This window comes from Paramormyrops kingsleyae, chromosome 16 (genome assembly GCF_048594095.1).
Source record: "Paramormyrops kingsleyae isolate MSU_618 chromosome 16, PKINGS_0.4, whole genome shotgun sequence".
Taxonomy (NCBI): Eukaryota; Metazoa; Chordata; class Actinopteri; order Osteoglossiformes; family Mormyridae; genus Paramormyrops; species Paramormyrops kingsleyae.
Window position 1 is genome coordinate 28,757,366 of NC_132812.1, and position 71,723 is coordinate 28,829,088.

Below are 71,723 nucleotides of genomic sequence, written 5' to 3' on the forward strand. Positions count from 1 at the left end.
TGCGGGATCGTCCTATATAATACGGGACGCAGCAGTTTATTTTCCAATGCTGGACGATACCGTGTTATAAGGGATGGGTGGCAACCCTACCAGTAATTCACGTATATCGTTCATTACATTTTTGACAAGTGAGTCAGATAGCGGCCCCGAAAATTATATTCCTTCAGTATTCTAGTGCCTCCCAGTGGAAAAATTAAAGGCTTCTTTTTAACTGTAATTTAAAAATTGGTAATGCGGTCATTTTTTAAATCAGCGTAGGCCAATCTACAGTACATTATAAAATCATCCTGCTGGGGAGATTACCGATACCGATATTATTTTTCATTAATTAACGCCAAGGGCGTAAGGTTGTTTCAACACTGATAGGGAACAGATCAACCCTACACCCTCCGCTACCCTAAACACACACTGTACTACCGCAATATTAGCGCTAGGGACATCTGTGTATATCGTCTATAGCCAAATCTATGCCCCTGATTCACGCAAGCCACATAGAACATTCAACGGTCCATATTTGAAAACATGGTGTTAAAGCAATTCCGATGAGAAAGGGCATTAAGTATTTCATTACATCAGTAAGGTTGGGTTGGACCGGCATCCCGTCCAGGCTGTTCCTTTGCCCTGTGCTGCCTGGGGGAGGATCTGAGCTGTAGGAGATATTCAGTGATATCCATCCATTCATTCACTTTTTTATACCCACTTGTCCTATAATATTATTATACTCCACTCATGCCTGGTATGATTTCTGATATTAGATTTTTTTTCAATTCGGGCATTTCCTACATCATTTCAAGTATAGGTCAGAATAAAACAAGATACTATAAAGCAGTCTTTATTCTAGATTAAAATATAAAGTGGGTGTATTTTACTAGACAGACTGTGACATAACATTACTGTTGTTACCACCCAACAGCTCTTTAATTTATTCAAAAAAATTGGGGCCTTTTACAAGAAATCCTATCTTAAGTCTTAAATTAAGATGTGCAAATTAGGATGGTTCTGTAATACGGCCCCCGAGTCCAAAATTTTGAGAATGCAATCTCAAGTAACCACATTACTCAGCTGAGTAATATATTAAGAGGTGTAAATGTCTAAAACCTTGAGGGAAAATATTTCCAAATAGGAAAGTCTTTCCAGAGCTGATTAGTAAGTCAGTGCTAAAATATATTTTCTTATTTCCCCATAAGACTCTTCTTCTTCTTCTTCTTTTGGCTGTTCCCGTTAGGGGTCGCTATAGCTGATCATGTTCCCATTTCTTCCTGTCCTCTGTATCTTCCCCTTTCACACCAGTCACCTGCATGTCCTCTCTCACCACATCCATAACCCCCCTCTTAGGTCTTCCCCTTTTCCTCTTGCCTGGCAGCTCTATCCTCAGCATCCTTCTCTCCACATACCCCGCATCTCTCCTCTGTACGTGTCCAAATCAACACAATCTCACCTCTCTGGCTTTGTCTCCAGACCGTCCAACCTGAGCTGTCCCTCTAATACAGTCATTCCTAATCCTGTCCATCCTTATCACTCCCAACTCAAATCTTAACATCTTTAACTCAGCTACCTCCAGCTCTGCCTCCTGCCTTTTCATCAGTGCCATCGTCTCTAGCCCATGTAACATAGTTGGTCTCACTACCATCTTGTAAACCTTCCCTTTCACTCTTGCTGTCATAAATCACTCCTGCCACTCTTCTCCACCCTGCCTGCACTCTCTTCTTCACCTCTCTTCCACACTCCTCCTTGCTCTGAACTGTTGTGTTGACCCCAAGTATTTAAACTCCTCCACCTTCACCAAATCTACTCCCTACATACTCACCCTTCCGCTGTCCTCCTTCTCATTCATTCAACATATACGGCATAAAAGGTATTTGTTTGTTTGGATAAATACATGCTCATATATATTTTTTTCTTATATGTTCTTGTCCTGTGTCTCTGTGTGACCGTTTAGTAGTAACATGAGCAATTTCCTCCGGGATCAATAAAGTTTTTCTGATTCTGATTCTGATGGTGGAAAAAACTGCCGTAAAGAGCTATTTCCTACCGTTGAGCATTCAAATTGAATAAATAGTTTTTTCCCCTGCGTTCAAAGAGTCGTACTTGTTTCTTTTAGTTGTCATGGTGCAATAAATTAGCACAGGCGTCACAATTAATTTTAACTCGTGGGTAGTTGTATTGGATGTATTTCATTCATTCAGACAAGCAAGACAACGCCCATCTACGAACTTTACCGTAAGTTAATCATATTATTACTTCATCATCGTGTTCTCCGTATTTCCGTTTAAGTTATAACAATCACTTCAATGAAACATGTCACTGAACAACTGCTGATATTCTGCTACCTTTACATGTTATATACAGAAATTATGAAATACAGTGCCGACAGATAAGACAAAAGACAGACACTCCCTTTCCCATGCTTGGAGAGGGCTCGGAATTTTCCGTTCAGGACTCGTTTCTATTCGACTCACATGGCCACTCGCTTTCGGGTTTTTCCGGGTCACATACCGAGTCCCTCCTCCTCTCCCAGACTGCTTTATGTCTGGGTGCTATGAGACGCCAGGACGCCTGCGCGGCGGCCATGTTCACCAATCTTCCCCCTCCCCTTCCCATCCCTCCTCTCCCCTCCCCGTCTCATAGTCATAGAAATAGTCAGCCCAGTGGAAGAAGGTGGCTTCAGAAAGAGGGTGAAACGGCTAATGTTGGATTAAAAAAAAAAAAAAAGAAACGAAAAAAAGCATGCTGGAGTGGAGCAAAGAATTACAGTGTTAATCAGACGGTGGAGGCTCTGCTGAAAAGGACCGTTCTTTGCCCACGGCTTTTCTGATTTGACTACTTAACTAGTAATTTTAAAATAATGCGACTTGCTTTGCAGTGATGGAGATTATTGGTGGACGTGCATTATATACGAGCTGTATATTTGTCGCAAGTATATCAGCTTAAATAGGTGCAGAGCCAGTAACATAAAAGCAAAGGTATGTTGAACTGTGTGTAGTTAAATACACAAAAGGACGAGTGCGTCTGGGTTGCTGGCTAACGTTAGCTAGCACTGCAGCCTCACTTACCGGCTGTTGAGCATTTTCGGGGGGGGGGAGCATTTAAACCGTCAATAAAGTTAAACAGTTGCGTTATTTTACATGAGAACGGTTGATCACCGTCTAAATTTGTTGGTATTTCCCCAAACTGAAATAAGCAAGCAGCGCCGGTTTTGTTAAAATTAGTTACTTTTATTTACATTTCTGTTAGAAGCCACCCCTGGAATTTTACAAAATGCATCGCCCGGAGTCTGCGGGAGATTCGGCGAGCATTAGGAAGATGGCGCACCCGGTAACATTTCCTAGAAGGGGTAGTAGCACCAGTACTGGCAGTGCTTCTGCGCTGACAGCGGTCATACCAACAAATGTTAGCAATAATGCAGTTTCGACTGATGAATACCAGTCTTCCTTATTGGTACAGCCGCCACCCCCGGGTGGGTTATCGTCCCCTGGGCCCCAGCACCCTCCCCAGAGCCTTAACCTGTCTCAGCCCCAGGTGCAACCGCTCTCATTGATTGGGGTTCAAATAAAGAAGAAAAGTGGCTTCCAGATCACCAGCGTTACTCCAGCTCAGGTCTCCCTGAGCACCAACAATAGCGTTGCAGAAGATACAGAGAGCTATGATGATTTGGATGAGTCACACACTGAGGACCTGTCTTCATCTGAGATTCTGGATGTTTCCCTGTCCCGTGCCACTGATATGGGTGGTGCAGAGAGGAGCTCCTCTGAAGAGACTCTTAACAACTTTCATGAGGTGGACACTCCAGGTGCTGTGTCACCCAATCAGCCACCACACCGTCATCCCTTACCCCAGGCACTTCAGCATGGCACCATGGTGAATGGAACTGTACATCATCACCAAGTACATGCTACCCAGTCTAAAGTGGCACTCTCTGGGACACCAGAAGGGGGTGCTGTTTCCACTGTTTCATCCTCCACTGGAATTTTACCAGGTGTTACCCAGAATGTGGGAGCTGTTACAGAGAATATGTTGGTTGGTAGTACCAGCGCTGTAGGCTCTTCAGGAGCTGAAACCGGAATGCCTTCTGCAGCTGCAGGTATAGCAAATGGTATGACTAATCCCTTGACAAACAATGTTAGTAATGTAAACATACCTGTCGGTGTGCTTAATGTTGGGGGTTCGAGTGTCAGTCACAATATTGGTCTCGCACCAGCTAACTTGAACAGTTGCAATGGCATTACAGGAGGCCATATCCAAAATGTAAGTCTGGTTCATCAGCAATGTGGGACTGTGTGCTCTGGTACTGGTATCCCAGTTTCGATGGGATCCGCCTCTGCTGGGCAAGGAGGGACCGCAGGGGTAACACAAGGGTCGTCCATCCCGCCGTCCCAGGCTCCAGCCCCTGCTGCTACCGGCTCCCGTTTCAGGGTGGTGAAACTAGATTGCAGTTCTGAGCAGTTCAAGAAAGGCAGGTGGACGTGTACACAGTATTACGACAAGGAGACCTCTGCTGCAGCGGCGGCGTGTTCCTCAGACGGCGGACAAAGGGCAGCAGAGAGTGCTACGTGCTCAGAGCGGGACTGCACAAGTGGGAGTTCTGTCGGCAGCACGGTCAGCACCTTAAGTCATTATACAGAGAGTGTGAGCAGTGGGGAGATGGGCGGCCCCCCTGCCACACAGATTGCCCCCCAGCTGCAGGAATACTCCACTGTTCCAGCTCCTCAGGCCTCACTTGCTGGCCTTTCTCTGAGCACATCCCAGTTGAAGGCTTCTGCCAACGTTCACGACGTGAACCCGCTCCTGAAGCCTAATGTAGCGCCCTCTGCTGGACTTGCTGGTTTAGCAGGGTCCCAGCAGCAGGCTTCTATACACCCAGCTGTTGTCCAGCAACCCCTGACCTACACCCAGGTCCCCCAGGCAGGCCCGGCACAGGGCTTGCCAGCCTCGGCTCCACAGCACCAGTTAGGCTTCACTCAAGCTCCTACCCAGTTGGTACCTGCTCACGCTGTGCCACAGGTCATCTCGCCAGGTGGGCAGGCTGTGACAACTGGACCAAATCACATGCCCCACATGTCTGGCACCGCCCATGCCATGGTGTCTTCTGGGACTGGCCTGGGTATAGCTGGACAGCAGTCCACAGGCAGCGTCCACTCTGCTGGGTCTCAAGCCCTTCCTTCAGCCTTCCTTCAGCAGCCTTCCTCTTCCCAAGCTGGGACGCTGCCACACATGCTGCCCGGCGGCTTATTAGGCCTGGCTCAGCCGCTAGCGAAGGCTCAGCAGCTCCCGGGTCAGCAGGTTATGGAGCGCCAGCAAGGCACCGGAGCTCAGAATTTAGGGACCCAGACTCCCTCTGCAGGTTCCTCCGGAGTCCCTGCACCCAGCATACCTCCCAGCTTCCTGGCTGATGCCCAGAGTGGTCCTCCAGTGCAGAGCTGCAGCGGCCTTGGCGTCATACCAGGGCAAGGGGCCCAGCTTGTCGGCGCCCAGTACCCCAGCTGGTCGTCCATTACAGCCACACAACTGGAAGATGCTCAGCGGCTGCTTTTTCAGCACAAGACCCTGCTTTCCCTCCCCAAGGTGGCAGCTGGAGAGTGTGCTTCCGAAATCCCCACATCCTCTGGTCCTGATGGTAGCGGTGACTGCAGTGCCTTAACTGCTTCAGCTGGCCTGCTGACGAACCCACCTGTAGAGGTGGAGGACGAAAGGTAAGAAGCACATCTCTAACTTGCTTTGTGTTGGGCCCTTTTGGGTATGTACTGGAGTGTATATAGAATGATTACTGTAGGAGTCACCAAGCTTAGTAATTCAAAATGCAAAGACTCTTCTTAGTTTCTTCTGAGTGCTTCAGCTTTTACCCGCAGTCCAATAAGACTGTAGTTAAGTGAACTGGGGGCGTAAAATTCTCCATAGTGTGTGACTGGGTGTATCAGTAGGTACTATGTGATGGACCGACATCCTGTGCAACCTAACCCCAGCTTTGTTCCCTGTTTCCTGGGATGGACTTCAGGCTCCATGTAACTGTACTGTATAAGCAATTTTAGACTATATTCCAAAATATTCTAAATGCTGCAAGTGGTAGTATTTGTTAATGGTCTTTTAAATCTGAGTTTGGTACATTTGAATTGAATGGTTATGGAAGGGTTATCTTTCCGGTTTAATGGCCGAATGGATAAGTTTAATAGGGTGCTGCCTTTTTTGGCTGCAGTGTATTCTGTTTAGAACTGGGTGGCCCCGGTTGCCATGCCACCTTCCAGTGACTGACCGCAAACTGAGCTCTGTATTGAGTTTGAGAGTCTAGAATGCAGTGCGAGTTTACAGAATGTCGTCATCCCCTGGGCAACAGCGCCCATTCAGTCTTAATGAGTGTGGCATTTTCACAAATGACAGGTCACGTTTTAGCTTCGCCTATGTACTTGGCTAGTGGCTTTCTGTAGTGTTCCTGCTCGGCCACCCAGGCGTTCCACATATATCTTGAACTTCCACAACAAGAGCTTTTAATAAAACTAATTATTAACTAATAGGAACTTCAAATGTCTTTGTTGTGGAATGACTGGGGATCCAGTCGGATTCATGTGGCGATGATAACTTTTTTTTTTGTTGCTGCACAGTAAGGCTTTTACTCTGCAAATTGCTGTTAGCATGTGTCATGGAGCGATAATGATTTTGTCCTTACATAAAGTTAACATGTAGGTTAAATCCTTTAACACACCTCGTCTAAATATGTTAGAAAATATCTACATGTCTGTAAATTCTCCTTTTATGTGGCCTTAAGAATGTGGAGTTCTTCTTCGTTGTTGTATTCATGTATGGGAGTTCTTTAGTATAACAACAACTCCATATTACAGTTACACCCACAGACATATAACTGTGTTGAGGTTTGTATTTGTAGGATGTTAGAAACTGTATTAAGCAACATCTTACTTGAGGACCAATGTTCTCTTCATTTGAATCCCTTCTGCAGCTAATAAAAAGTTTACTCACTCTAGAGCTTAAAAATTATTTGATTAAAACCTGGAGGGAGAACTGCACACACACAGTCGTTAACCAATTGGAGTGTGAGCTTTACTTTTTTAAGGGGAGACCTTTTTCACTGCTGCACCGCTAAAAATGTACCGTGAAAGATCAGAAATGGGAGATATAGCTGACGCTGGAGTTGAAAATAATGAGACACTAGGGTTGTCAAAAAAAAAAATCGATTCTCAGATACTAGTCGATATTAAAAATTAGTTTCTGATTAGACACTCATTTTCACCATTATTGATACGAACAGTGAGGATTTCGCCTCGTTCGTCACACTTCACACAGCACCACTACAGCGCAGGCGCGCGTGCACTCACACGCACACACTCACGCAGCCCCTCCCCTCCTCTGAATAGCCGCTGAAGACATTCGCGCTGGTTAACACTCACATACTGAGTTGGCCGAACGTGGCATATGCTGCAGTTGAAGGCACTTCGCAAGCTGCTTTGGTTAAAAAAAAAAACAAAAACCCAAAAGTGCCATTTGGAACTATTTTGCAGACGATTATGGAAAGGCTAAGGATGTCGATATGCCTCTATGCAAAGTGCAACAAAGTTGTGGCGATAAGTAGCATGTCAAGCTTAGCGAAGCATCTTAAAGACTGACATCCCAGTCTTTATGAGAAATTTCGCGAGGTCAGTAAAGGTTGCATTACAGCAACACTGAACTATTAAACACTTATCAAAAATGTTAAGGTGTGCACTGGCCAAGTTAACATTAGCCATTTATCTATAAGCAATTAGCCAACAAACATGTTAGCCATATGTTATCATTAAGGTAGCGGATAGGCGCAATTGCTAATAATAAAATATAGTTAATGTGGGAACAATGCAAAAACATAAAACAAAAATTCCTGTAAAATCCAGTAAAATGTGGTAAACGCCCAGTCATACTTAAAAAAAAATACCGTTGTATACCGTGAAACCGATATAACTTAAAATACCAAATGATAAAATGTGTAAAATATAAATTTTTGGTTATACTGCCTAGCTCTACTTGACGTGCACAGTAAACATAGATCCTTCATTAATACTGAAAATGCATCAACATCAATATTTTAAATCGATGCATAGCTTTAAAAAAATTACTTTAAAGAAATTACCTTTATGATTTCTAAAACGCTTCATTGTAACACATGAATCCTTTAATATCACTACGTAATTATGTGAGTAGTTCAAATTGTCACCAAACAAGAAGGTGGTTTGCACAGCGTGCAGATTTCGATGAGAGTCTAGCGCTATGCAAGAGCACCTGAAGAGAAAACACACAGGCGCTATTCTGAATGATGGACTGCAAGAGTAGGCAAAACCACCGTAAGTGTTGTCTGTTTGTGTTTATTAAATTAGTACAGAGAGTTTGTCATTGTATTTTCTAAATACACTCATTATTAAAGCCATAAACTTGTCTGCCTTAGAATTTCCATTGAATAAGTGTTTTGGCTATAATCTGGTCTTATTCTACGATGACTGACGGTGGCAGTTAGTTTGTGGGTTTGTTGGGACCCAGGGTAGTCAACTTTGGTCAGCTGGCTGTCGAGAGATTTTAAATTTGCAAGTCTGTGGACTCATATAAATGTTTTATTACCTTAAAAGTCTGTATGGTTTGCAAACTACCCCAAAGCTTTTGATGTGGCTAATTTTAGGTTTACAATGGAATAAGATTGGTTTGCCGTAAGATTTCTTGCGTGAGCGTCACTCCAGATGCATCAGTGTTGACAACCCTGGGAACCAGTGCTGTTATCGTGAACAAAAGCTGAAATGAAAACAGACACTAAATAAGAAAATTTGTGACATTAAGTAAAAATGAAAACTATATTTACTGAAACAAAGTATCGGACAGCAAAAAGTGCCGCCATTCGCCAAAATCTTTTACCTAGTTTAACCACAATATCTCCTCTTTTAAAATATGTTGCGGCTGTTGAGCCATCCTTCCTTCTCCCCGACTTCACTAAGCTACTTTCGCTTCCATGATTTACCAGTCGCATGTGGCGTGCTCTGCTAAACTAATTTATTAAGCAAAATTATACACCGAATTTATACAGCTTACAAACTTTTGGCCATCACAATACACGTCTTATAAATATTTTAGACATACTACTAATATGAATTGTGGGCGAAAATAATGTCCGTACCGAAAAGCCGACATACATTATCTAAAGCTCTGTAGTGACATACCGTATGTTATTGTGAAAATAAAAATAAACTGTCAGTTAGATTTTTTTTTGAGACATATTGTTTAGTTTAAATCAACCAATCCTTAAAATAGTCATGATTAATCCATACAAAAATAATTGTTAACGGCAGCCCTACTTCAGAGAAATAAGAAAAATAACGAAAAACCACAGTTTGTACATGATCTGGTGGACTACAACTGCCTGATAATTCCTCATCTCATTTCTAAGCCAATCTCTGCATCGTCCCACAAAGTATGCTATTAGAAATCCCCATTACATACAAGCATGGAGAACTGATGACCCCACAATTTAGACAAAACATTCATTCCACAGCATAATGCAAGTGTTAAACAGTTTCCAGCTGCGCCACTTTCCGAATGTTGTGTAGGCTATTTAAACCGGTATTGCGGTATAAGAGAAATTCATATCATAACAATAATAATAAAAACCAGTTTAAAATAAAATGCTATCATTTTTTTGGAAATAAGATCTTTCCTGTTTGCTCTGCTGCAATACAATATTGGAGTTATGGGCATGTCAGTCCTGTACTGGCCTGTTTCCTAGTCCTTGTTAGGACTATTGCTGCAGCATTCTGCTCCAACTGGAGTTTGTTTAATCATTCAGAGGTGTTTACTAATCATAAAGGCGTGTACTAACTTTTCTGCATCCTGAAGTGAGAACATTGTTCTAAGATTTGCAATATTCCTCAGGTGGAATAAAGCTGTTTTAATCATGTTATTTATGTGAGCATTTAGTCGATAATGGCACCAAGGCTTTTAACCACTGTGCTTACGTTGACTAGGGAGCCGGCGAGTTTTATATATCGACAGCAACCTTAGGTAATTGCATCCACCCAAATGATGTTTTCGCTCTTTTTCTGGACCCTCATCTTGCGTGTGCCGTCTTCCTTCCGCCATACTGCCAAGTAATTGAGAAGGACAATTTTTAATTGACGCTTTTTAATAAACGAGTTTAAACAAGTTGTTGCGACGGCTCTACTGTATACCTGAATAACAATCAAGGTTTGAAGAAGAAGCCGTTCATTGTGAAAAATATGCAAGAACAGGATATCGTTAGAGGAGAAAGCTTTTTCAATTCAGCACTGTACTGCAGGAATATAGAGTCCTGGGACACTACTTGCCAGTTGTCTCCTGTATACATGCAATAAGAATTGTGTCTGCATTCTCTGCAGAAAATTGAAGAAATATAACAATTTAGAAGCCCCTATGACAGGTGCGTGTTGCCTTCACTCCTGCTTGTGATTTTCATGGACAAGGTACAGTATCAAAGCTTAACTGTGGCTGAAAAGGTGCCTTAGTATATATTTGCACATGATGTCATGCTTTTAGCCTTATGAAAGTTGACACCTCAAAATGCAAGGCTTTTTGGATTGCTGAAATGGATTGCTCTGGGTTTTTTTCACGAGTGAGGGTAAGAGGGAATATGAGAGACTGAGTTTTGTTAGCACTGAGGTCCTTTTGTAGTAAAGTGGGAGAGATACAGACAGACCATGAGTCTGAACCTATCCTCACCTCAGGGGGAAAAAAAAAAGACATTAAAAGTACAAGCTGCCAGAATTATGTTTTTTCCATAGCGTTTCTATACTCGCTTTCTGTGAGAGGGTGAGGAGTTCATAAGGTCCTCAATAGTCAGTGTTCCTTCCAATCAAAAGGAATCACCTGAGGTTATTCAGGCATATGTAAGGATGCTGCTTGAATGGCTCTCAAAGAAACTGCTCTGGCCACATCCTACTGAGCAAAAGCCCAGAGGAAGATGCTGGAGAGATTAAATCCCTCAGCTGGCTTGGATCATCTAAGGATCCTTCAGAATTAGCTAGAACCTGTTGCCGTGGAAAAAGACATGTAGTTTGACCTGCTTAGCCTGCTGCCGGGAAAAGCAGTGGGTGATGATGGGTGATGAATGGAGAGCGCAGTAGGAAATTGGGGGCGTGTATTTGTACATTATTAACATGGGGGGGGGGGGGGGGCACGTGAGCTAGGAACGGTATGCTGTTTATCTCCTGGTTATTATAACCAGCCAGCAGAAAGCACTACATTTGCCAGTGGATTATTATGATACCTGTACGAAAAAAAATGTTTGTTAGTTCATCGAATAGTACATCATTGAAAAGACGGGAGAAAGCTGGTCATACAGTATTTGTTGTGTTTTATTATGTTCCTGAGTATTCTGCACTGTAAGGGGCGATCCTACATATATTAGTCAGTAATGCTGCTTTGTGCGCCAATGGGATGCAGGCTTGTGCTGTTTTTCCTGCATATATTATGCAAATGTAATGGCGCCTGCGGATTGTCGGCGGCGCCGGGACGAGCTGACCTGGGAAGGAGGCTCTTTGTTCTGTGCGATTCTGCGGGCTGGCCGCTTATGCTGGCAATCCGACGTTTTCTCCTGCAAAAGCTACATCAAGCTCAGCGTAAGGAGAGCGCAACCATGACGGCTGGCGAACATGCGTCTCCGTGATGCCGTTTTGCGCGGATGGCCGCTGTAGCATGACTCCCCCCTGCCGTATTATGACGATGGATTTTGGTGTTTGTCAGCTCAGAATCTCGAAATCATTTTTTTCATCATTGCTGAGTGCGGAAAATCCATCGCTGTTTTTTGATAATAGGTAAATACCGTTTCAAATCACCTTTTTAAAAACATCCCGAATAAATATTGGGCATGAAAGAAAACGACGCTGACGTTATTTGTCTGGTTTAACATCCTTACGCTGCCGATGGTTGGCCGTATGCAGCTCTGCACGGCGCTTCTGTACGTTTAATCTTGTTCATACGAAAACAAATGCTCTTCGCCTGCAAAGGTTTGTATGTAAGAGCGGATACGACGTAATGCATATTAATATTTTCTGCATTATTGATGTATTACAGCGAGTTACTGTACAGGCTGATGTAATGAAAATAGGTCATTTGTGTCTGTTTTACGGGCTTTGAGAGGCAGGGAATTAAAAGCTGCACAATATCACGATACTGATTCATTTGACAAGACCCATCGACAAACCATTAAAGTATTCACTCTTATTAATAATGCTACTATTATTAATATTATTATTATGATTAATACATTTGTATACTAATTGGATTTTTCCGTTTTGTCTCTAGCTCTTCTGGTGCTAGCGTGGTGGCCATAGACAACAAAATTGAACAAGCAATGGTAAGTGGGAAATGTTTAATTGATACTGTAAATATCTGAGCCTACTCTTTTCAGTAGTTTATTAAATTAACCAGCTTTTTAGTTGAGGTGTTGCTTATTAGGCAGTTATTGTGTTGGACTTACTACCGGAAGTGTGCAGGTCTGCACCTTGACTTCGGAGTGTTTTAGTGATCTAACCGATGTTCGTTTAACGCAATCAGTACCACTGATGACATAACTTAAGTACTTGATTTGACATGGGGACTTTACGATTTACGTATTAATATCCAAGGAGTGCAGGTGAAAGACTCCTGCTGTATCCCAGCCCTGACTGTTGCTAGGAGACCCCAGTGCCTTAGAAAGGCTGTTACAGTAATTGGACAGCGGACTGGCTCAGTGCTCCACCGACCAGCCATTTTGTTTGTTCATGGATAAAAATCCAGTGACCCTGTCTTTATGGCAGTGTAAATATCAAAATGAACTGGAGTGTTACTTGCAGACCATCTGGTTCCTTAAAATTTACAACAAATTAATTGCTTAATCTCAGTACAATGAATATATCTAAAATAAACCTCTTTTTTTTTGTCTTTGTGATGGCCTAACAGCCTAGCCTGCCTATGACTGCCTCTGGCTATATTAATTACTATTATTAACAGCACTTTTATACAGGATCTGAAAATATTTAATGAGAAAATGGTTGTCCTGATAAACTGCTCTTATTTTTTTGTCTTTGTAGGACCTAGTAAAAAGTCATTTGATGTATGCTGTTCGGGAGGAGGTGGAGGTCTTAAAAGAGCAGATAAAAGAACTGATTGAAAGGAATTCGCAGCTGGAGCAGGAGAATAGCCTGCTGAAAAATCTGGCCAGTCCAGAGCAGCTCGCACAGTTTCAGGCCCAAGTCCAAAGCGGGTCCCCGCCACCATCCACGCAGCCACAAGGGGCAGCGGCCCAGCAGTCTGCCCCACCTGCGCAGTCGGCTTCGCAGAGTTCTGGACCTTCTGCATAGCACGAGATCACCCAGTGAGAGAAACTAAAGGCCGAGGCAAGAATTCTCCGCAGAGACTGGACAGTTCGTTTAATATTTGCACATTTTAACACTCGAAACTTGACACGTTAGCAGTATGTTTTGAAACACTTTACACATCTCAGACAATCGTCTAGGGTGAAATGATTATTGACGGATATAATTCTAAACCAAAACCCATGGACTAACAAGATCACTGAGAATGTCGCGCAAAAGCGCCTCAAACGATCATCGTGCCTGTATTGTAGGGACTTAAGTTTATGTCCATTCATTGGTGACCCCGGGATTGTACAGACGTCACCAAGCTTTTGTGTGTAAATAGGCCTTTTTTTGCAGACTGTGAGTCGATTTTAAGAGCAAGCACTTTCTTGGTGAAGAATATGAAGAGGTTCTGTTGACCACTGACACATTATCTCTGCTTTTGGTACTGGAACTGAAAAAAGATCATTTCCAGTGGAATTTCACTATATAGCCAACACATACACCAGTACATTCATTTTGACATGTGCTAAATGTGCCCAATGAATGGAAGTAAATCTTTCAGTATTCATCTTAAGTGCTTTAGTGAAGTTCAGATAAATGCTTCTCCTCCACCTCAGTTCCTGCCTTTAAAGCAGTAACAGCTGCTTTGAGAATTTGTGGAGTTGCTCAATTTAGCTCAATTTAAATGAGTTAGACTTATGTATTTATTGTAAACACTGAACTGTAATAAGAAGCAGGAAGGGAGAGAAACAATTTGGGTTGTATAGGTGAATATTCAGCTGTTATGTCGGACAAAGTTGGTTGGTCTTTTAATGCTGTAAATCATGAATGCTGCTTCCAAGCAATTCAAGACTGATTTTCTTGCATTAAATTGTACTGTAAACCATTGTTCATTTGAAATTTGTAGTATTTTCCTTTTTAACAGTGAAGCACTCCAAGTTTGTCACAGTAAGCCCACTCTACAGATAATTCTGCCTACTGTGGGTCCACATCAATGTGTAGGATGTTTGCTTATGTTCTTGCATGTTCCTCAAACCAGTGAAACAATAACAATTCACTTACACTTCTCAAATTTCAATAAAGAAATGAAAACATGGATTATTTTGTCTGGTGTTAATGTAAATATATTTTTTTGTATTGTACATTTTGTTTTTCTGTGGATTGATGTTTATAGGGTCATAAGCTTGTGGATTTTGAATGGTTTAGAAGGATCCAGAATCTAGATATTTCTTTCAATTTTAATTAAGAACTGAATATGACCATGGTTTCCCCCCACAGTCCAAAAACAGGCTGAGGTTAGTTGGCGTTATCGAAATCACCTGTAGGTGTGCATGTGTGTGTGAACGGTGTGTGAGTGTGCCCTATCCTGGGTGGTTCCCTGCCTTGTGCCCATAGCGTCTGGGATAGACTCTGAACCCCCATGACCCCGAATAGGACAAGCAGTTACAGAAGATGGATGGATGGGTGGATGAACAGAATATGGGAAAAAATCTATTTCTTGATACTCAAATAATGAAAATGAATACGGATGGACAAAGACAGCAGGTCATTCTACTGTAACTGTTAGGCAAGTGTTTAATTGCTTAGGTCTCCACATAAACATGTGGGCACCCATAACAGTTCTGTAGGATTACAATGATCTGCAAAGTTTTCATTTCCCAGTAGTACTGAGAAATGCATGTTTTTGAGATTGGGATTATTTTTTTCTACAGCAAACCAGTTTTTATTTTCAATACCCATTTTAGGAATATAAATGTGGAGGAATACTGACAATTTAATTTTGAATAATTTTATGCAAAAACTGCCTGGACAAAGATTGGCTCTGTAACATACATTTGATGACTCTTATAATGGCGAATCCAGCTACAAGTTACCAAAAAAATGCGATAAAGTCTCAAGTTTTCTTATAATTATTGTAGAGCTGAACAAAAATATGGTATTGCGGGGACTCTGACCTGAGTCCGGATGCCACCCTGAACTCCGTAAGCTCAGTAAGCACCATGGACAGCAGCCCGCTGAGACATGCCGCCCGCAGAGGGACCGAAAGGCCGCTGGGGGGGCAGCTGCTAAACGGGGCAACATTCTGACCTCCGTGTGCTTGGCTTCTTGTGGTCCACCATAATGAATTATTACTATTTTAAAAGGCTTGGGCTACACTGCATTACCGTAAACTTTGAAGTAGAAAGTCCTAAAGAGAAACAGCAGATTTACACGTGCATTTAACGTATATAAATCTTTCTCATGTGCCTTGACTACCGTGGCAGTGATGCATTTATTAGCCAAAATCTCTTGTGATAACGAGAAGGGCAGTGTTAACTGTGATTCTTACAAACTCCACGTATGAAAGTAATGGCATTAAAAAAAATCAAAGAATGATGACACAGTAAGGCCCCACAGGGCATTCCAGTTTTAAGTGTTGCATGTCGCACTTATGTTCATTGTGACATTGACTCGGAATTTCCTCCATCGTTAATAAAATTCCTCTTTCTATGATGACTACTGTATCTACCAACTTTGTTTTCCCCATCTACAAATTTTTGCCACACTAGTTTCAGAAGTATAATTGAAGGATGCGGTAGATGAATGGATCTAACCACAGCTGACCACAAAATCTGATGTTCCATTGTTTTAAAGATCAGAAAAGAACAGGTTAATTCCAGGTAAGTTACAGAAACGGTATTATGTTTTAAAATGCATTCTTAAAACTGATTATATTTGAAAATGAATCTATTTTCTCAAAATATTCATATATTTTAGAATATTATACAATCAAAAATCCTTTTATCCAATACAGGGTTGTTTCACATGTTAAACAAAGCACAGGGGTACACTTTGGATAGGACATCAGTCAATCACAGGGCATGCCTTGCATAGGATTCCAGCCAATCACAGGGCACACTCTCTCACATTATGGGTTTTAAAGATACCAGTTCACCTAACCATGTATTTTAGGAGTATGGGGGGGAAACCCGTGCAAAAATGAGGACATCATGAAAACTCCAGACAGAAAACAAAAGTGTAGCTGATCAATCCGCAACTTAGGAATTGCATGGCTATGTGAGAAACACTCAGCCAGCAGCCCAAACTAAAACCAGAAATAAAATGATTCTGATGCACAAAGCACCTAATAAAATAAAATATTCACAACATTGTGCATTATATTGCACATCGTAAATACAATTCTGTTGTATAAAAGTTTTATGTAGACCCGTTTTCCTGCTCAGATGATATCCTATTTGATAACTAAATTGTTCACCCACTGACGCACTGATTCTTAATCCACAAAAAACCGATCTGTGTGCCAAAATTGATGCCATCACGAACATGGGAGAAGAAGGCATCAGGGCTGCAGGCCGTGCACAGTGTAAAGAGGGGCCTCTCCATCACAGTGTTGTCCTGGATACAGTGAGGAAGGATCCCAGCTTGCTGGAGGAGAATTCTGAAAATAGCAAAACATTTATTATTATTTAACTGAGCCCATAACATTTGATAGATAGTGGCGTTTCTCTATATGGTTTGTAAAACTACTTCAAACAGACCACCACAGAACAGAGTTTTCCCAGAAAGTACGGCACGTGCATCAGTTTACCACATGGATTTTTTATAAGTAACCCACAGGTTTCAGTTCAAGGTAAGACTGGTCCTCCATTACAGAAACAGAGCAGTTTGGACAGAATGCAGACTGGAGAAGTGTTCACCTTTACCTTGTGGCTAGTCTGATGTCGACGTAAGGCCGTGGGGAGCCTCTAGCCTTGACGCAGTCTGGATGAATAGCATAATACTTTTCGGCAGAATCTCGGTCCAGAGTAAAACAACACGGGCCCACAGACGGCCCGATGACCACGACGACGTCGGATGGGTTACTGCCGAACTCCGATACCATGGCATTCACCATCTCCACAGCAACCCCCTTCAAAGTACCTTTCCAACCTAAATGACATTTGTGAAATAAAAGACTGAGATATACTGGCAAGAAAGTTTTACTATACACATTAATATGAGTCTATCTTGAGCTTTGGGCATTGGGGACAAAAGGCTCACCCAAAAAGGGAGATAAACACAGACGTATAAACAGTTCTGGAAAAAAATTAAGAGACCACTCCATATTTTTCAAAAAATCTGCTTTTTTAAAATCACGGTTTACTCACGGTTCTGCTGGCAGAGGCTACACTGCACAGCAGGCTGCTTCCAGGCTCAAAGTTTCCAAGACAACAGTTCACAAGAAGAATGTGAAGCAAGGGTCATTGGAAATAAGTAAAAACCAGCCAGACAGAGGGCAGAAGCAACTTTCTAATGCCAGAGATGACTGTCAACTTATCCAACAGTACGTCATGAATCGGAGGATGAAACAAGTGACCTTCAAAAAGAATGGGAAGCATTAAGTGTTGTGAAGTGCACTGCTAGGACAGTTCATAACAGGCTCCTAGAAGCACGACTGAAGACCCATAAAGCAAGGAAGAAGCCCTTCATCAATGAGAAACAGAGAAGTCAGGTTGGAGTTTGCAAAAAAAATGTATATTTTACTAGCTATAAATTAATTATATAAATAACTAAAAATTCTGCCGTGGTCTAAATTTTTTCCAGAGCTGTATATTTATCAATGTAAATTTATTCTAGGGGTATCAACACTTCCAGGGATTATATCAGTTGTGAGGCTGTGTAGGGCTTTACCTGCATGAGCCACACCAATCACCTTTGCCACAGGGTCCGTGAAAAGCAAGGGCATGCAGTCAGCTCCGGGTGCAGCAATGACCAATCCCTCCCGGTTGGTTACCATGCCGTCGTAGCTCGGAGGCTCTGGTTTTCCAATCACCCATACGTCACTGGCATGATCCGTCTGTGACCAGTGCCCACAATCAGATAATCAGCATGTATGACCTTTGCATGAACTTTGGACATATGGGTACATTCCAGGTTCCGTACAGCTTACTTTTATAAGGTGAAAATTTTTGGGATCAAAGCCAGCCTGAAGACCGAGGCGACGCAGGTTCTCCTCAACAACTACATTTGGGTCCCTGCGCCTGGAGCTGCTGAAGAGGTTAAGGGATCGTAGTGTACTGACGTAGGAGATGCCCCCAGTTCTGGTAGTGAAACCATGAGAAAAGCTGTCTAAAGATGTTCAAGAGCAGAGAAGCCTGTTAGTGACACACTTCACCTCACAGTCAATGGAGTAGAAGGAACATTCAGGTCTAGCAGCACACAGCAAGGCAGCATGGTGTCATGACAAGGCGATTAACTTCACTTACTCCAATAAGGTATCCAACTGTATAAATTAGTAAAAAATTATTTTGAATTCCGATTTTTCGTAACTACCGATTCGCCATTATTATCTAAGAAGCTATAAATGCATTATAAACCACTGAATGCCGCTTAACTAGCTCCAATGAGATCTCTGGGTCACACAATTTGTGTCTACTTTAAATGGGTTAATTTTAATAGTGAGGAACAGTAACCCTTCTATGCATAAAGTCCCGGTGTTGGGGCTTTAGACAGATCCGTTAAAAAGTCCGAACAAAACATCCAAACTCACCTGAAATGAAAGACGACCTAAGAATAGAAATCTCTCCAGTGACCGCAGGTAAACTCTGGAGGAAGGTCTTCACTTCCTCTCTGATATTTTTGCGGAGATGGCTGCTGGAGTTGAGACATTTTGAGTCATCGAATAAAGCTGCGTACTCAAAGCTGTAGACTGCGGTGAAGAGTAAGCTTTGGTATGTCTGCAGCATGTTCCTCCTCTGACTGGACGTAACAACCAGCACAGCACTCAGATCCAATTCATCCACGGCTTGTTTAAAGCAGTACCAGGAGGATGCCACACAGCCTTCATCCAGTATGTGAATTTTTTCCTTCTGACCTGCAAAGCTCTCCAAGAGTGTTGAAGTAGTTTGCACATGGTTTTTTTCTGTTCCTGAATCTCTGTCAATCATAATGTATATATGACTATATGCCCCATCATCTATCATGGCAGACATATCCTTCAAGTGTTTTTGCAAGCAGCCATCTTGTGGACAGTTACTGTGGCCAATGTCCACAAGCACCATTTCACACATGTTTCCTCTCTGCAAAAATACAATATGTACTTATTAACACAATTGTGGTTCTCAGCATGTGGGTGACCGCTAATGGAAACAAAGACTTTAAAACTGTGAATATTCCATGTAAAATATCACCATTAACTGTAATTTGATTCAAACCATATTTTCCTTTCAGACTATTCTTTAAGCTCAGTAAGTACTTCACACAAATGTCACTGACAAACTCAGAGACTGTATAATGCAGTGTAGCATTCACCAAATAGACCTGCGCAACTAGCCACAAAGGCACATTCAAGTCATTCAACAAGTTTTGGTAAATGAGATAGAGGCGGCAAATCAAGTTCATGCAGTAACTGACTCACAGTTACAAATATCTGAAATGTCCCAAAAATAACAGGAGGACTCAGAAAGCCAATTAAATGACTTTACTTGTCAGCCTGGAATTTTGGGGTTTCCTTAATTAACTGACTTGCATGAAATGTCCTAAATACTTTCAGTTGTGTAGAAGGTGACGTTATACATTAAACAGTAACCTGCATACAGTAGCAAAGGGCGTAGATGAGGGGGCTGATTTGGAAGCAATGTTGTCTTTTTTACAGGTGAACTTTAACAAAATGGGCAGTTTAGAAGCAGCGTCACAATAACAATTGTTGCTATTTTAGAGAAGAAAGTGGAATAGTTTGGAGCGAAGTCGGCGCTTAGTACCTGAAAGAAGCTCCCAACGTTGGGACCCAGGTGAGAGAAGAATCCGAGGTGATCAGAGATAGAATTACACAGGCGACCTAAAATCGAAACCAAAGAGCAAAGACTGGAGACGAAGTCAGACAGAGATGAGAGACTACTGAGGAAAAACCGGATGCAAGATATAAAGGCTTACAAACTGAGGCAAACTAGCGACAAGACTCAAGTGTAAAACTTCTGTTTGTAGTTTGCTTATAAAGTTCACTGCTTACACTTCCGGTTTTTACTCCTCACTGGAGCATGTCGTCACACTCGTCGCGGTGACTTTCTCGCGCATGCGTACGCCACATCACATTACCGACCCTAACCGATTCTTACCGAGCATGTGTTTTTTCATGACGCGTTCCATTCGATATTCGAAATTTCCAAAAATAAAAAAGCCAGAACTATGTGTTTATTTGATGTTCTTCCTTGTAAATTCTGCTGTTTTTATCCTTTGTATGGGCTGTTGGTTTTTGTTCGTGTAATACTTCTGACTGTATGTTGTTTTATAAATGTTTTGTAACGTTTGATAATAGCTAGCTATGTCAATTAATGGCGTTATCTAGACCATGAATATCAAATACAGCCGTAACAGATAACGTAGGTTACGTAGCCTACTTTAAGCTTAACCTAGGTAGGCTGCATTTATCCTTGCTTTGTTATTACCAGTTACCTGTTGTTACCTATTTTTAGTTATATTTTACACAATGTCCCAACTTGTTAGTAAACGGGGTTGTACTCTATTACAAAGACTTGAATTTGATGTCGGATTGTGTGGAATGGTGTTGAATTGGGTTTAATCCTATTTGACTATTCAATATCAATATGTTCAAGTGTCCAATAACTGCACTCTATTGTCACATTTGAAAATATCACAGGTCAAATATGGAGTACCACAGGGATCAGTTCTCGGTCCTATATGGTTCTCTTTCTATATGCTGCCATTATGTAACATAATAAGAAAACATAATCCCAAATATGCACTTCATCTCTTGTCACTTTAGCTAATTGCTTTCATGAAGTTAAGACCTGGATCAATGAAAACATTTTTGTCAATAAATGCAGAGAAAACCAAGGTTTTGTTGTTTGGAGACAAGTTCGTGGATAGGCCTGCTATAATCTCCACACTCTGCTCTCAGGGGCTGAACTTTTCCCTCAAAAGCTTAGCCTGTAACTTGAGTGTCACCTTAGATACAAGCCTCTCACGTGGATGCAGTGTTGAAGGCGTGCTTCCTGCAGCTATGTAACATTGCCAAACTACAACATTCCCTTACTATTCAAGACCACGAGAAACTAATACAGTAGGATATAGACTACTGTAATACTCTATTATCTGGGAGCACAAACTGCACAATGAACTCCTTGCAGTGTATTCAAAATTCGGCAGCCCAAAATTTCACCAGGAACAGGACTTTTGAACACATAACCCCTCTTATTTCCCTGCACTGGATTCCTGTTAGGTTCAGGACTGACTTAAAAATTCTCAGCAGGGTTGCCAGCTCTCACACATCTGGCGTGACTCTCACACTCACGCAAGAAATCTTACGGCAAAGCTATATCATTTTATTATGAACCTAAAATTAGCTACATCAAAAGCATTGGGTAGTTTGCAAACTGTACAGACTAGTTACAATGTAATAAAACCGTTGCATACATGTAAATGCATATGCATGTATGTGCAGACTTGTCTCAAACTGAAAATCTCATGCCAGCCAGCTGACCAAAGTCTCAGCAGAGTTATTTCAAGTTTACAAGCCATATTGTCCACTCAGATCACAGAACGCAGGCTTCCTGGTCATTCCACGTATTAATAATGTAACAGTTGGCAGTGAAGCTCTCCACTACAGGGCGCCTATATTGTGGAATGGTTTGCGACTAGTGTTCAAGATGCCGATTCGGTCTCAGTTTTTAAATCTCAACTGAAGGCCTTTTACATATGAATAATTTATCTTACCTGCAACATAACACATAATGCACTGTAACTATGGCTGCTGGTGCTGCTGTACATGCCGTTTTTATTTACTGTGCTGTTCCCTTAATGTCTCAATGCATGTTCTGACCCCCCCATGCTCTCTGCCTCCTTCCCACATGTCCCGATGGTGCCGGGGGTGGGCACCATCTGTGCTGGAGTCCTGGTTCAGTGCCATGGAGGGGTGGTATTGTGGATCTGACATACAAACTGTAACGTCGTGGGCGCAGCCTTCAATCTGCTACCCTACACAGGCCGACATGGAGAACTGACTCACTGATGGACTTTGACTTTGCCCTTGACCAGTTTACACGCTGCTTTTAGCAAGCAAACCCATTCTTCCTTTTTTAATAATGCTACCATGTCCGGGGGTGGGTGGGGGGGGGAGGCAAGCAGATGACCTTGGATCCCAGAGGTTTTTTTTTCTCCTCACTTAGGAGTTTTTGCTTCCTCTCTTCCATTGTCTTCCTTCCTTGTTGAATTATTCTGTATAAATGCAACACAACACACCCATGTAAAGTGCCTTGGGGTGACACTGTTGTGAAAGGCGCTATAAAAAAAATGAATTGCACCCAACTGCAGTTACTGCTCAAAAGTTCAACCATTTTAAAAATTTCTTTATTGGCTCCCACAATTTCTGGTGGTACTGCTCTGCTTCATCTATATCCATAAGCTTTCATAAAATACATACATATGTGGACAGAAGGAAAGCAGACTAAGGACTGAAGCCTCCATCCATATGTGTGTTTAACACTGAGCATTAATGAGCCTTAAAGCTGCAGCTTATATCAGCACAGGCTGTGTGGCTGGTCAGGGCTGCCAGACACGATTTGTGCTGAGCTGGTTTGGGGGAAAAGATTACGCTTTTGTGACAGTACGTCGTGTCATGTGGGAGAAAACCATAAACGAATTTCTCAGACTTCCCATAAGATTCTCTATATTGAACTATTAGAAGGTTTAGTGATTCACAAAGCTGAACATAGCACAAGTTTACCATGACATTGTTTTCGAGGCTCATGCATGACTATTGCTTACATCTGTTCATTTTTTATTTCTGTAGCAGACAGCTCTTGCATATATTACCTACATTTCAAAGCACAATTTGGATGCTAAGCTCTAAGACTGCTAAAAGCAGCTAGTGAAGCAAGATTACATTTGTTACAAAAAAACAAATTAAAATGACTGGCTTCCACATCATTTAATTGTGTTTTATCAGCTAGAGCTAAAATACTCCTATTGAAACAGATTACAAGTTGATCTGGGCATTTTACTCTTTGGTGCAATATACACAGAACATAAGGTGAAAACTAGGTGAAAATGAGAATCTTTGAAGTCACGAGTAGAACAGTTTTTTTACATTTCACCTAGCAAAACCTATCAACTCCCTCCACTACTCCAAGCCTGAAATTGTCGAAGCAAACCAAAACCAGCCACACCAGGTGCTCAGAAATATTATTTTTCATTAGATGTTTTTGTTAGATTTCCATATTTATATCAGACGTATTTGATAGCATTGCCGTTTAGGAAAAGGAATCATTTACATAAACTTGGAGAGACTTCACTGTGAATGAACATGGCAAGTAAATGAATGAGACAGACATCACACAGAGGTGTGTAACAGTACCACCAAGGTTTGTATGTTTACATCACAAACATGAATATGTAACGCAGTCATAAACAGATAACACAGCCAGTCCAGCAGATATGCAATCGGGAATAAATTAAAAATGAATGACCATTGGTTTGTGTAGATACAAAAAAAATTACACTCTTTACTCAGAATCAAAAGACAAATACATTCATTGTACTCTGCCCCTGCTTACCCCTACCCCACATGAAAGCTTATTTCTCTCTCTCCCATTTCACACCAGTCAATAAAACACAAAACATACATAAATATACATTGTATAACTGCTATTAATATGTAACTAATTTTCCCATTTTTGGAGTACTGTGGCAAATGTATCTGACACTGCTAAAATTGTAACGTGCATTTACAGATGACGGTGTACCTCATTACAGAATAAGGGGACAAACACATAAGGCACTCAGTCACGGTTTGCCGATTTTGAACATCCAGGAACATCGAGTCCGTCGTGTGTCTGAGCTCCAGCGGACTCCCTGGAGGGACCCTCACCGAGAATGCGGCAAGACTGGGCAGAAGTGCCACACGTGCAGAGAAGAGTGACACCAAATTTATGTGGAGTCTGGGGAAAAATGCTGCAGAGGTTAGCAGAGTTCTGGCTGAAGGCAAGACGTAAACGGGTCATTGCCGTAAGCCGGAGTCCAGCAGGTCTTTTGCTTCATTAATCTTTGCTGCCAGGTATGGAGATCCACCTGCGAGAAGAACAGCGACTTTACCAGCAGACCATTTGCGTCCCTCAACCGAACACTCTCACTTCCCTCCGTTCCGATACCGTGCTCTCAGTGTTAATCTATTCCTACTCCGATTAGACAGACCGGCAAAAAACCTCTCGACCCACATTCAACTCAAGGAGGATGGCAAGATCATGCAGGAAAATGCCAGATTATCTGGTCACACAACAAGATAATTTCAGTACTGTGACTTATCTGCTTATCTCACAGCTGAACATCCATCCGTGTTCCAACCATTTATCTAGAACAGGACTGCAGGGGCTCTGGAGACCCCACAGCATGGAGCACATGACGGGGATGTGCAATCAGGGTGATGGTGGTCCATTGCAGGGCCATTAAAAGCAATTTAGAGATGCCAAATAACATCACCAAATGCATTCTTCAAAGTAATCAATTCAATCCTACATAATATGCTCTCACACGAAAAAGTATATGACCAAAGTACTTGTTGATCTGTAAATTAACCTGGTTTTATGAAAGAGTGCAGCTCTCACCTTTATCAGGGTGATTCAAAACCATGATTCTTCTGTGTGCTTCCCGGATCTTTGCTTTACTGCCGGTGGGACTGCAAGAGAAACATGTGATTTTAGAGACACCTAGTGGCCACATAAAGAAAATCATAACCCTATATTCATATTTATACTTCAGCCAAATTCACTATATTATTTCCAGTTAACCTTATTAACCAATAGTTCTTTTTCAAGGATATTATGGTAAAACATTTTGGTACATGAAAAAGTGTGCCAAGGCAATTTTATGGGAATTTTATCAATAGTTGGGTTCATTTCAGTGTACAGACGCTCCTCTACTTCCGAATGAGATACGTTCTGAACGGCCGTTCGTAACTTGAAATGTTCGTAAGTCGTTATTCAACGTCATTTTAAGGGTATACGCAAGTACCAACATCTAGGATGCTGGGAGTACGCACGCTAGAGTACGGTGGGAGTAGCGGCCAGAAGTCGTACTAGGAGGAATTGGTGAGCAGAAAAAACAAATTGATGTTGAACAGGAAATGGGAGCCCAATGAATACAATTTGGACTTACAGTCCTCTTAGTTCGTATGTCTGAAAGTTTGTAAGTTAAAAGTTCGTAAGTAGAGGAGCGTCTGTATTTTTAAACAGCATCTTTGTCAACACGGCTGCCCTAAAGCACTTAGCAAACGAAACAGTATTACACCGGCAAAATGTAAATAATAAATAAAAGACATGAAAACAAAGGGTGAGTAAAATTCTAGAAGCGGAGAAGACAATCAAGTTCTCAAGTGTGCAAGTGAAATGTAAACTGACATGGTGGGCGTGTCCGGCCCTCTGTGGCAGTCCTGTGGCCCCCAAAGCCCTGCAGCCAACATTACGGAGCAGGCCGGCAGCAGAAATTAATTTTGAGGGAGGGGGGCCTAATGCCCAGTACAAGGCAACCATTCGCCAACGTAAGAGGCGATGATTCTGCCTCTCACCCGCAAGCTCTTCTTACCTGATCCCCAGGACGAGGCTGGCCTCTCGTTTCGTCATCTTTGGCTCAAAGCCCCCTTTGTAATATGCAGAAAATGCCTGTGGAACAAAGAACAGCAGTGACACAATATTCTCCATATGTAATATGAACAAAAGTAGTAACATGCTGTGTCACTTAAGTATGTGGACTCTGCTATTTCATGTGGCAAACTTAAACTGGGCCACAAGCCCATACTGGTCTCCAGGCCAGCTGACTGGTCTGCTTCACTGGGATTTGCAAAAAGCTTTTCTGGTTTAACACTTGAGGACTGAGCCAAACAAGTGGGAGAACTCACTTCACACAGGGATGGTCCTTCATCATTTCATTTCATTTAGTTATGATTCATTTTACTTTTTTAAATATTAATTTTATGCCACCAAAACGGAGGGGGGAAAAAAAACAACAAAAAATGCGATACCCACAAACCGCATCATCGTGTCTTATAAAACTTAAAATGTTACAGTATATATTCAGGCTAACTGTTCACCCCACAGAAACACTTAACTTATGCAGACATAGTTCACTTAATCAGTCACACATGACCCGTATGTGACAGCGCTTATTAGCTAGTTTGCATTAGACTTGAAGTCTTTTTTTAAATATATGCTGTAGAGAGCGAAGTTTGCATTATATATGCAAGAAGATTGATGCACGGGAAAACAATAAATGGTAGATCTAAGCCTTTAAAATGAGTATGGTGGCGAGTGCTAAAGTATTAATAAAGGTCAAATTACTGAATGTTAATAAAAAGCTGTGCAGAACTAAGTCTCCATGACATTAAGTCAAAACATGGTTGTAATAAAATGAAATCTAAAAAACAAGACAGCACAACATCAGTTCGCATGGCTGAAGTTCCACAGCTCCATCTGAAGTTCATTACAGCAGACATGCACATTCTGCCTCCCATTACTCTCCACGCAACGCTGAAGTTCCTCTCATCCAGAAGATCTCAGAAACACACATTCCATGTGACATTAATCAACACTTGGCCTGAATGATCAAGCTAGCTCTCACACCACCTCGATTTGCCGCCCAGGAATAGCACAAAAAAAATAAACGTGCCACAAGAGTAAAATTCTGAGAAAAAAAATACAATGAACCTGATCAAGAGTTCCCTGTATGTCAGAGGTAGAATAGAAGTAATGAAGTGCAAAAATAATGTAAACTTAAAGCCAACAATTTATGAAGAATCAAATATTGACTTTTACAAATGATGGCAAGCTTACTCTATTTCAAGTTTAACAAATATGTTAATGAATACCTTCTGTAACAGTGTGCAGTAGCCTTAAATGTTTGGGTGTGTAGTGTAGGCATACTTTTAAATTTAGTCATGAAAAAATTATTACAATAATTACACAGATAAAGCCATGAGGTACTAATTCCATTTGAAAAGCTGTGGTGTGGGAATTCAGTAGGCAATGGGCTGACAAACTGGAAAACCACACATCTGTTAGTGGTAGATAACCTCTAAATGCTGTTCATTAGAACTACATCTCCATGCAAAACTACCTATGCATGTGGATCTATCATGTTTTTTTATCATCTACTGAGGACTAGTCTTTATGTAAAGAAATAATGAAAATACCAAAATTAAACGAAAACCATCATCTTCTTACCGAGGAAGGCATTTTCTTTACCGTCTCAGAGATAACTTGACCAAGAGGCTTCCATAACTGAAATGCATAGCGCCCTACAACAGAAAAGGGAAAAAGCTGTTCAAACCACTCTCTGTTCTCCAAGGCAGCTTATTCAGCCTGAAAATGAATGAGAAGTTCGTCAAGCTTCTCTAAGGCATTATATGAGACACAAAATGAGCAGTACAAAGATACAGCCTGCAAGACACACGCTGGAAGGAATTTTCCCCATTTGCTTTTGGATTTTAAGAAAATGTTGCCTTATTCTGACAGAGCCTGTGCCCAGAAGAATTAATGGTTCAGTTATTAAAATGCAGACAATGAAAAAGAAAAGAGAACTGGACAGCAGGAACAGATTTTCTAGAGTCTTCTGGTCAGTGTCGTTACAGTACAGAAAATGACGGGGAAAAGAGGCATTTTCTCTGAATTATGAACACAGACTCATGAAAGTTTATGATAACCCACCAAAAATGAGCCAGAGACACAGCAGCGAAACTACAATAAGCTATATTCTATGCACGATATTGTATTACAGCGTATTTGAATTATAATTTGTGCAGTACTGAAATTTGAAATAAATTAATTGTTCATTAATCGTAATCAAGGTAAAATGTTCAATTAATCGTGATATTGATTTGAAATCATATCACCCAGCCCTAGTATGGAGAGCATTTTAATATATTTTGTCCTTGTAGCTGCTAAATGCACTCAATGTTGGGACCAGTATTATTATGGGAAAATAAAACTGAAATGAATTGGACACTAAAAATAATTTGTGAACTGAAATAAAAATGAAACCTATAATTACAAAAAAAAAAACGTGTCGGACTTTAATCGGCAAAAAGCAATGCCACACCAAACTCTTTTTGCCTTATTTATGCACAATATCTGATTTTTAAAAAGATGATGTGGCTGTTGATCTGTCCCTTTCTTGACTTCAGTGCTTATCGCTTCCTTTGATTTACCAAAACAGTAGCATGTGGCGTTCCACGTTAACCGAATTTAATAAGTGTGAGGATACGCCGAATTTATACAGATCACTGACTTTTGGGCATAACAATACGTATCTCATTAATATTTTAAGCTTATGTGGGCGAAAATAATTTAAACTAAATAAGAACATGAGAAATGTACAAACGAGAGGAGGCCATTCGGCCCATCAAGCTCATTTGGGGATAACTCAACTAATAGCTCAGAGTTGTTAAAATCTTATCTAGCTCTGATTTAAAGAAATGCTATCTCTAATTCATTTTAATATACTCTCCCGCTAATTTCCACCTATGGCCATGAGTTCTTGCATTAGAACTAAATATGAATATAAAAAATAATGTCTGTAAAGTGCCAATAAGCCGACGTCCATCATCTAAAGCCCTGCAATAACATAGCTAGTTGTTGTCAAAATAAACTTCATTTAAATTACGGTCGGTTTGATTTTCTGGAGGGAGGTTAATCATTCAGATCAATCGACCAATCGGTAAAACAGATTAATCCATAGATTGTCGTTATTGGCAGCCGTACACTGAGCCATTGCAGTTTATTTTGTGCATTTTAAACTGCGGATAACCACCCGCCACTTAAACGCCAAACCACTCATTGACGGCCAGTTCAGTTTTCATGCCTTCCATCTGCCACTTTGATCAGTTTTAAAAGACATGCCACTAAGTGTCGCTATTCAAGCTGAATGGAGTGTATGGTCTGAAAATGATACATTTTGCAATTCTAAGTCACACAGTCGAATGGCAGGAATGAGTACGTTTCTCTTACTTGTTTCTTCTGATCTTTAGGTTATTCATATCATGTATCAGTAATATTATTATGTCAATTATGAGTGAGTATGAACTGCCATATAAGCATGGGCGTTGCTGCCATTAAATCTAAGGGGGACGTGTCCCCCTCACATTTTATAATTATACGTTTGGACCCCCCCACATTTAACATAAAATATTAGTTTTATGCCAGTGTGTCCCCCCACATTCAAAAAGCTTCTGACACCCCTGCATAAAACTATGTTAATGTCATAACGGAATTTTGCCGATTTTGTGGAGTGATTAGCTGTAGTTGCGGGTGTATCCAAGGGTGTGCAATGGTGATGCCCTATGAGACACTTCTTGAACTGCCATTTAGCTGCTCAGTATTACATGTGTGATTATTTAAGGTTTGAATGCACATATTGTGAATATCACTATCACTATCCCCAATATTGTGAATATCACTCTGAAGAAGGCACTATCCCCAAACGTGTCTGTGCAGAGATGTTTCGAAAACAAATATAAACCCGATCATGCAAAGTGTAGTCTTTTAATGTCTGTTATTTCGATGACTCAGTATTACAGTTAAGCACAGCAAAACGTGAAAGAAATTGGGAGCGAAGCCTTTCTTAATTTTTGTATTGTTCATAATTATTGAATGAACCATTTTGAATGCAGACACTAAAACATAAGAGAGAATAATGGATGTCATGTGTATTAATATCAATGTTTGATTATTTTCTACATCTATCTAATTGAAAGGAAGACAAAGACCAATATAGACAATCACTAAGGAGGTTTCTGATAGGCTGAAAATTATTTAGATTCGGTACTACTCCACTTTAATTTGACGATACTGACTCCAATGTGAATTTGACATTCAACCTGCAGGTCAGTCACTTTGGGGCTGCCCTTCCCACTGAAATAAAGAGCCAATCAACGTTGTAAAATCAACAAACTACTTGTGGACACCCGGGCACAGGATTTCATCATTTCAACGTGCATAATAGTTGTGGTTCAAGTTCCAGGAAGGGCCCTGGCGTAGTACTACTGAACACTGTACTCAGCCTAAACTGATGCAGTAAAATATCCAGCTTAATTCTAAATATCGCCGACTTGATAAGCAGACAAAATACCTCTAATAATAGCAGGTACAGAAACAATTCAGGAAAGTTTCTCACCTGCAAAAGCTGCAGCGGCAACACCAAGACCAACAGCAATCAAAACCTCACCCTATATATAAAAAAGAAAATGTAGTTATTTCTAGGTTATCCCTCAATTTAGGCCTATATCAATTGGCAAAGCAGAAAACGCGAAACGTTATGCAAAAATTTCTACGCCAAAAAAAAAAAAACACTTCAGCGAATGATCACTAAAACTGTACTATGCGATTTAGGCTTACATACGATTATTTAGCGAAAGCTAACGTTATAGTACCAATTCTAAGGTACCCTGTATAATAAATTAAACGTTTCCCAAGGCGATTCAACGCAACTCAGCCGTAGTGCCTCCTACACACTACTTTACATGATCAAGTACCTGGACATTATCGCAACATTAAAGAACGACCCCAGAACTACCAAAACCTACTAAAAAGTCAGGTGAACAACTGTATGTCCGACTTGCTAATGTGAACACGCTACATGACGACGTTTAATGGGTTAAATTAATCCAACACTGACAGCTAAAACAATTTTATTATCATCTCAATGAGAACACAATGTACAGAGCTAATTAGGTTACTATCAAACTCACTATGAAACTACCGAAAGGTGTCGCACCAAATAAAGATTTTTTAAACTTCAGTACACTTACAACCCGTTTATCAACGTCTGCTTCACTCCGAATTGTAGATTTCGGAGCGTATTCGGCATATCTCATTAAATCACTTTCCAATGTCACGCCGGTTCTGCTCGCCATGCTTTCATGCAAGGGCACTTGCGTACGGTACGCCAAATGGGACAAACTATACCTACATAAATGCAGCAACGCGCATTACAGGTCCCCGTGTTTGTTTTATTTTCCCACATTCGCCTTATCCTCCAGCGTGCTACAATACATAGTTCGTTATAAGGACCAAAAATTATTCTACTTTCATTTTTGAGAGATCATAGGTAAATCATCCATCCATCCATAAATAGTTACATATGTGCATAAATCAATACACTGAATGCAAGATTTTACATGTGGCAAATTCACAAACATGATAACAATGACACTTTCTTGATCACCATGGGGAAGATCTGTTTTTACCTGCCCTCTCTTCCTCACCATGACACACAAAGGCATGTATAGGTGAAAATAAGCTTCATTCCAAGCTTGCCAGCTATACCTATGGAGCTGGAGATTAAAAGCTCACAGATGTGACTATTCTGGTGAGGCCAGATTTGAACCAGGGACCTTCTACTCATAAACACAGAGGCTTAGCCTCCTGAACCATACACTGCCTCTATATGCTCCTGGTGCATTGTCTACTTTTCATGGGGATTCTTCAATTCATGCCCATGAAAATTCTTATACTATTAGGACAAAAGTATTGGGACACACTTCTCAATCATTGAATTCATGTGTTTTATTCAGACCCATTGCCACAAGTGTATTAAATCAAGCATCTATCCATGCAGTCAGGTTTACAAACATCTGTGAAAGAAAGAGAATTCAAGCATGCTATTGACATTGGGTGCCACCTTTGCTGTTAGTCAGTTTGTAAAATGTAATTCCTGCTAGATATTATTGCAAAATGGAAGCATGTAGAACTTTAGAAACTCAGTCCCAAGTGCAGACCACAAAAAGTAACATAGCGGGGTTGCCAAATGCTGAGGCGCATAGTGCGTAAAAGTCGCCACTGCACTGTTGACTCAATAACTGCAGAGTTCCAAACTTCCTCTGGCATTAACCCCAGCATAAAAACTGTGCTGGGAGCTTCGTGGATTGGGCTTCCATGGCCAAGCAATTGCACGCAAGCCTCACATCACCAAGCACAATGCCAAGCGTCAGATGGAGTGGTGTAAAGTGGTGTGGCATGCCGCCACTGGACTCTGTAGCAGTGTGAAGCACGCCATCACTGGACTCTGTAGCATTGGAAACGTGTTCTGTGGAGTGATGAATCGCACTTCTCTGTCTGGGGTTTGGCGGATACCAGGAGAACGTTACCTGCCTGACAACATTGTGCCAACAGTGAAGTTTAGTGGAGGAGGGACAATAGTACGAGGTTGTTTTTCATGGGTTGGGCTAGACCCCTTAGTTCCAGTGAAGGGAACTCTTAATGCTTCAGCATCAGGGATGGATTATGGGTTGTGTGGGCCCCTGGGCAAAACGTTCGCGAGGGCCCCCCCCCCCCACCACCACCAGCACCACCACCAGCACCACCACCACAACCACCACAATTCAAGGGCCCTTGGCAGCCAAACGCCCTCCCTCCATGTTTCCATCAGAGGCCCTATAGGGTCAGGGGCCCTTGTAGGCAGAGGATCAAAAAATGTAGACCCTCTAAAATAGACAAACGAAAATACATTGTTGATAAGCGTTGCAAATTGTTTTGGGCTAGGGGCCCCACGGGCCCCCCGCACCCCAAGGGGCCCTGGGCAGCGGCCCCGCTGGCCCAGTCCGTAATCCGTCCCTGCTCAGCATACCAAGATATTTTGCATAATTCTGTGCTTTGTTGGGTCAGTTTGGAGAAGGCCCTTTTCTGTTCCAACATAACTGTGCCCCAATGGATGGATGGGTGAGTTTGGTGTGGAAGAACTTGACTGGTCCTTACAGAGCCCTCACCTCAAACCCATCAAACACCTTTGGGATGAACTAGAATGGAAATTGTGAGCCAGGCCTTCACGTCCAACATCAGTGCCTGACCTCACATATGCTCTTCTGGATAAATGGATAAAAATTCCCACAGACACACTCCAAAATGTTGTGGAAAGCCTTCCCAGTAGAGTGGCAGTTGTTATAGCTGCATGGTGGGGGAGAACTCCATATTGATGCTTATGGCTTTAGAATGGCATGTCATAAAAGTTATTGTATGTGTAATGGCCAGGTGACTCAATAATTTTGTCAATATGGTGTAGTACTACCATAAAATGTATCTCGTTCTGTCTTGGTCATTCATATTTGTAAACAGTTTAATATGATGTAACATTATGTATAACAGCATTGCCCTAATCTTGGCCAAATATTCACTTAATTTGCTTGATTGGTAGATTGGTACATAAGGTTATCTTTTGAACAATGAGTCATCATTTTGAACAATGCAGCCAACGTGAAATGCCTCAGTACATGGCCAGCTGTATGAACTTGTCAAATTAAGTAGCATAATAATTAAATGTTTTGACTTTTAGAGTTAGGTCAGATGAATACAGTTTGTATCGTATAGTCCTAAAAATATTCTTAAAATAATAAATATCCTCTAAAAAAATTGATTGCGAACCAAGCATTTATTGTCACTACAGACTACTTTGAAAGTGTCCAAGAAATGCTTCAGTTCAGTGGTAAAATCCTCTGCCCACCCAAGAGAAACAGATGAAATTTTACCAGTTATCAATTATTCAATAGAATCACTCCAGGCCTCCATCACCACCCTCCCGTTCCCACCGTCAAGAACCCAAGACCTCTGACACAATTCAAACACCAGTGCCCACACAACATACCCAAAAGCCCAGTACAGACAGTTCACTGGTCATGCTGGATATTATGTTTTGGTGAGGTTCCAGCATAACTGTGCCCCAATGGATGGATGTACGTGAATGAAGATAAAGTCCATTTAAACTGGGGCACCTTCTGAGAAGTTATCAAGATAGCTAACAAATCTCACTTTGTAAAACGAGTCCTGGATCTGACAGACCACGCAAGACTGAGAATCACATAACAGTACGGGGCCCACCAAGGGAACAACAATCAACAAAGGACTGTCAGGAAATTAATTTACAACATGCCATAAACACAATGGTAACATAACCAGACACAGAACAATGAACACACTACAAATCATCATAAAACGGTAAGCGAACCCTAAAATTAAACTAATAAATTAAACAAATAAGTAAAAAACAGTATTGTGCATCATGCATGCAAGCCAAGAGGGCTGTCCCAAGACTTCTGAACGACTAACCCCAGTACGCTACTTTCCCATCTACACTAGCTGGGATAATTGAACTAGCAAAAGGATAGTTGACTGCAAATATCAGTATGAGGGGAACTTATTTTGTTAAGCTGGATGAAGTCTTTGGATTATATGAATCATAAATATTACCTAAAACTATAATTATGTGGTTGCTGTGAAGCATTTTCAGACTTAATTTGTTTCTTCTATGTGTTTTTATAAGTTTGAGACAGAAAAATGGCTTGTGTACTACTTGAATATGACTGCTGATACTCAAAATCAGGCTAAATGAGACTCTGGTATTACAATCATACAGTCAGTATTACTGAGCTTTAATAAAAGCTTGTGGCAAATAAAGAGAACCCACTGGATTCAAATCTGTGTCCTTGCTTATTGTAGAGGGAAATACAGTAATATTACTAAATGAATCAAGATGAAGCAAACTGCAGAGGAGTATGTAACGACAGCATCCTAATCTCATTCCACAGTTTGCATGGCCCACACTTTCCTCATATAATTGCTAACAGGATGTGAATTCAATAAGAACTAATATTATTTTAACCATTTTTCCAATAAAAACATAAACACCAAAGTGTAATGGCCACAGGACAAAATTGTAAAAAAAGAACTTTGTCAAAGTTTCAAAACACATAACAATGACAACTGTAATTGGGTACATCAGCGACACCAGAGATATCACTGTGGTATTATTTGCTCATGCTGTTTACCTATGTTATTTATTTATTTTTATTTCACTGTTTGGTCGCTATAACCATAAAACCCAATATTAATTACTTCCATTTTGACTAGCCTCTTCTTTAACTTTAAAGTTAAAGAAGATTATTACATTATAATATAGATTATTACAATGTTAACTGGGTCCATACATGACACAAGGATTTCTGCCTGTCAAACCTTTCCTCTATGATAGGCTGATCTCTGAGTGTTTCATTCTGACAGAACTGAGGTCACCGACTCAGATGTCCTGGGCAACACTTTAGTTCAAGGTCTTCTCCTAAACTATTAGTGAACTCTTGTTTGATAGGATATTAGTAAATAAAAAGATTTGCTTACAATAAGATTTAGAAACGTCTTACAAAGTTATCTTATTCCTGTCTCAAATAGTTTTTACTAAAAGGTTTGTACTTCAACTCCAAGTATAAAGCTATGAATTAGTAAACTAAAATTAGTTATGCTGGAGCCTTAGTGTCACATCTAGGGAAGGATGTAAACGAAGGCAGGCGTGGAGAAAACCAAAAGGGGCCTTATTTAGCCAAAAACACCAAGCAAAGCATTAGGAAATGGGCCACGAGGGGTCAAAACAGGGTAGGGACAATCAGGAGAGAAGACAGGATGCAGAGCAAGTTGGGGCGCACAAGCAGGCCACAACATCAATGACTGGACTGGGGAGCTCAAGACAGGGAGGCACACATCACTGACGAGGGAGCAGACGAGAGGCACCTGGGATGATCCACACGAGGGCTGCAACGAGAGGAAAGATTAAACAAGTAACAGGTGTGGCTCGCTTACAAACCCATCACTTTATATTTGCAAGTGATTTGCAAGCTGCTTTGCAAATGCCAGGAGCAAGATATGATTGTAACACGTTTCTACGTTTGTTTGCGAATGAATCTTTCTGTCAATTAATATATTATCAAACAATTAATAATAGTTTATCAATAGTTAAGAAGCAGACCTGAAAATATAGAGTTACTGATGCCTGGGTTACTTTCAAGTGCTGAGCTGTATGACAGTAAGCAAGGACAAGATCAACTACATGTTAGGCTGGATCTGCTGAGCGACAATAACAACCAGGTATTCTGAACCCAGCAGGTGAATATGATCAATCCCAAGATTGTGAAAAGAAGCACTGACCTGACTGACTCAATTCAGTTCAATTTATTTTTAAATAATGCCTTTCATAACACCAGCCCACCTCCACGCCCAGAACCACGTGGTTTCTGTATGAAGCAAAAGCCATCAGTCTCAACAAGAGGAATAATGTCTGTGAGTTTGAGCCTGGTTTCTGTTAGCAAATGCAGGTCTGCACCAGTGACCAGCACCATGTCGTTGACAAGAAGTGATTTGTTTCCTAAAGAATGAACGTTCAGTACTGAGCATTTTATGGTGGGTTTATGTCGCGGCTCATTTAATCTTATCAAAGGGATTGATATTAAGTTATCCGCAAAAGAGCCACCTGAGGAACGTGGAGGTCTAAGTCTTGGTCGAATAATAACCTGCCTGGCCAAAAAAAAGGTCGGCATTAGAATTTTTCGTGGGGCCGCCTTTAGCTTTGATTATGGTGCACATTTGTCATGACATTGTTTCCACAAGCTTCCTCATCCTTTATTTTCATCCAGATTTGCATTCATTTCTCACCAAGATCCTGTATTGACAAGTGAGTTGAACCACTCCATAAAGCCTCCTTCAGCACATCCCAAAGACCTTCAATGAGGTTAAGGTCACAACTCTGTGGTGACCAAGTCATGCGTGAAAATGATTCCTCATGCTCCCTGAACCACTGTTTGACAATTCGAGCCCAATAAATCTTGGCATTCTTGTCCTGGAATATGCCCATGCCAACAGGGAAGAAAAAATCCATTTATGATGGATGGAGGTGTAACCTGGCCATTCAGTAGATTCAGGTACTCAGCTGACTTCACTTTATTGCTGCATAATGTTGCTGAGCTGCAATAATGATCTAGTCATTGGCTTTTAAGTATTTGCTGATATAAATTCAAATGGTGACCTTTTGTTTGGCCAGGCAGTGTACTTACAATATTCTTTCAAGGCTCATTCAACTCTGTTTCTAAATAGCAGTTAGATTTAGGGGATGCAGTGTCATGGAGCAGCTGGGTCATAGGCAGACATGAGCTGAAGGTAGGAGAATAAACAGCCTTCGAATTAAGATTGCAAGTCTGAGGCCTCGGTGGTGTTTGCAGAATCAGGTAGGTAGACTATTTGCTCTGTTTTGGCATAGCATAAAATACCCCTCCAATGGAGACTTTATCATTTATAGAAGCCTGGCTATTCCCAAAAAAGGTCCCAATTATTAATAAAAGCTATGTTCTGAGATACAAACCAAATCTCTAACCAGAAGTTTAGGGAAAGTAGCTCACTATACCAGTTACAGCCCCTCTATAGAGGCTTGGCAAGGGACAATGACGATTAGATTCCAAAATTTTGTTTTAGCTTTCACACACAAATAAATGAAGTTTCTCTTTAATACCTCGGATCGTCTGGGAATCCAGTTTCGGCCTCGATGTTGGAAACTCTGGCCCCAGGGAGGCCTTTTACAGAAACCGCTGCTTTACGATTGTTAGAAACTCGATCGCTTCTAACTAATGAGTCTCCCATTACCAGCACCTTTCCCGCTTCTGCAGACGCACTGCTGAGAGCAGAGAACCTGCTGCTAAGGGCTCTTAGGACAACGTCTGACTGCAACCAAGGCTTGGTGCTTGGTGGCTGCTGCGGCAGGAGGGACTATGGCCAGATCTGTTTGAGCCATATTTTGAATTCCCTCAATCTGCTTAATCTCCACTAAAATGTTAATGTGCCACTTCTGATGCGCTAATCCTGCCCTCCAACTCTACTGTAACTAAACAGTTCTGGCACACGGATGTATCAGGAAAGTCAGGAGGACAGTCTACGCTCTACTTGATGCAGGAGCTACAAGACACAGACACAGAAGACATAAACACATCTTAGCCTTTTAATTACCGATCTTAAATACATTAATATATTAACTGAAGGCATGGGTGATTACGAGTGATTCTCTAGGTAGCACTGACTAAAGCAAGACAATGACAATTTCTAAACTATGCTTAAGATAGGTAGAATATCATTTTAGACATTTTCTTTCATGAGAAAGAACTTATGTTCTCACACATTTTTTATGGGCTTGAGTCTTTGGTGTCCTTGGAAACACACATATATCGGCCTGCAATCTAAATATATTTGAGCAAGAGGAGATGGAGAAGAAAAGAAAGAGGTGGAGAAGAATAGAAAAGAAGAAAAATAGGGAAGTAACAGAGGAGGGGATTAGGAAAATGAACAGAGGGGCGAAAGGTCAGGTAAGGTAAGAAAGTGATTTTGTAAAAAAAGCCAAAGATGTGGTCTGACTGGTCTCTGCAGTTATTTCAAGTGTGCTGGTTTGCTGTATATTTATACAAGATTTTTGAACAGAAAATGTAGCAGTGACTTGTTAAAGCCATTATTGTACTGGAATAGCATTAACAGACTTCCATTAAAAAAATCTAAATGTACACAGTTTGCAAATCAGTTCTCTGTCCCTAATCTTTATAATATGCCTTCTTGTGTTTATTTTGTTAATGTATTCAGTTTTGAAATACTGGGCTTCTTCTAAAACCATCCTGAAAAACATCAAACTGCCTAAAATGTCAAGCATTAGAAAGAGCAACAAAGAAGAACAACAAAGAAAAGAACGACTTAAACTCGATCACAAAGTGTAAGTAGATCCAATTTGCTTTAGGAAAAAGTAAGCAAGTATGAATGCTTCTGTCAAAATCGGTGTGATTGTTACACTGTGACACTCTACAAACACTCACACACAAGCACACATATTGTATCCTTTTATATAATACTGTGAATTGCATATATGTTGTTGACAGGGCTCTCATTTTCCACAAAATCGGTGCTGTTAACATGAAGCATTTGAACGCAGAGGATAGCGAGGCATTGCCAGTCTGATGTTTAAACTCTTAGAACCCCCACAATGATAACAATACATTTTCTAGACTATTGTGTTATTACATACTGCAGTCTCCCTCCCAGGAGCAATAAACAGAATTACTTTATAAAAGACAAGAAACGCAGCTGACAGCTGTGCTGATTCAGTGCAGAGATAATATGTTTAAGACTAATTAGCTCACACAAATCTGTCTACTATAAGTGAAAGAAATCAGTAATCAACAACAATGCCCTTGCTAAAGGACTTTATCACAGTCCTAAAAATGCACAATTGTCTGAAGAGCTGAGGATCAAAGTATAATGTACCAGATATTAATTTCAAGCCTCTTTTTTTTTCTGCTACACAACCCGTCTTCAGTTTGTGCTATTGAAATAAATTCCTTCAGCCCTTTGCTCAGTACAGAATGCTGGGATGGTGCAGGGATGAGTCCCATCTTCATTATCTTCTCATCATTCCCATCACATACAAGAGTATTGTTTTGGGGACTGAGCTGTAGGAGCAGAAATACACAGAGACGTCCCTTCATGACTTGCCAGTGGGCTGCTGCTCTGTCTGCACTGTGGGGTAAACTGAGTTCATGGTGCTTCCCAGAGTTCATGGCTCACACAATGGGCAGAGCATTCGAGGTGTGGAAGCCTCAGTGATGGAGACAGAAGATCGCCATATTGTCCTTTGGAAACATGCTGGCAGAATATCAACTATAAGATTCCTCAAAAAAAAACAAAAAAACAATTGAGTGAGTCTGAACTGCTCCAGCTGCTGCTTTGCTCATAGCTTAATGAGTTCAGTTTACTTTCACAAAGCCACATAGCAAGTAAGGGTTCATGATAAATAATATAGGGTGTAAAATATTAAATATTGCCTCATCCTCTACAAGTGAAAGTCATCAGACAATGGAGGTAGGAATGACACGATCGTTTCGTTTATTAGTCAATATAAGGAAGACCAATTTAACAAATTTCATGTACTAATACAATATATATATATGGTTTAATGGAAGGGAAATAAAAATTAAAGAAAAGACGATTTGAAAAGGGTTTTTTTTCCCAATAACCATATTAACAGAATTCAAATGAAATAAAAGTAGGTTACTTTGCTTACTAGCAAGGCAAGGTGCAGTCAGGACATGGATAATTCTCAGAAAAATCTTCATGTAAGACATGCAGAGTGACAGTATAATGTGGGGATGATGAATACGTGGTTCTGGCCACTCAAAAATGCTTATCTTGGCTACTGGGCTTTGTGTTAATATTGCTTGTTTCTCTGCTTGTCTAAGTATACCTGCTATATTGACGATGTCGATAACATTGGGGTAGATTGCTGGATTTAGGCAGAAAAATTAAGCTTCTCTTGTTGGTGCCTTTCTGAATATCCAGCAGGTATGCCTACACCAGCATTTCATTCCTGACTTTAAATGTTAATGTTTAGTAAACGTGCAGGATCCACACGTTATTTCTGAGTGCACTGGTCTGTTGCACTGCAGCACCTCTGGGCATGAAAGAGACATTTAATTCATGCAAATTGCATAGTCCAAGGATGTTATTCTGAGGGTGCATGGGGGTAGTTATACTTTCAATGAAGTGTACTTGGGTAACTATCATATGTTGATAATTACTGTTTGATAGTCCAGGAACTGGTGGTGAGTTTGCAGACAGGAGACAAAACCAGGAAAAGCATGATAATAGTAATTTCTATTGTGAGAAACGTAACTAATGGCATTGATAACATCACAGTTTCTGTGGCGGGCGGTGAAATGTTTACTGAAGCAGTTTTCACATTACAAGGGAACCAGAAGATTACTTTTCTAATCAGGTGGAAAACTAGATGCCACATAACAGTTTAACAAATCTCCTGTATCCCCTAAAAGAAGCATACTTCATACTCCCAAAGACTCACACTTAATATCCCAACCGAAATTTCAGTTTCAGTGCGGTTCACAGGAAATGGTCTGGACCAACTCCAGGCAAAGTAATGAAGTGCTCCAACCTAAATGTTGCTGGCTTACAGATGAAGGTTTAGATGGAAAGTTGGGGTCTTGATGTGGTTTTGTGAGTATTAAGGTTTGTTATTCCAGTGAAGTAGATTCCAGCAGACCGATTCATCTTCTCCTTGGTTTCTGTTTGCATGGCGACGCCTTTGTATTGACTTCCTGAGGTGCCTGGTCCAGCTTCCTCCTTGTCTCAGCCCTTTCCAAACACAACTGCCCTGGCCATTTCCAGCACCCCCTGTCAGTATGACTCAAGGCACAGAGTGCCTCCAAAGTTCATAAGAGGAACTGGCTTTTTATGTACTTAAAAAGACATAACACAATAGGGATGATGTACTTATATGTGGAGAAGGTCTTTGTTTTGTAATGGGTGTGGATGAGTCTGATTCACACTACAACAGAGCAGCCTGTCATTCAGCAGTTTCTTTATTGTTTTTATCCAAGTGACCAGCTTTCTCACTGGAAGGTCACGTCGTATTCCCAGTTCTCAGTGGGCTGAATGGATTGTGGAACATATGATATTGAATGATGTGCTATAGAGAGGTACTACAGTGAAGGTCCAGGAGCAGAAGAAACTGTACAGCTGGTGAAGGATGCTCAGAGAAAAAAGGTGCTTGATGACAGTCATTAATAGCAATAACATGTTAATAATTTTATTATTCTGTTGTTAAGTGGTCTAAAAATATCTCATGAGTAACCTAGACTAAGGCAAGCAGGTTGCATTACCACCATCGCATTGATTGAAATAGACTGAGATACCGGTGATCTATGTGGATATGAAAGAAAAAGGGGCAAATTATTAATTATTAGTAGTATCGCATATCACAATATATTGATACATTCTCGATAACTCGGAACTTGAAAATATCCAAGCTCCTACTTAAAAAAGATCTAGAGAATGGTTGAATGGAATAGATTCATAATGCAAATTTACAGAAGCTAATACTAATACCATTAGTGTTTGATGCTAACATAAGATGCCGATTCTCACAGTGCTAGTGGAAATGAGCACATAGTAAGTCATGATGTACACCGTGTGAACAGTAAACAAGCGTCATCACTGCCGTTCTCCAAACCCAGCAAGGCTTTTACTAAGCCAGCCCTTCTGTAGTGGAAAATTGAAGTGAGCTGAAACCACACCGTAACTAATGTCTCTTCGCGGCGCAGGTCGGGTACAGCCTGGTTCCTGTATGCCAGTGGAAAAGAACCATATGAGACCGAAAAACTTTTTTCCTCTGAATTTGTTTTTCAAGATTGGATAGCTAAAATTTAAGAATCATATATTTTAGCAGGCACCCAAAATGGCAGACAGAGATGAACTATGATATTTCACTGTTCCACCACAGCTACTGTTGTTACTGGATGTTATGTTGAGACAAGTTTCCAAATCTGAAGTTTATCATCTCCATCTTATGGACAGCAGTTTGTGTTTCTGTTACTTTCCCATATTTCACCGGGAAACATACTCAACATGACTTGGCAAACTATCTTAACTTGCTTAGGTTTGCAGCTGGTTTTGTTCTCCCAAATATTTTTCCTGCTGCTTAGCCATAGGCAGTATATCTGCACCTAAATGAAAACCAAGACAGAGTCTGGCTCAGTCTCAGCTGGGCCAGTTTCAGCTTCTCCAGGCTATTGCACTCACAGCTTAGTTATGTTGCTTACAGTTTTCCTGGAAATCCAGAGTTGCTTCCAAGCAATATAAAAAATATGTTCTATTCTTTTTTGCATCTAACTCTACCCTAAAGGCTGGTTCATACTTCTAAGCACAAACGCGACACCCGCGTATCCGCTCTGCGTTTATGTACGTTTATAGTTCTCCGTCAAGCTGCGTACTTTGCACATGTGGGCAACATGTTGTATTTACATTTTTATTAATAATCATAATAATATAAATTATTATTTTCAATTAGACAAGTCTGCACTCACATATCGACACATTTACATGTATGTAACCATTTAAGTACCTTGTAAATAGTCTGTAGGGTTTGCAAACTACGCCAACTCGTCAAACGCGTCGATGTTGGTATTTTAAAGTGGACGGTAGTAAATCGATCGTATGCAGTGTGTCTAGAGTACAGCAGACGTTCGTCCGCACAGGCGCACAATGACATCAAATGTGTCATAAACATTCAAGTGGGCAAGTATGTACCAGCCTTAACTCTTCGGCAAAGAAATTACAAAAATGTTTCTTTTGTTGCAGGCCAAGACCATGAATGTACTATTACAAAGTTCTTCAGCTGTTTGCTTTGCCGTGAGCGAGAGATCCTGGTGCACATTACACCTCAATGCAATGGCGAATAAAAGCAAACCTGTAGTCTGGTTGAAGGAAGGGGGTAAATTATCTCTTGGGTGGTTTTAGATCAATTCGCAATTGAATGTATTAAAAATGTTCTTTGGTGTAATAATCTATTATGCTCTTTTAACTTTATAATCATAGCTAAATAGCTATACTGTACTGTACATCTTCTACTACTTCCTTGTCTGTTGGGAAGGCTCCTGTACTGCTTGACCTTCTAGCAAGGGAAATATATTAGTGGGACTCTGGAGTCAGATTCTCCCGCTCCATGGCTGGGCATCTAGACTGGAACGTGACGGAACATATCCACGACGATTTCATTTGTCATCTGAGCACCAGTATAAAGGAGTTTTCCCCCTTAACACTGAGGCATAAATTTAATGAAACTATGCACTTTCTCCTGTGCCCCTTATCATCTGTCTCTCATTACTCCTTTGAAAATTAGTTCCTTTGCTAATACTTCAGCTATCTTATGTGGTCTGGTTACTGAAAATAATACTGATTTTTTCCTTCTCACTGAAGCTTGGCAACATAAATGAGAAGATCATTGAAGACTATAGCTAAGGCAGTTTCGGTGCTGCAGAGAGGACAAAAGCCAGACTGAAACAAGTTGACCAGGTGATTGTACTGGAGATGGGCAATGGCTTAGCTGGTGCTCAAATGTTTTATAATGGTAGAAATAACATGATAGTGAAATTATTGGGGTTGAGACCAGATTTTTTTAGATGACCGTAACAGTAGCAATCCTGTTGATGGAGGGAATCAATCTGAAAGAGTGAATGATTGAAAAGAGTAGTCAGATGAGAGCAGAAGGCTGGCAAGCAGGACATAGAGTTGGAGAAGAGGAGATTGAGAGAGAAAATGGTGGCCTTAAATGGATGATATTGGACAGTTGAATGGAATCTATGAGTGTGAAGAAAGGCAATGTAGGGGTGCTGGGGGCAGTAGGAGAGGGGTGGTGGTATCAGAGGTGGAGGGATGACTGGAAACAGTAGAAACCCAAGAGCTGTTTATAGTGGAGAAAGGAGTTGCAGAATCAATAGAGTCACGGACGGTGAGTCTGGACTTCTTAAACAATCTCTGCAACCTCAAGCATGCACTGGATGAATAAGAGGACAATGAAACTACATGATGTAGCACTGAGCTCAGAGGCAAACATTTCAGGAGAGGAGGTAACAGGATGGGGAAACAGGGCTGCAGAAATAGACTGGGGAAAGGTATGTGGATCAACAGATTTGATGTCATGGAAAAAGAGCACAGAACTCTTAACATCCTCATTCTTCTTGACCTGAGAGCAGCCTTTGATACAGCTTCCCTCAGGACATGATCTGGGCATTGAGGGCATTGGCCTGGACTGGCTTACATCCTGCCTGGAAGACAGAAGAGTAGTCTATCTAGAAGTGCATCTACAGTCTAACAGTGAGTTATATCCATGTATTGGGTCTATCGGACTCATAATGCTTTCACTATGCTATTAATAGGAATTTTGTTAAAGCACTGAACTTTTATCTACAAGTCACACCGAAGATTGCATCTGATACCCAGCAGTTTATTTTAATGTTACTGGGGGACTTCCAAGGAGTGCTGATGAAAATCGAGATGACAAATCACATCCTCAAAATCTTGACATTACTGACATTACTACTTAATTATATTTGGGTGTTGAGGACACTACAAGAATTGACTTACATCCTATCTGATCCTGTCTGACAATAAACAGTTCACCCCCAATTCAGGCTACTCCTCACCTTTCTTCGCAGTCACTCATGGGATTCCCCAAGGTTCAGTTCTCAGGCTGTTTTTCTTTCTTTTTATATATACTCACCCACCAAAATGTTCTGAGGGCAGAAAGAAAAATGCTTGTTTCAGAAAGATAACCAATCAGATTGTAGAGGAGATGGGTCCAAGCTACTAGAGGAGGCAGGACCAACCAATCAGATGTCTTTGTCCTGCTTCCTCTAATTGCTTGGGACCACCTCCTCTACAAACTGGTTCGATATTGCTCCACATTGATCATGGTTCAGCGCCTCTCTTACCTACATTTCAAAACCTACCTTTTCCCAACCAGTCGCTGAATGTCTTATCCTCGTCTTTCATCCCCAGTCGCCGTGAATAGTACAATTTCTTCCACATAGGCATCCCCTCCAAATCATTCTACTGGCTCCAAATGGTCCAGAACTTCACCAACTGCCTCCCGAGCCATACCTAGGCCCAGCATCAAATTATTCTCCATGACCATCACTGGGCTCTATGAAATTTTTAATCCATTTCATCTAGAATATCCTGCTTCTCACTTACAAGACTCTGAACAATACTGCTCCATCCCATCTGTCTGGTCTTCTCTTACTAAATCAACCTTCTTTTGCTCAATGATCTTCCTCGTCTGGGGTCCGTGGTGACCAAGCATTCTCTACGGCTGCCCCATCTGTGGAATTCCCTTCTGCTGAATGTCACTCTCAGTTTTCAAATCTCACCTTAAAACCTCCTTGCTATTGCCCGCAGTGAAATCTGACACAAGGCTAAATGTAAATGATGAGATGCATTCATATTCATTTATATTCATTCATATTGCTCTGCAACAGATGAAGCAGACAGCAGTAATTATCTTGTTATGTGGAGGTTTCTGTAATATCATATTGTTACTCTTCCTACATGAAGGATATTATATATCCTTAAATGTATAAGTCAACATCAAACCAGACGTATAGAAAACCTGAAGGAAAACATGGATATTCAAGTATCACTTTTGTATGGTTCACAGTCCACTATTGTGTTTTTCTGGCATTACTGTCAGTAGCAGGATTTCTCTCCTTACACATGGAATTTAAACAGAATGTGCTCTGAAAAATTATATGAAATAAGTAAAGAGAGATTAAAGGGAATTTGAACTATAAATTATATAAAACGTAAATTTTTAACTTAAATTTATATTACATATAGTAGAAAGCTGGTTCTTTGTCATCTCAACATCTGTCACATTTATACCTGTTGGAATACAGTTTATATTTAGTACAACAACTACATATGTATGTACATAGTATTGTTAATCGAGTTTAGATGTATACTGAGTCGTCTGTAGATGGCGATGTTAATTGTAGTGAAGGTTGTTTAAGTTACGTGCGATGCAAATATCCTCTTGGTTTAATAAAAAAAACTAATTGCTGTAAAAAGTATGGCAGGCTGCAGCCATATTAAGTAAAAGAGAAGCTTTGAATAAGAAGCAAAAACTGAGTGCATTTTATTTCTGTACGGTTTTATGAAGCTTTTTCCAATAATTCCCATATTTGTCCTACTCTAGTGAACATGTTTAAACAGCTTTCCTATATTGACACAGGAGAGCATTTCCCTGAGCTCCTCTCCGGTCTCGTATAATTATTTTCCCATGACTTCTCACAGGGTTAAGAACTCGGCTAGATAAGGTTGAAATAATGCTGAAACTGCTGATGGTCATAGCCAGAAAATGCAAGAAATTATGTTTTTATTATTTTTAAAAGAAAATTATTAGACCCCTTCGGTTTTGTCCTACTACATTAAACTTGGGTTTAAATTTAATGTACAGATCCTGCCTGGTAAATGAACCAGAAAGAAAATCATTTATCAAGCGATATCTGTTGTGATCGCGGCGATCGTGCAGGCAGGAAGCGGCGAGGGACGAGGCCAGCAGGCAGGATTGCGGAAAAAGAGGGTTTATTTGGGGAAACGGGGCAGACAGCAAAGCACAGAACATCAATGACGGACACCCAACTAAGGAAGACGTGGACTAATATACATGAAACAAGCCGAAATAACAGGCAACAGGTGATCACAATCGGAAATTAACACAAGGTAACGAGGGGGGCGTGACACACACGAGGAACTGACGAGCCGGGCGTGACAATATCGTTAACATAATTCATCCACATTTTTAAAACCTGGACGCACTCCAGGTCAACATGGCTAGCGAGCTATATGCCTCCTGCTGTGTCTTGCCTACCTCAGTACGCCGAGTAACTGGAGCATCTGCAGAGATGCAGGTTCAGAGGCAGGTAAAGGGATTGGCACTGACCAGACCAGTAGCCATAAATTAATGTCATGGGTGTACGGCATAGGTTCGCCTTGGTAGATTTTGCCACCTAGGTGAGGTTCCAACTAATTTTGGGTAGGAGGCTGGTTCAAGCCTGTAATTTTCCCACCTGTATATGTGTCTGCCATTGATTCTGTATTAATTTTTCCAATTATTTTTATTTTGCGCAGCCACTGATAAAAGCCCTGAGCTGTATGCAGGGGCGGATTAACGCACAGGCTAGATATGGCTTAAACCTAGGGGCCCCGCATGTGCCAGCCTGCAAGGGGGCCCCCATTGGCGCGGAGGGGGCCCCACAGACTACTGTAGCCTAGGGGCCTCTGTACACCTTAATCCGCCCCTGGCTGTATAGCACATTGACTGATAGTTATCACCTCAGGTCCCCATCTAATAATCAGTCACAGGCATTTACACAGAGAGAATGTGCTGGAAAGTCGATGTCTTTACTGTTTATATTCTGATGTAGAGAACAGGAAGTAGGCACGGAAAAAAATTCTTCTCCAGAGTATTGTAAAAATGTGTAAAGAAAAGTTGCTCCAAACCATGATATGCTAGGGCAGTTTCTTTGTGCTTCAGGGTTTATGGCGAGGGCTTGCTGAATCATTTTAATCTCTGCAGAAACAGAAAAACTGACTCTATGCCATTTTTTATTAGGTCAGGTTTAAAAACCATTTGGAAACCATTTCTGTTTTATTTTACCATGAAAATAAAATGAAAGCACATCAACTTTTCTACAGTACCTTTATTTAATGTGTGCATGTGCCTATACAATGTGTGTGTGTGTGTGTGTGTGTGTGTGTGTGTAAACCAAACTTTTATCAAAGACTGACATCTTCACTAAAGATTGCATCTGATACCCAGCAGATAACATTACTTAAGGGAATTTCCCCTTGTGTAGTTCCCCAAGAATTAGGTCATAGCATAACCCGCATGCTTAGGGAGTACTGAGAAAAGATGAGATGGCAGAAGACATCTGCAAAACCGTGGCAGCGTAGACGTAATGAAAGGTACAAACTTTGCCTCTTTGTAAGATATTTATATATTCATTATTAGGCTATTAAGGACCATATAAGCCTGATTAAGGTAGGGTTGGAATGAAAACATTCTGGCGGGGGGTAGCGGCAGGAACAGGATTGAGAACCACTGGTCTAGGGCAACAGAGTGGCTTAGTGTGTAGCAGTGCTGAGTCAGTCCTTCAGGGTCCAAACTCCTCCTGTGCTTTATGTGTGTACATGCTATGCCTGTGACAGGCGTGTATTTAAACTAGTTGCACCTGGGCTTGACATGCTGAATACAGCATGTTTTGATTTGCTGGAAGATTTTTTTTGTTATAAAATATTTCTCAGTTTCTACCTGATGTGTCTCTCCATAGAACCTGCAAAAGTGTGAGTCGTGAATAATATTTGCTTTCTTTGGTCTGGCAGAAAGATAATCTACGTCTGCATGAGAGAATTATTAATGCAGAGTTAGATACTATGGGCATATACTAAAATATGTACGTCCTTTCCTCGCGGCTTGTCACACTACACTGGTGCGATCCTGGCGTTACAGTGTACTACAGTGTACTTCCTCTGCACTGGGTTGGCTCAGTGGAGGGGTCTGCTGGCTGGTAATTAAAAACGTCTGCAATGTGGAGCCTCTTTATGACAAAGTCCATCTGTCTTAAAATCATACTGGTTGGCTCTCCCTGCCTCATGTTCCAGGAGGATCATGATTACTGTACACTGGACTGTTTTTATTTTGAAGAAAAGTACTTTGCTTGTATGCCATACTGCTAATTCTTTGTGTATTACCTGAGTAAAAAGTACCACATTAAAGTCAACTCTTACAAGCTTTAGTGAATAACAATTTGTCATATTGTTTTCTTATCTAAGGTCTACAAATATTGCAATGTACCATTTGAAACCTTTCCAAGCATTCACAGAAGTCATGCTCTTGAGGAATGAAACGGAGGGTTTATAAAACAAAAGCAACAGCAATACAAATAGCTACAGTGTTCCAAAAACATTCTGCGAAACAAACCCCGTGACTTCATTTACAAGCACCAGAGGACAAAGCCTAAACCATACTGTGGTTTGAAGTATCCTGAATAATGTGTCTAGTCTGCATAGTCAGTACTGCCGTCTATACATAATGTAATGTGCCCAGGAGCCTCAAGCAGACCTCTGACCAGCATGCAGTCAGGTCACTTTCACAATGCGGTTTCCACATAACCAAATATTGCATAAAGGCATATCTAAAGCAATTGTGGTAATCTAAAAAAAACAGATCTTCAGACACTTAAATGGTCAAAGTGGAGCAGCAAATACATAACAGTTATATGATTATATCCAGTATAGTATATTATCATTGACATAAATTCTGTATCAATGAGAAGCCACATTTAATCCCTGTAAAACTGATGGCATGCATAATAAATTACAAAACACTTTTATTTTTATATTTTACGTTCATTTTAAAGACAATAAAATGGTTCAGTTTCAATGGTTCACAGGCTTATTAGAAATAAACAAGGACATTACTAATGATGCAACTCCTGGAAAATGCCACATCTGTACAGTTTGATTCATGATTCTTGGGATTAATATCTGACCCGTTCACTTAAAGTAATAACTGATGGTTATATTTGCCTATAAATTCTGCTCAGACCTGCGGTGGTATATTCACTATGAAGGTGCAGTCCTAGAAATACTTTTCTAGAGAGGAGACACATAACCTGGCTGAGATGCCATCAGGCATCACTCATGGCCTTAAGAGGCAAGATCCCCAATGACTCACTGGTGTTGCCGCCCAGCTCAGCAGTGGCTCTCTGTGGTCTCTCCATATTCCTTCTAACATAATGTAAACAAAATGCTGTAAAGGTCAAGATGTTCCTGTTCAGTTACAAAGCAGGTCTTCCACCAACATGTTTTCCAGTACTCCACCCTGATTTGTTTTAAACCGGCCCATAGTCTCCACAATGCGGTGCAGCAGGCACCAAATCTTGACCAATGTTTATAGAGTCTTTTTCCGCAAATGGCTGGTCTGACTACCAGAAAGACAGGAGACCACCATTGTGAAGGCCTCACATCTACCGCTGTCTCCATTTCACGTTGTTTCAACCGCTGCCAGTTCCATTTCCATTGTTACGTACATCATTTTAGACTATTATAAGGTAATAACACCATTCAGACTATTTCATTTATAAATTAATAACACAAATGAAAATTCTAAAAATGAATGCACATATGTATACTATTACTAAATGTGACATTTTCAGAAATGGGTTTAGGCTATACAGGTATTACTTCTGGACGGCAGATCCCATTGTCATAGGCTCTGTTTACATTTGGTTTTAAAAGGAAACCGGATCACAAGTGAACACTAAATACATACGGTCACCAGGACGCATTGTGATCCGAACCCTAAAACCACTTGCCGAGGTGGTCTGGGAAGCGTTTGACCACGTCTTTTGTAGTGTAACTGCTAATGTGTGCTGATACGTCTCCGGCAAGGAGTCATGTGGGGAATCTGAACACAAGTGGTCAGCTGTCCACCTTGGAGACGCCTGGTAGATACAAGTATCAATGGTGATGTGCCTCAGCTGTCCACTTGTGATCCAATCGAGTGTAAACAGGGCCATAGATCAATTCAGCTTTATAAAATGTAATAGACAGGGTTTAATGGGTTTTCTTCTTATCACAGTGATGTGATTGTTCTGGGAGCCAAGTAGCCCCGCCTTTCAGTCTGTGAGGTGATTGGTGTAAGACCCTTTGGTAACGGGCTGTGAGAGTTCAGTTTTGGCTATTAAAGGTTTTTCGAAAGTTGCAACGTGGTCCCGAGAGCTTTATTCCTTTCTCCACCAAGATATTACAAACCCTATCCAACATCTGCAGTTTGAAGATGTTTTCAGACAAGCCAGACAAACAAACAACCAGATAACAAAGGAAATTACTCCTATTGACTATAGAGTATATGGGCTAACTTACTAAAAATAGAGCTATGGAGAAAAACACAGAAACATTTTATTGGTCCTCAGAATCACCATGTGATAATATTCTCAATAAACAATATGCTTTTCCATTTATATTGAAATGCATGCTTTTGTCATGACTTGTACAAAAAGGAGTTAGTGGTCCATATATGGCATGCACATATATTTCTAACATTGAAATGAAAAAAAGAATACTGTTTTAGTTACTGTGATTAAATGTTTTCGAATACAGTTCTTTGTAAACAATTGCATCGTATACAGTTATTTGTGGGAATCGCTTTACGACACACTCATGAATATAGCAGGGTTTAATACCACAAATGAAGACCACACTCCCACAGTTTTTTCCATTGACCTAGTTGAAGAGCTTGTAAGCTCTTTAAATACGTGTTGTGCAATATGCCAGCTGTACGGGGTTTATGACTTAGTTTGCACTTGTAAAACGATGCACTAATGTCTGTGAGAAATTATGGCTTTTCTTCAAGCCTCGCCAATAAAGAATCCATTAAGGAGACCCCAGATTAAATAAACAATGCTTCACAATTTTTCTCTTGAAAAGATGAATTCAGAATAAGGTAAAATAAGTGCAGTTATTTGATCTTTACTTCAGCAAACTGTTGGCAAATGGTACCTTCATCTATGTTACCTTTTAATGTGGAATGAAAATGTAACAAGAAGATTAATGTTAACACATCTGAGTGCATACAAGGCTCTGAAAAAGGGGAGCTTATTGTTTATATTAAATGTAGAATTCCAGTGTCATTTTCTATGTTCTCTCTGAAAACACTTAATGATCATTTGCGTGTGTTTGATATGTGTATGTGTTATTGTTCAAGTATAGTATACTATGTGATTCTCCATCCAGAAAAACGGAGAACAGTCCAAAAAACAAAGGGATCGGATATACCACGTGAGTTCAGTTTGAATGAATTTGGGGCTTTTTGGGATTATTCTCAATACGTGTATTTTCAGAACATGTTCTGATGCCTTTGTCTGAAGATGCGTGCTCACTTTATCCTGGTTCTGCTGTGCATCTTACCGCATATTAATTAAAACCTTCTGTGTTGTGATGTGTTAACATTTGAAGCAGTTGCTTTATTTGTTTAGAACTAACAGCCCCTGTGTGCCAACAGTGCCAGCTATTTATATATTTATATATCTATAATTCAGGTTCCGGAGTGTGCTATAATACCTTCCATTCTGTGGTTTCTGGGAGAAGTTCAGTTGAGGTCATCACTTGTACGGCAAACTTACTTCTGGACTGTTACTTTTCTAAAAACAGTGTATTTCTTTTCTAAAAAAAACTTTTTTTTTTCTTTAAGAATATTAAAACAGAATTGATAATGTGTAGTACAATATCTATACCTGTACTTATTTGTATAATTCACGTTTGTAAATTTACAAACCCACATTCACAGCTAGTTGATCAACAACAAATTAATCGCGCAAACTAATCAGGAAATTGGTACATAGGAATCTATATTTTTATTAAAAAATATTAGTCAGCTAAAAAAAGCGTTAGAAGTTTTTGTTTGTCATGGGCTTCTACATGTTTTTGGATTCAGAAAGCTGGTCTGAATAAGGAGATGGATGAATGGATGGATTACGCAGAGCATGCGGCCGTAGCAGCCCTGTGGGCCCGTATGTGGTATGTTACTGGAAGCAGCGTGTGTGATTTGCATGAGTATGGAGGTCTGCCTCTTCCATGGGGCTTTTCCCCAATAACAAACACATGTCCACGTCTGCTGCCCTTCCATACACACACACATTAATAGAAGTGAGCGGGAATGACCCCAGAAAGCCACAGGACGTACGCAGATTGAGGACTTCCTCTTGGAAGACTGTTTTCAAACCACACAGAGAGAAGAGTTGGCTGGATGTTACCAACAACCAGGGAAGGGAGGGGTGTTGCAATTTGACTTTGGTGTTTAATTTAAAAATTTAAAGCTTAAGAAGGCTATGCACTATGTTGTAAAAGATTATTCCATGGCAGATAAAGCACTTTTTTTTCTAACACATTGTTCTTCTTTAAGCATCTTAATTTAGTGTATTTTTTAATCCACTGTTACTACATTCCTGAGTGTGGTCCAGCCCATAAGTTTGGTTCTAGTCAGCTTCTGCTTCCTCTTCATCACTGCAAGAGTATTTATGGTGTGTTGTGAAGACTGACACTAATATGTAACAGACTTTATAAATAGATTATTAGAATATTTTCAGTGTTAAATATATTATTTTATTAATATATTTTAGCCTTCTGTCTTAACTGAAATGTATTTGAAATTGTAACCAACAACTTAATACACACCATAAAAAGCTAGTAAAAACTCTGTTATTTTAATAACAGATTTTTTATTTATTTATTTTTTTTTGGGGGGGGGGGGAGGTGGCAATAAAACCCAGTCAATATGAAATACCAAAAAAAAAAATTCCTTGGAAGCACGAAGGCCAAATAAACAGTTTTATATCCACATCCTGAACTTTTGGGTGCCAGCTGTGAGCATTCTTCAGAAACATGCATAGCTGCACACTTTTGAAGTAACCTACTTAACGCAGGAAATAAAATCAAAAAGAATATCTTGTGACACAAATGTTTACTGAGTTTTATATATTCATGAGTAAGACTGAAGTTGGTGTTTACATAAACTAAAAATTCCATAAATGCTCATTGTGCTCATTGCATTTAGGGAACGGATAGATAGATTTATGCCAGTTTTATGAAATAATTTTGCATGAATTTCATATGTAGACTCCAATTGAAATTAAACGTCAGAGTTATAATACTGCACTATTCCTGCAACCTGGTTATGTTCACCCTTCTTATCTTGGTTTCAGTTGCAAAGCTCATGCATAACAACACTTCCTACCTCCTCATGCAGCAAAGTGCTGCCCCAGTTTTAAATTAGCAAAGATCTATACTTCTAGATATGGAGTTTGTGGCATATGACCTGTCTCGTTCTATTTAAATAAAAATGCATGAGTGAGAATTCAAATAAATGGAAGCATTCTAGATCACCCCTCCATGAATTGCTACCTTACTGCGGTGGTGGAGTTCCTATGCCTCAATGATCCTAGGAGCTACAATATATGGTCAAAAATACTGAGACTCACCTTTTAATCATTGATTTCAGATGTTTCATTCAGACCCATTGCCACTAGTGCCAACAGTGCCAGCTATTTATATATTTATGCCTTCCTCAAGCATCTATCCATGCAGTTAGGTTTACAAGCATTTGTGAAAGAGTGGGTCGTTCTGATGAGTTCAGTGTATTCAAGTGTGGCACTGTCATAGCCAGTTTGTGAAATTTCTTCCCTGCTGGATATTCCACGGTCAACTGTAAGTGGTATTATTCCAAAGTGGAAGCATTTAGGAACAACAGACACTCATCCATGAAGGGGCAGACATGTAGAGTAATAGAGCGGAGTTGGGGAGTGCTGAGGCATAGTGTGTAAAATTCTCCAACGCTCTGTTGACTCAAACTTCCTGTGGTATTAACCCTAGCACAAAATTTTGCACCAGAAGCTTCATGGAGTAGACTTTCATGGCAACTGCATGCCAGCATCACATCACCAAGTGCAATGCCAAGCTTTAGATGGAGTGGTGTAAACGTTACCTGCCTGACTGTGGATTGTGCCAACTGTGAAGTTTAGTGGAGGAGGGATAATAGTATGGGGTTGTTTTTCATGGGTTGGGCTAGACCCCTTAGTTCCAGTGAAGTGAACTCTTAATGCCTCAGCATACCAAGATATTTTGGACAATTTTGTGCTTTGTGGGGTCAGTTTGGAGAAGGCCCTTTTCTGTTCCAGCATAACTGTGGCCTAATGGATGAGTTTGGTGTGGAAGAACTTGACTGGTCTGCACAGAGCCCTTGACCTCAACCCCATCAAACACCTTTGGGATGAACTAGATGGAGATTGCGACCCAGGCCTTCACATTCAACATCAATGCCTGACCTCACAAATGCTCTCTAGGGTGGATGGGCAAAAATTCCCACAGACACACTTAAGGAAAGCCTTTCCTGAAGAGTGGCAGCTGTTATAGCTGCAAAGGGGGGACCAACTCCATATTGATGGTTGTGGATTTAGAATGGGACGTCATGAAAGTTCCTGTAGTTGTAATGGCCAGGTGTCCCAGTACTTTTGTCCATACAAGTGTGGTGTCGGAGTGCAATTGCCCCTGGTAGGGTCCCCCAAGGCAAGATGGTCCTTGGTAAGCAGCCAGACTAAGAACGATTTGAACAACCTTTATGATGACAGCAAACAACATGGAACCAGAAACCTCACCTGAATTAGAGAAACCGGGGTCCCGCCCTGGATCCAGGCCTGGAGCTGGGAGCTCGTCGGTTAGTAGTCGGTGGTTGGGCCTCCACCCATGGGTCCTGGCCAGGCAAATCCTGAAAGATCTACATGACTTTAAGAACATGAAATATAATTTGTCTGGCGGGAAATGAGCCTGAGCTATTGTGGGAGATAGAGAGATACCATCTACAAAGAGTTGGGCTCATCTCAACGTACAGCACAGGCTCTGGAACCAAACTTCTAGAGAGGGGCTAGATTTTATTCCACTCTGGAGTTGCTCTGGGCGAGAGGCATTGGGCAAATGTGGGTCTACTCATAGCTCCAAGATTCAGTGCTAGCATGATGTTCACCCTGGTGAATGAAAGGCTCACCTCCCCTACCCTTCAACTTCAAGTTATAGGACAGACTCTGACTGTTGTCTGTACCTATACACCAAACATCAGTTTAGAGCATCCTGCCTTTTTGATATTTTGAGTAGAGTGGTATAAGGAAGGGTGTGAATGGGAGGCATGGCCTGCCCAGTGCTCTGTGATTGGACTTCTGTGCTAATCACGGTTTGTCCATTACAAACACCATGTCTGAGCACAGGGGTATTCATATGTGCACTTGGAACCAGAGCACCCTAGGCCGTAGATTGATGATCAATTTTCTAGATCACAGCAGGTCTGTGATTGCGTGTTTTGGATACTCAAGTGAAGAGAGGAGCTGAGCTGGTGACGAGATGAATCAGATGGAAGAGGAAGAATGCCGGACAGACCAGGTAGAACAAATATTCATATGCATAAACATATAGTCAGGGTGTTCTGGGAGTGTTTGGCAAAGGCCCTGGTCTGGGAATTGTCTGGGAATTCTTCAACTCGCACCTCCAGCAGAACTTCTCTTGCATCCTGTGGGAGACTGTAGACACTGAGTCCAAATAAACCATGTTCCATGCTTCCATTTCTGTGGTGGATCTGCTGCTGATGTTCTGAAGTTGCTGGGGCATGTCGCAGTGGCAACTCCCAAACTTGGTGAGAGAGTCCCTCAATAAAGGCAGCATTCAGGCTGAAGTAGGAGGCCTTCTGAGATTGGTTAGCTTGTGGGACTCTGGAGGCAGCTCACAGGTGCTGGCAGGCTATCTGGTGTACAGCCCTAGCAGTTGTAGAAGTAAAGACACGAGTATGGGAGAAGTTTGCGGAGGACATTGAAATTACTTTTGGCCAGCCTCGAAGACATCCAGGGACAACCATCAGGCAGCTCAGGTGAGGGAAGCAGGGCTAGGTGACGATGTTTACAACAGGGATGGAGTGCTGTTGACCTCAACTGGGGATTTATTGGGGGGTGGAAGGAGTACTTTGAGGACCTCCTGAATCCTGCTGAAATGACCTCATGGAAGAAGTACAGTTGGAAGACTCAGAGGAGGACTTGCCACTCACTGGGGCTGAGGTGACTGGGGTGGACAAAAAAAAAAACTCTTCAGTTGTAAGGCTCTGGTGATGGATGAGATTCGCTCTGCGTCTCTGACATCTGTCTCAGCTTACACGCCTCTTCAACATTGTGTGGACGTTAGGGACAGTGCCTCTGGATTGGCAGACTGGGGTGGTGGTCCCAATCTTTAAGGAAAGGGACTGGAGAGTGAGTTCCAACTTCTCAGCCTTCCTGGGAATGTCTATGTCAGGAAGAGGAGGGTTCATCCATTGGTTGAACCTCATGTTCTGGATGAATGGATACTAAACAACATGATGACTGCTATGAATCCTCAAAACAAGGTTGAAATCCAATATAAAACCACAATTACAGTAAAATGCTAATTATTATTTTAGCTAGAAGTGTTTTTGAGGGAAAGTAATTGTGTTCTAAGAGAAGTATTAAGGGCATCTGTGTGATCCTTGAAGGAATGATTAAGTATAATGAATACAGCTGATTATGCCGCAATTGTCTGGCTCATTTGTATTTGCATTTCACATTCTGTGAAGACTGGAGATGTGTTAGTTGGAGACACTGGGATCTCGGAGGGATGAGCTCCCTCCATTTGCATGACTCATGTGGGCATTCCCAGGGTGACTCTTACCAACCACAACATTTCCTGTTTTTTACATTTCTTTCAATGTTTTTTTTTTTTTTTCCCTTGGATGATTCTCTGTCTGCATCTGAGATAGACACTCTGCAGTATCGGCCATTTTGGGCATGCGTGCTTTTCCACTAAATTGTTATGACAATCATTGTACAAAAAGCAGAAAACTGGGAATATTTCTATGGTTCTAGTCAATGCTTTTACTAATCAACTTGTACTGAAACGGGTGCCAAACTCCGTCACGGAAAGGGCCACCAGTGAAGGTGCAGACCGGCTAAGGCGTATTTGTTTACTTAATAACAGTAAGACCAAAACTTTGCAGTTATCTGGTTGAGATCTTTATTATATGTAAATGACATTTAGAAGTACAAACACTGAAGGAAGCATTATTCCTAAAAATTCTCTTTTTAAATAAAACTGCACACAAACACCTCTTTGAGAAATAGAGAAGAAGGTATAGAAGAATGAGATGGTATAGAAGAATGAGAAGGTATAGTAGATTGAGAAGATATAGAAGTAAATCAAATGTGTCCACTGTGCTGATGAGCTATTATTCATGTGTTTTTATCTGATTTTATCCACTGGATATTTCTTTAAATGACAAATAGGCTGAATTTAGTCCCAGGAAATCAAAACTATCAGATTTTAACTAGAATGTTTGGCTGAATTTCATGCTAATGCTCTGCTGTCAAACTTGTCAGTGGGGGGAGAGGGGAAGGAAAGGTGTAGTGCAGATTTGCACAGGATGGGTCCCTGCTTTCCATGGGGGCTGCAACAGTACGCATATTCATTGTGAGCTATTTGGTTACATCATTTTTGGGTTTTGCGGTGCACCATAAAGCGAATGAATACATTTCTTGACTTAGGTAGAACCTTAATTCACAAATAGATGTTCAACACGGAAAATATTATGCTAATTGACGCTGTGAATTGGTTATGGCTGAAGCTGGTTACAGTCAGTCATAATTGGCAGTTTGGGAACATTTTGGTTTCCCAATAAATTCCACAAACACCACAGAGTCGTTGATAAGACCAAGACTGTCTCTGGCTGGCTCTGTTATACCGAATTCGGGTATGTTGCTGGAAACACATCCAATGCTAAATCATTTGAGACGGCATCATCTGAGTGTGTGTACAACTGCAGCAAGGCAGAGCAAACCTCTGCAAGTTAGCCTCCCTATGGCGTTTAAGGCTTTATTGCCAGGAAATTCAGATTAGGCTGAAAAAATAACGACTACAGATATGCAGTCATACTTGGTGTACTTGAGAAAACAGGATTTAGCTCAGTTTGATTGTTATTATACAGTCTTATTTTTGAATGTTTATTTATTTTGCATATTTATTGTTACATTGTGTAAATAAAGGTCTCTTAGGTTTTGTTATTCAGGCACATTGACAGACAGATGGCCTTTGGTTTACGATTCTTTGTCATTTCGTTTTTGTTTCCAGGTTTAGTAAAAAATAAATGCCAAACAAATTTAGTTTTCCCTTTTATGTATCTAAAATGATTTTAGAAGCACATTGAATGGAAAGTTCTGGGTTAGCAGCCTGGCATGCAGCTGTATGTTAATGCCACCGAGAAGATTACACGATAAACTCCTTTGTCATGCACAATTTAACAGACAAACACAATCAATGGAGATTATACAGTTGAAATATTAATTTAAAAAGTCAGCGGGGTAATACTAAGAAACCGAAATCAAGAAATGGATGGCGCTAATCTGCGTCGTGCTGTCCATGGTACTGAAGGAGTAATAGGATTCATTTGATGTTTTAAAATTAACATTCTAATAACCCTCTATTACAGTTTTCTTGTAAGCTCAATTTAAATAAAACGACAATATCAGTTCTAAAATGCTGGAATAATATGTCTCTGTTTTTACATGACCAATATGGTAAATAAATGGACGGCAATTATATAGCGCTTTTCTACTCCTACGAATACTCAAAGTGTTTTACAATACATGCCTCACATTCACCAGTGGCAAAGGCTGCCAACCTGCACACCAAGAGCAATTTGGGGTTCAGTGTCTTGCTCAAGGATACTTTGACAGGGGCAGGAGGAAACGGGGCTCAAACATGCAATCCTCCGGTTCCCAAACAATAGCACTACCTCCCGCGCCACCATCCACAGTGTTCCCTGCCATGTGTAATATGTTGCCTATGACAGACTTCAGGCCCCTCCAGATGGATGAATGATTTTATATGAAGTGTAACTATTAAGCACAATTAAAGAGCAAAATTTCAAAACTCAATTAATTTTTTGTTGCTTTTGAGATGAGACAAAAAGTCTGCTTTTCTCATCATATATTACAGTATTGCAGGGTTCCCCGATACGGTTCCTGGAGGCCCAGGATCCGACACAGTTTGCAGATTTCCTTGCTCAAATCTGCAAGCTATGTTGGATTCTGCTACAGTACACTCGCTTATAACGGAATATCGTCTATAACGGACAAGGTCTGCTGGTCTGCTGGTCCCGGACGTGCGCCTTTACGAACAAGCAGAAAAAGCATCGGCCATAGTGGACTCGCATATAACGGAACTTTGCTTATAACGGACAAACAATTTGGTCCCCAGGGCCGCTTTTAGCTGTAGTTTTGTTTGGCTATAACGGACATGTAGGCTCCGCCAGTGATATCCAAAGCAGATACATAGTCGGGATTATTAATAGTCACGCATCTGGCCAGGTAAAGTTGGATAATTACATGTAAAGTATAATAATCTATAACACAAGTGTGTCTGCTGGGGTGTGGCATGAGTAAATGGTGTCCTGTAGTTGTGTTCTGGGCATATAGCAACTCTGGATATAACAGACTTTGAATATAATGGACTGTTTTGCCAGGTCCCTTGAAATCCGTTATAAAAGGATTTTACTGTACTTTGGGACCGGAATTGGGGAGACCTGCAGTATTGTATACCAAAGTAAAAACCGCGAAATCAGGGAGGCCTTGGGGGGAAAACAAAAGAGCTTTTATTTATACTTAAACATGGGCTGGGAAACTAAACAGACCTCAAGGGAAGCGAGAGCAGGGAAGGACATGCAGACACATGCAGACTAGACTTCAGTGACAGGACTGGGGAGCACAAGACTGAGAGGTACTCTGATACAGGACTGACGAGGGAGCAGGCGAGGGGCAGCTGGAGTGATCCACACGAGGGCTGAAATGAGAGGTAAGACAAAACAAGCAATGGGTGGGGCTCATTAGAGCCACACTGGGGAGAAAACGTGGGGGCAGGAATGCGGAGCGTGACACGGACAGAATGTTTTTTGCTGGATGATGATGGTTATAGTTAAACTGAAGATTTAAATTAGATCTTAAACGATCCCCTTTATGTAAAAATATAAATTCTAAAGTTGAACTTTTAGTGTGAGCAGAAGCATTATTTAATGGACATCATTAATCTAAGCTTAAATCCGAATGTCTAATTGTCCTTGTTAGGTAAAAGGTACAGCTAATTGTGTTTCCTTTGCCTTGCAAGTCAAAAGAAGGCAAGGCTGTATTCCACATTAAATATAACATGATGCTATTATCAAGTTAAAGTAGATCCTAAAAATGGGCACATTTATAACACCCATATGTCTGTATGGGTTCTAGAACATGCATTTTAGGCTTTTTAGTGCCCCAGTAATTCCTGATGGAGAGATGTCTGAAGAATGAAAACTTTGAATGCTTGCTAATTTATTTATTGTGTGTTCGAGTGGCTTTGACAGACACCTTGTGCACACTTATTCTGCATTTTCTAGCTTCTCAGAAAAGAGTTTTAAGTTAAACTCCAGATGATGTAAAGCCACTGAAAGGTAATTAAGAGAATTATTAGGAGTAGCAAATTCTGTGCAGTTCAGCAAACAGAACCAATAATTTTGGATTCAAAGTAAACTCACTGTTCTAATGTTAATTACATATTAGATTTCTGCATGTCTATATTTTGTAGGTACAATTAATGTATTAGCGGACTGGCGTGCCTTCTGGAGATTTCCTGCCCCCGGAAACCAGACTGACTGCAGCCCTGCATTGAACTGAAGTATACTGCAAGCTCTCTGCTAAATGGTAATAATCTGAAAAGGTACATAATCCATGCAAGGTAATTAATGATATATTTCTCATTTGATAATTATGTTTTTGTGTAAGACTTGTAGATTGCAAAGTAAATTCTAAGTGCAAGCTAATAAATCCAGTGGTTTTGTGAATGATGTGAGCTAAAGAGCATATTAGTGCATTTTGCAACAATGTGCCATTTTAAGCAACCAGATTCAGTTCTGTTTCAACTGCTGATTTGAAGTCTTTCCAGAAATATCCTCAAGTAACTGAAATATTTTGAAAGCATAACATCATGCACGTTTCCGCTTTTAGCAGAAATACCCATTTATGAACACTAAAACTCATGACATAATTTGCCAAGAGCCAAAATATTCAGCCGTTTGGCAGCGATTCTACTGACAGGGTTATTTTAAACTCACAAATTAGAATCTTCTGTGGTGACTGTAAAATTTTAGAGTGGAGATTTAATGATCATTCTTGAAAAGACACCAACAGCAGAGAAGCTGAGCCACTGGACTTTTTCCCTTCTTTATTTCAGAGTTTCACCATCCAGTTTTTTTGACACTGACAGCATTAAATTCCTAATAAAAAAGATAAATAAATCACATTAATCCTGTTAGCTGCAGAATTGTGCCTGGCAAGTGCAGCCAGCAGTCTTAAGCATTTCAAATGGGCAAAAACATAAAAGCCCTTGGTTTATTGACAGGTTTTCTTTGGCATAAGGTCTTTATAAAATTCTTGGTTAAAGAGAGACCAAAGTAAGAAAATCATTTACTCTTCTCATTATTTTTTTACTCAACAGCATGGTTAAAAGAGAAACTGAAATACCCTATGCTTCGTATTTTATGTACGTTTCCTGACAAACACATTTTAAAAAGTGCAACAGGTCAGACGACAGAGAGAAAGTTAAAGAAGTACAGTATGTAACGTGTTCTTAAAAATGCCAGAATGGAGAATAAGCCAGGTTATACAGAGACTGAGGCAAACAAGCGGCCCGGTTTTGTTTGCCACTCAGTAAAAAACAGCCGGTAGAGCTTAGTCAGCAAGGGAGAAATGTGTTAGCGTGCAAGCTGCTTAGCAACCAAACTGTATACAACAGAACACCCAACTGCTGCATAAATCGAACCTGGGACCCATTTCCCCTCACCACAAATTCACATAAAAAGAGGCATTATGACTTTGCTAACTGTGTCAACGTGTGGTTCTAATTTTTGCCGAACACTCCTGACTAAAACAGCATAACTTCCTCTTATTTGGATCCCTTAATTGTTATTAAATTATAAGAACACTTAAAACAGACAAAATAAAGGCATAATACACTATGAAACATATGACTGAACTGCACTAATAACTGCAAGGTTGAAACTGCATACATGTTAAAACTGCATACATGTTAAAACTGCATACTTGTTAAAACTGCATACATGTTAAAACTGCATGCATGTTAAAACCGCATCTCCTCCAGCTCTTGCTCCCCTTATGGTGACTTATTTGTATTTTGCGAGGCAGGCTTTAACGGTTCCTCCATCTGTTAAATTCAGTTAAATTACATTCAAGTTGTTCCCCTTTCTTGTGTTTTACTGCTTCCAGGAAAAGGCTACATTTGGATATGTGGTACGGTAACTTCAGTCCCTTATTGACCTGAAATAGGACAGTTGATATGGACATTCTTGCTAGAATCACTAGTCTAGGGAAACACTAACAAATTTACTGTGAACTGCATTGTTCATGGATTCTGATGCCAGGATTATTTCACACTATGAAACGACTTCCACGCTGCCTCTTTGTTTATTATGTGGTGATGTATAGGAAGTATGGGAACCCATAAATAACCTGGAGCAGAAGCTAAACTTACATCTAATAGTAAACATCTACAGCTGCAATACATGATTCCAGTACAGATAATGACCAGATTCTCGAAAGGCAAAGAAACTCTCTTTGCAGAGAATTCAGGTAATGTGCATCACTGAATACAAAGGTGTTTTTTTTACATTTTTACAATAAATGTGGCTGTACTAGAACAATATAATTATTTAAATACAGTTACACTATATTCAGTGAACTCTATGTATACATTGTGTAATCCTGTAATGGATCTACACTATTGCCCTACGGCAGTGTTTCCCAATCCGATACTCTGGGACGCACAGACAGTCCACGTTTGGAGTGGGGAAGGGAGCAAAAACGTGAACTGTTTGGCAGGGAACTGGGAAAGAGCAAAAACGTGAACTGTTTGGCAGGGAACTGGGAAAGAGCAAAATGTGAACTGTTTGGCAGGGAACTGGGAAAGAGCAAAATGTGAACTGTCTGGCAGGCAACTGGGAATGAGCAAAAACGTGAACTGTTTGGCAGGGAACTGGGAATGAGCAAAAACGTGAACTGTTTGGCAGGGAACTGGGAAAGAGCAAAAACGTGAACCGGCTATGGGTCCCCGAGGACCGGATTGGGAAACATTGCCCTATGGTACAAAAGACTTGTTCCAGGCAACTCTTAGGATTCCTTTGGTAATTGTACTCTCTATCTCTGAGTCTACAGAAGGGGCCTCAGCTCTAGAGCACAGGCTGTGTGGCCCCTATTTCAAAGAAAGGACTTCTGGCTTAAGGGGTTATGGATTCATGACCAGCTTTTGTTTGCACAATATTCTGTTTGAGTACAGTGTGCCGTCTTCATGCTTTATCTTTATTTTGCACTATATGTCTCTATCTGAACACTGTCTGAAAAGAATTTCCCCTTGGGATCAATGAAATATGTTTTGTCTTATCTTATTTCAATGAGCCCATAAGTAAAAAAAATGAGAATCTTAATTATATTCTATAAGAAAGCCCTCTGATGAAAGCCATGTGTGGTATAAGTGAAGGAAATGAACTTAAGTATTAAAACACAGATCATGTGTGTTTAATTAATACATCACAATTTTGCTACATTTCTGTCTTGAGAGTAAGAATGTACAGTATGAACGGAAAGTTAATATTCATCAGATGTAAAATTTAAAAGTGTGCAATAAATATGTCATTGCAATTACTGCTTTAGGCAGTTTCGAACAGAAAAACCATTTGGAGAAAGAAATATCTTTGCTGCAAGCATTTTGATATTCAAATTTATATGTGAACACGAACCGGGCTTTACAGACCAAAGAAGCAGTTTACAATAAGTAACTTTGTCATACTGGTAAGTATCTCCTTCTCTCTACTTTTTCAGAATCTATCAGTACAATCTGGTTGAATCACCATCTGCAAAAGGCTTTAGTCAAATATCCCATGCAGCCAAGCTGTTTTCAATATATTACATTTTGAGCTGAGTCTGTTTCCACTCAGCCTACCCTATGGCTTAGATATCTGTATTCAGTTAAGACTCACTGGGGCCAAAATCGAACATAACTGTAGTAGTTTGTTTCCCAAACTTGTTACATTTGTTTAAATGGCAAAGCTAATCTAAGCTTGTGTGACACATTTTGTTTTTGTGTTTGCTGCATTAATGTATTCAGTCATAATAATTCACAAGTGGTACCACGACAAAATGTATCATCATCCAATCCCTGTGGACCTGAAACAGCACCTAGACTTATGACGTATGGATTCCATTTGTTTAGTCAAATTTTTTCTTTCATTTCATTATTCATTAAACAAAACAAGATTAGTACAAAATTATTTATTTTGTAATGCAAAGTAGATAACAGCCAGTAAAAATATTTGTATAAATAACAGATAATAAAACGTGTATTAAGTATTTGATATAACTTAAAACTTATCCTAATGAATACATCTTTCTGCTATAGTCAGGCCCTTTTGCGCATAGCATTGTCTTACGTCTTCATTATACATCAGATTCATAAACAAGCACGTGACTTTGATGTTCATTAACCACTCCATGGTTTTATAAACAGGAACATCTTTGTTATATTAAAAGCCTGTGTTTTTATACGGTGAAACCACACAAAAGACACATTATACAGATTCATGTCTCAATAGACCACTCGACAAATGAACCACAACTATGAAATGTCAAATAAATAAAAACAAATTTAGTGCATATTCTCACCTCATTACATAGACTGGAAATGAGAAGAAAAAAAAATACGTTTTAGTTAAAGGTGTACCAAATTCAATCTGGTGTCACCTCTTATGTTGGTCCAAAAAACATGTTAATAAAAATATAATAAGTCAATAGCTAACAGTCCAGCTGTCTTCGGTTGCTAATCATGCTTTTTGCCCACTGGCATTTTCAACTTGCACTTTATCTGAAGCATATTGCTTTCAGAACCTATAGTACATCAGTACATGAGAAACACTACACAGAGGGGATGTAAAATGAAAGTTACATTTTTGAACCCTGGGGATAAACACCAATTTCGCACGAAGGCCAAACTCCACAGATGCGTCTCCAAACTGTCGGCTCTTGGCCAAATTAGTCATATTATATAGGAAGACAAGGGTTTGATATCAACTCATTATAAAATGTTTTACCAATATGTTTAAGAAGTTCAATATGTGTAAGATTTTTTTTTTTTAATCCAGAAACACACTTAGGAACTATACAAAAAAAAAATCAGGAAAATGGAACAGAGCCCTAGGTTACCAGGAACAGCCCTGGATCCATGCTGAGCTCAGAAATAAAAGTCTGACACAATCGATTACACACTGAATACGCCTTCAAAGAACAAAAGTTATTCTGACACATGGTAAATCTGAAGTGTGTGCTCTTATCTGTAACAATGGGTCAGAGTGTGTTTATTCAAATGGAATCCATGATACATTTATACCTTCTATATTATTTTACATTACCCATTTTGTTTTTCGATCATTCACTACTCCTGATGGTTTAGACTGAAACAAAACAAAAAGAGTCTTTGTTTAAGAGCCTTGTATATACGGAATTATTAAACAATGGACAGAAGCAGTTGGAGTTGTTTTATTACAAACGTATTACAGTTTGAACTGCTATCGGATACCATAAAACCATACTGGGATCTGTTAATTTAATATTGATTTTTACAATTATATAAAACATAAGGTTACTAATTCAGCTGGGGGTTAATGAGAAGAATGAATGAATTGGGATACTTCTCATTAAGTTATGCACATAATATAATTTAAATATTTTAAATACTACAATAAAAGCATGTACTCAAGTAAGTGCTCAATATGCAATGAAGTGCTCAGTGGTTGTTGATTGTTCCAAAATCGTTCATAAGACAGGATTCTGTACATTCAGTTCAGTAGCAGAGAATTGGATTCAGTTTCTTATCTTCCGACCTCACATCGTTCTCAAAGATAAAATAGTTCTGCAAAAATCAATTTTTTGTACCCACTAGAAAGCTTAGGTCAAATGACAAGTGCACCTCCGGCAGAGAGCACTGCATTGTTATCACTGCAGAGGACATGGTGGAATGCAGGAGGGCTAAGCAGCTATTGCAAGTGCAGGGCTAACGGCCGACAGGTTGGTGAAGCTGCGTTTTAGCAGGCAGCTGAGATTCTGGGCAAATCAGTCTATCCTCTAACAATAGCAAGTCCAATGTCTCCGCAGCAGGTGGCTCGTGATCGCATTCGGCAAAACACCTCGAAACGGTCCAATTGCACTCAGGAAGAGCAGCCGGCATCAGCCAATCAGGAGGCCACGTCACTTGCTGATCTTGAAAGCACCGAAGTAGCCCCCCTCTGGCTCCGGATCCAACATCCATAAATTGGACACGCTGACAAAGAGTCCGTCCCCTTGCTTCAGCACGACGAGGCCTCCTTGCTGCTCACAGTACATGTTGTAGCCCACCATTCTCCAGCGTTTGGTGCTACCGCTCTTCATGAGCACCGTGGGCTTAGCTGGAAACTGGGTGTGCCTCTCTAGGTAGATATACTGGATGAGCTGAGTACTACCGTCCTGTAGAAACTCCCCCACGGACGCTGCCTCCATGTCATAGTAACGGAAGCATGTCTTGGTGTAGACATAGTACAATCCACCTTCCTGGATTAAGAGCTTTCCATTGTGGTAACTAACTTTTTCTAGATGCCCTTGTGCTTCATTCCACTGGACCATTGCAGGCAGAATTTCACCCTCTACAAATCAGAGTGAGAAAAAGACTAAGTCTTCAGAACATTAACCAGGGAAATGGATCAGAGAAATGAATAACCGATTCAGTCTTTCATATACATACATTGTGAAATATATAGACAGCAGTTGATCTGCAACCCCTGAAAACTGAGTGAGACATGAAGTTTGTGTAGAACTCCCAGGAAGGATCATTAGAGAATGACAGTGCCACATGGTTCAGTAGAAGGGAGCCATCTGGGACTGGATTTTCTTCTCTGGAGGAAGGTCTGCACAGCCTACACAGACCGACCATATGAAATGGCACCATATCGTCCCGAAGACTGAGCCTTAAATGCTCTATTAACCACATATATTCTGCAGCACAGGGAATGGTGAACTTACTTTGGACATAGTCGATAGGCACCCTAATGGGGAGGTGTGCAGCTGCCGTTAGTCCTCTCTGGGTTTTTGTGGTTCTTGGTCGTTCTTTTTTCTGGGGATCTTTGAGTGCATTGGCAAGAACTGGTGCAGTTTCAACTTCCTGTGAACATAAGTACTCAGATTATGCATCGGGCTCATAGCAAATGCACAGAGATTATCATTAACATGCAGAGAGCAGACTGCTGGCAAATGAAACATTTTAACTGATTATTTCAAGAAATAAAACCAAAGTCTGGAAAATATACTAGTCAATATACAGTCTTAGTCCTAGGCTGTTTCATTGTTAATATATCTAAGCACTGCTGTGCTGTCGGTCTAAAAGATAGACTGTTGTGTCGAATTTCAAGTTACTGGTGTAAAATTTTGTTTAGCTTCACTGCAACTAGCACAGCAGTCAACTCAAATCTGGGAACAGTGACCCGCTTGAGTGAGGTCACTCTAGATTCGCCCATGATAAACAAAAAGTGTTTGCTACCCTCTTCAGTTTTTAGCAACAGGTAGGATTCTGTACTTTACACATACTCTGAACTGTCTGAAAAATGAAACTGCGCAAAGACAAGGCAAGTCAAGTCTTCAGGTTTCGGGCACCTGTTCATGTGAAACTGAGAGATGAGCAGCATCTTCAAGCCACTTCTTCTATTTGTCAGAATTATTCTCACCCATGGTGTCACCTCATTCATACTGCTCTTTACACAGCTCTTTCAGGAGAAGTTTAGCAGGCAAGAAGACTGGTGCCAAGAAGTATCTCTTTCAGTACACTACTGTACACCAAGCCCCCATGTCTGATATCATCGCTACTGCCCCCTGAAGGAATTTTAAGAGATCACACACTAGCATGGTCAGATTGGGTCCTTGCAATAACTCTTCACTCAACGACTTATCCTGATACGAGACAGTGCAGTGGAAGATCACTCGTATTTTTCTCTTCTTGGAGTGATACACCCCATTATGTGTTATGCTAAGCACCCTTCCGTGATCACGATTTAAATGCTCTTCGGGAACTTTGACTGCATAATCCTTTTCCTTTATACTGTAGATGAAGACCTTGTAGTCTTCAAAAAAGTCTGGGTTCCTTTGAGCTTTTGTAAAAGGAAAGGTGCTGCTAATCAAATGCACTTGATTAATTGATCACCAGTAAGTGTGAACACCTCTATAAAAGCAGAGGTTTTGGCAGTTTGCTGGTTTGGAGCATTCAGGTGTGTGTTAACACAATGCCAAGGAGGAAAGACATCAGCAATGACCTTAGAGAAGCAATTGTTGCTACCCATCATTCTGGGTTGGGTTATAAGGCCATTTTCAAACAATTCCATCATTCTACAATAAGAAAGAATATTGACAAGTGGAAAACATTCAAGACAGTAGCCAGTCTTCCCAGGAGGGGACGTCCCAGCAAATTCACCCCAAATGCAGACCGTGCGATGCTCAGAGAAACTGTAACAAATCCAACAGCTACAGAAAACCCAACAGCTACCATTGGATACCCACTGATAATAATGGATTTTTAAATTATATTTCCGCCCTCCCAGAATACACTGCTTGAAATCACATGATCCAATTAACCACAAAGTCAGTAAAATGGATAGCGAGGGATTTTGAAAATGTCTGGCTCATGGAGATTTCAAAGTTACAGAAAACCAGGTTTGCCAACTTTGGTCAGCTGGCTGGCATGAGATTTTCAATACAAAACAAGTCTGCACACACATTTACATGTATGTATCAGTTTAACTACCTTGTAAATAGTCTGTATGGTTTGCAAACTACCCCAACGCTGTTGATGTAGCTAATTTTAGGTTCATAATGGAAATAATAAAGATTTTCTGTAAGATTTCTTGTGCGAGCAAAAGTCTGAAAGTCCGAGAGTTGGCAACCCAGGAAAACCCATAATCTAAAATTAAGTCAACTATTTATTTATTAAAACAATGTGGTAAATGTAAAAAATGTCTAAAAGTTTTAGTGTATAATGATGTTTTCGGAAAGAAAGCATGTTGATAACTCTGCTATTTCAAAAGCTAGCTGCGGTGCTTTCGAACGGCATCTTACAAGAACTACAAGGCTAAAGGTGCAAAGGCGAGAGGATAAGGGAAATATAACCAAACTCTGTGTAATTTGTGTATTAGATCTTTTGAGACGGATTTTTTGCATTAGCATACAATGTAGGTGTCGGGGCTCAGGCTTTTTTACCCAACTGATGTAGTAGTCTAATTTTAATTCGGGTTGGGTTTATTTGCCGCGGGTCTGGCGGGTGCAGATATAAATTAGTTCTGCTGCCGGTTAATGGGTAGGATGCGGATTTAAGCACTTTGGGTACAGGGCGGGCGTGGGTTCACGAACAGGACCCTGCTTCTGCAAGACATTGTTCTTTCATCTTGTAGGGTAGTTTGGACACCAGCGTCCTGAGATTGGTAGCATTATCCATCTCCGCTAAATATTCTATTCCACCATAGTGTTTCGACAGCCAATCAAGAAAACTGCATAAGCATTCAGCGCTTTGGCATCATCAGACTTGATCTATGGTCATCGATCTGGCTTTTTAATATACCTGCTGGCAATACGTAATTTATCCCCACAATGTTTATTCAGTAGACGCTTTGCTTGCATGTGTGCATGACTGCGAACTAGCTCTTGGGGCTTACCAGACATGAATTGTTCTATAAAGTAGAACCTGGCTAGATCGTGTCTATCTTTTGTTCTATGATGTGTTCAAATACTCGCTTGAATGTTTTGTATTGCAGTGCATCACCCCTGGACCCTGGGATGTCCTTGGTAGCAGAGCATGTTGTTGTTGTTGTTTCAAAATTCTGTGATGAGGTTTTGCTTTCTCAAGCGATCAGAATGAACCATCGTTAATCTCCAGAGCAGCACGACACATTTTCAGGCAAATCCAATTAACAAATTTCTTGACTAATGTAGTGGCACTTGTTGGAGTCACACACTCTTGATAACGCAAACTGCAGGACAAAGCAATATTCTATTAAAAGGTTTACTTAGAAACTTACATTGTTAAGCACACAGTCAAGAAATTGTATTGCTTCTATGATAACTTACTTTCAACTGAACCAACAAGACCATGATGTCATATCAATGTGCTCTCATTCCAAATGCAGATTTGTTATATATTTATGCATTTCTAATCAAGACAAATTTGAACTTAAAAATGATTATGAAATTGTCATTAACAGTTTTAACTGTTTTACTCGTGGCTCTTACACTTCCTAAAGTCTGAAGTATGACAACAAAACTCACCTTTAATGGCTTCTGTTGGACAGTAATATAGCCTACCTAGAAAAAAAAGAAACATAAAGTACTGAATGAAAGAAAACATTCACATATGACACTGATACAGAAATGTGGGAGGTATCCTGAAATGCATCGATCTATGTGAAGATCATCTCTATCCACTGCTGAAGTGTACGCTCTTACCTAAGCATTTACATAACATC

General features: G+C 40.6%; 4 protein-coding genes and 1 long non-coding RNA gene across 8 annotated transcripts in view; 1 reads left to right on the forward strand and 4 right to left on the reverse strand.

Annotated features, from left to right (window-relative positions):
• The first annotated feature begins 2,565 nt into the window (after positions 1–2,565).
• On the forward strand, positions 2,566–14,429 carry LOC111852766 (TSC22 domain family protein 1-like). Of its 4 annotated transcripts, none has more exons than XM_023829002.2 (3): positions 2,566–5,690; positions 12,295–12,346; positions 13,062–14,429. In XM_023829002.2, the coding sequence occupies exons 1-3, from the start codon at positions 3,259–3,261 to the stop codon at positions 13,329–13,331; spliced, it is 2,754 nt and encodes a 917-aa protein (XP_023684770.1). In that variant the 5' UTR covers positions 2,566–3,258; the 3' UTR covers positions 13,332–14,429. The 4 variants fall into 4 exon arrangements, with proteins under 4 accessions (XP_023684770.1, XP_023684772.1, XP_023684773.1 ...); XM_023829004.2 differs by lacking the exon at positions 2,566–5,690 and adding an exon at positions 11,181–11,804; XM_023829005.2 differs by lacking the exon at positions 2,566–5,690 and adding an exon at positions 11,833–11,996.
• A 1,286-nt stretch (positions 14,430–15,715) lies between these two features.
• lacc1 (laccase (multicopper oxidoreductase) domain containing 1) lies at positions 15,716–20,368 on the reverse strand. Its single transcript, XM_023829007.2, has 6 exons — positions 20,072–20,368; positions 18,862–19,390; positions 18,262–18,440; positions 18,003–18,168; positions 17,036–17,261; positions 15,716–16,770 (listed from the first exon to the last, which is right to left on the reverse strand). Exons 2-6 carry the CDS (start codon positions 19,379–19,381, stop codon positions 16,584–16,586), a joined length of 1,278 nt encoding a protein of 425 aa, XP_023684775.2. The 5' UTR covers positions 19,382–19,390; positions 20,072–20,368; the 3' UTR covers positions 15,716–16,583.
• A 2,286-nt stretch (positions 20,369–22,654) lies between these two features.
• On the reverse strand, positions 22,655–31,266 carry dnajc15 (DnaJ (Hsp40) homolog, subfamily C, member 15). Its single transcript, XM_023828986.2, has 6 exons — positions 31,120–31,266; positions 30,486–30,537; positions 27,539–27,612; positions 25,905–25,981; positions 24,929–24,999; positions 22,655–24,395 (listed from the first exon to the last, which is right to left on the reverse strand). The coding sequence occupies exons 1-6, from the start codon at positions 31,222–31,224 to the stop codon at positions 24,325–24,327; spliced, it is 450 nt and encodes a 149-aa protein (XP_023684754.2). The 5' UTR covers positions 31,225–31,266; the 3' UTR covers positions 22,655–24,324.
• A 13,763-nt stretch (positions 31,267–45,029) lies between these two features.
• On the reverse strand, positions 45,030–45,595 carry LOC111852780 (uncharacterized). The gene is made up of 2 exons (XR_002840317.2): positions 45,451–45,595; positions 45,030–45,234 (listed from the first exon to the last, which is right to left on the reverse strand). It is a non-coding gene; the product is annotated as an uncharacterized lncRNA (long non-coding RNA).
• Positions 45,596–65,454: 19,859 nt separating this feature from the next.
• LOC111852751 (tumor necrosis factor ligand superfamily member 10-like) overlaps positions 65,455–71,723 on the reverse strand; it is an 8,289-nt gene continuing 2,020 nt past the window's right edge. Inside the window, exons 2-4 of the mRNA XM_023828981.2 lie at positions 71,527–71,562; positions 68,245–68,383; positions 65,455–67,868 (exon numbers count right to left, since the gene is read on the reverse strand). Of these exons, the coding sequence (XP_023684749.2) occupies positions 67,438–67,868; positions 68,245–68,383; positions 71,527–71,562 (606 nt within the window). The 3' untranslated portion in view covers positions 65,455–67,437. The remainder of the gene's footprint in view (positions 67,869–68,244; positions 68,384–71,526; positions 71,563–71,723) is intronic.

Excerpts from the sequence above, each read along its gene's own strand:
- LOC111852766 (XM_023829002.2), top strand. The coding sequence starts at position 3,259 with ATGCATCGCCCGGAGTCTGCGGGAGATTCGGCGAGCATTAGGAAGATG. Across the intron at positions 5,691-12,294 it reads GTAGAGGTGGAGGACGAAAG|CTCTTCTGGTGCTAGCGTGG; the intron begins GTAAGAAGCACA and ends TTTTGTCTCTAG. Across the intron at positions 12,347-13,061 it reads ACAAAATTGAACAAGCAATG|GACCTAGTAAAAAGTCATTT; the intron begins GTAAGTGGGAAA and ends TTGTCTTTGTAG.
- lacc1 (XM_023829007.2), bottom strand. The coding sequence starts at position 19,381 with ATGTGTGAAATGGTGCTTGTGGACATTGGCCACAGTAACTGTCCACAA. Across the intron at positions 18,441-18,861 it reads TAGGTCGTCTTTCATTTCAG|ACAGCTTTTCTCATGGTTTC; the intron begins GTGAGTTTGGAT and ends GAACATCTTTAG. Across the intron at positions 17,262-18,002 it reads GATTGGTGTGGCTCATGCAG|GTTGGAAAGGTACTTTGAAG; the intron begins GTAAAGCCCTAC and ends AATGTCATTTAG.
- dnajc15 (XM_023828986.2), bottom strand. The coding sequence starts at position 31,224 with ATGGCGAGCAGAACCGGCGTGACATTGGAAAGTGATTTAATGAGATAT. Across the intron at positions 25,000-25,904 it reads AGCCTCGTCCTGGGGATCAG|TCCCACCGGCAGTAAAGCAA; the intron begins GTAAGAAGAGCT and ends TTTCTCTTGCAG. Across the intron at positions 24,396-24,928 it reads TTTGAATCACCCTGATAAAG|GTGGATCTCCATACCTGGCA; the intron begins GTGAGAGCTGCA and ends TTCTTCTCGCAG.